The sequence below is a fragment of the Pinus tabuliformis genome, chromosome 4_1 (genome assembly GCF_031772625.1).
Source record: "Pinus tabuliformis cultivar Carrire ecotype Pingquan chromosome 4_1, CPIR1, whole genome shotgun sequence".
In the NCBI taxonomy this organism is placed as follows: domain Eukaryota; kingdom Viridiplantae; phylum Streptophyta; class Pinopsida; order Pinales; family Pinaceae; genus Pinus; species Pinus tabuliformis.
Window position 1 is genome coordinate 654503551 of NC_142303.1, and position 72089 is coordinate 654575639.

A 72089-nucleotide genomic window follows, 5' to 3' on the forward strand; every position below is an offset into this window, starting at 1 on the left:
TTTAATTAAATTTTGACTCTTTACCAATCATTGAATTATTTTATATACCAATTGTCTTGAACTCATTATTTTTATGGTTTCAACTCTTATTATTTATAATCAACTTTCTTCATCCTTGTCCTCCTTAACAACTATATTCTAATTCTTCCTATTTAATTTAGTCCAACACTCTTCTCATCATAAGAAAAGTTTAATGTCCCTGAAGATGGGTGAAGTGCTCACACGAAATGTCAGACATACCAATAATAACATATAGCATTCCAAAAAAATTCATCTACATCGCTGTGAAAATATACATTCTAATATAATATTAATATACTCAAGCAATTTATGCTTCTATTGTTGAAATTTATATTCCTATTGTAAAATTCACAAATTTTATAGTTTTATTGTTGAAATCAACCATAAATTTAATTATATCATATTAAGTTTTGTATATTAAATATTTGATGTAACTTTTGTTTATGAATTTTTTTTTTTTTTTTTTATTGTTTAAAGTTGCTTTAATTTTTTAATTTTAATTTAATTATATTTTTAAAAATAGCTATACAATATAAATGTTTAATAATAATAATAATAATAAAATTATAGTTTAGATAATTACTATAATTTTTTTTCTTACCATGACCATATTTGATCTTCATTATTATTTAATGCTTATAAAAATCTTCCATAATATAATTCCTATAAAAATCTTCTATAATGTAATTTATATAATAGATTTAATTATAGTTTCATTATTTACATGGGGATGTTATGATAGTGAGTTTCACTGGTGGGATGATATTTCTTGGTTAACTTATTAATTTTTATGGTTTAAATTCATTCAATTAAAATTTAGAATATTTTATATCAATTTATGAAAATAAGATATTCACAATAAATTTTTTTGTAAATTTATTTATATAATATTATTATGTATTATATCTATGATCACATATGTTATGTATTATATCTATGTCTTATGTATTATCTTTAATTTTATTTATAAGATTAAGGAACGTTCTTATTGTGGTTTTTGCTTAAAATGTTTTAAAATATTCAAGATATAGATCACATAACCCAATTTGAATTTCAAAAAATATTAAACAAAAATAAAAAATTATACTTTCATAAATTATAAATAGAAATTTTATATAATGTGACTTTCCATTAGTAACAAAAATAAATGTTTCCAATTTTTCATTTATAGTAATTAAATACCATTCTCAATATTACTTTAATGATGAAAAACATGGTATAAAGAAAAAACTTAGGTCGAAAGTGGTTATCCCAAAACCAAGTTTACTTTGAAATGTGGGTTTCTTATTTCGGAAAGTTTCACATGATAAACAATAGATTGGTTTGAATATTGATTTATATGCTTTACAATATAAATCAGTGAAGGGAATACTTATGTAATTCCTACATAATTTTCGAATGTACAACGGTAAAAGAGGAAGCCAATTAAGCATAAATCATGGAACTTTATTTGTGCAACAATTGGCTTCATTTGATTACCAATCAAAACTTTATAGGCTTGTGGATATCCAACATATGATTATCAACCCAAGTGTGAGGTATGCCCGATCTTATACATTGTACCCATATTACTATTTACACAAAGATGGGGCATGCTTAGAATAGGAGCTGAGTACAATAAGCTTATTTGGGAAGGCATTTTGTATTGGTTAAATAAGTCAATTTGGAATTTGGAAGATTTTAGAAATATTGTAAAAAATCCTAATTTATAAAATTTATCTTACTTTGCAACGATATTATGTTCTCTCAATTATATTAGAAGCGAGGAGGTATTGTGTTGGATAACTTTTGTTGGTTGGTACCTATGTAACCCCTTTTTTTGTTTAATCGAAAATGCATATGGGAATTCATATTTACGTTGTAAGGTGTTCCCCTTTGAAATCAACTCCCCTCTTGTCCACCTGTCATCATTGTGGACCATAAGATTATATGTTAGATGAATGAAAAAGCCTAAACCATTCGATCAGGGAAAAGTGGTTACCAATTCGTTTTATATTCGATTCCAAACCATAAATAAATAATCGCTCCTTCGCTCCTTCTGATGCCCTTGCAGATGCGAAGATTATTTTCAATGCAGTCAAGAAACAACAAGGGCCAACCAGAGCGATGGTGAATCTGCTGAAATCCTCATCATGATCAGAAGAAGAACAGAAAGACGCTTCTGTGAGCCCCGTCTGTGATGTTGTGCTGGGTATTTCATCGATGTGTACAGTGGAAGAGCCGTTTATGATTGCCTTATAGCTTCCATGCTGAATTCTGCCGTTTTATATTTTAATTTTTAATAACTTAGTCAGATTCGATCATTCTGAAGAAAATTGTTGTTCTGATGTTGGCTTGCTTGAATGCATTCAACCCAATTCATAAACCTAATGCATGGAAAGCTCGCTGCCAGCATGCAGGCGGAATGTGAAATCAATCATTAGTTTCTAATGAATGAATTACCCATTAGTGTCTCTGATACACGAAAAGGTTTGGTTGGCTAGTGGATTCGATGCACTCTTGAAGCTATGCCCAAATATTTCGACTTCCAAGATTTGCAAGTGACCACATCTATCTTGATTGTGCTTAGGATTTGCAACTGAATTTAAAAGCAGGAGCATGATCATGGATTTTTTCAGTTGGCAGTCTTGGCAGCCTATTTCATCTAATTTATTTGTGCTACTGTATTCTCGTTTTGAGTATATGAGACATATTTGAGGCTTTACAGTGATGGGAATCGGGTGTTTAAATTCCAAGGCAGCTTCATGGCTCCCCTGTTTACATTTTGTTGGTACATATTGTTGTGTTGGCATAATTTCTGGGGATGTCGCGATTGAAGTTACAACCATGTTTATATTCAAAGATTCTCTAATCGATAATGGCAACAAAAAATATATAGCAAGCATTGCCAAAGCTAACTTCTTGCCTTACGGAATATATTTCTTTGGAGGCCATCCTATCAGAAGGTTTTGCAATGGCAAGACCACTATTGATTTTCTAGGTTTGCATTCTATGGGTATTTGATTTAAAGCTTCTGGTTTGTATATAATTTTCCAATGAAATGCTTGAAAACAAATTCCAAAGGATGTTTCCCCTTGGGTGTAGACTCTATTTTCAATTGAGGAAACTAGAATGTAGCAAAATTAGTTATTTGGAAATTCTGGAAAATTCAAGAAATTTTATAAATATGAGCGAATTCAAACAATCGACTTCACTCTTTAGGGAGGGTGTTAGCCCTAGACCATAGGAAAAGGAACAAAAAGTATGGATACTAAGGAGACTCAGGGGGCTGAGGCATCTGCTGGATTCCCACTACCTAGGGAGGAACTTCCTGCCACTGAGTTCACCAAATTGATAGGATTTGCAGTGATGGGAATCAGGTGTTTAAATTCCAAGGCAACTTCATGGCTCCCCTATTTAGCTTTTGTTGTGACATATTGTTGTGTTGGAGTAATTTCTAGGGAGGCCGCGGCTGAAGTTAAAGACATGTTTATATTCGGCGATTCTCTGATCGATAATGGCAACAACAACTATATAGGAAGCATTGCCAAAGCCAACTTCTTGCCTTACGGAATAGATTTCTTTGGAGGCCATCCTACTGGAAGGTTTTGCAATGGTAGGACCACTGTTGATTTTCTAGGTTTGCATTCTATGGTTATTTGATTTAAAGCTTCTGGTTTGTATATAATTTTCCAATGAAATCCTTGAAAAGAAATTCCAAAGGATGTTTCCCCTTGGGTGTAGACTCTATTTTCAATTCAGGAAACAAGAATGTAGCAGAATTAGTTAATTGGAAATTCTGGAATGGAGTGAACTACGCTTCAGCACCCGCAGGCATTTTGGACGAGACTGGCCAAAACCTTGTAAGTCCAAATTGCTGAAACGATAAATTGAGTTTCTCCCATTGGTGCTAAACGTAGCATATACAGTATCTAACATTTCTGTTTTTGGTGCAAAATTGATAGCTTGGGCACATATTGTTCAATCAGCAGATTGCAAATTTTGGGAAGAGTTTAGAGGATTTGACATCGCAGTTGGGAAGCGCAGTGGCGGTGGCTCAGCATCTAGCAAAATCTATTTTGTCAATTACTTTTGGCAGCAACGATTATATCAACAACTATCTTATGCCTGCCTTTTATCCAACCAGTAGACAATACACCCCAGAGACTTACAGCAAATGGAAAGCCCGCTGCCATCATGCAGGCGGAATGTGAAATCAATCATTAGTTTTTAATGAATGAATTACCCGTTAGTGCCTCTAATACAGGAAAAGGTTTGGTTGGATGGTGGATTCGGTGGACTCTCGAAACTATGCCCAAATATTTCGACTTCCAAGATTTGCAAGTGATCACAACTATCTTGATTGTGCTTAGGATTTGCAACTGAATTTAAAAGCAGGAGCATGATCATGGATTTTTTCAGCTGGGATTCTTGGCAAACTATTTCATCTAATTTATTTGTGGTATTGTATGCTTGTTTTGAGTATATGATACATATTTGAGGCTTTGCAATGATGAGAATCAGGTGTTTAAATTCCAAGGCAGCTTCATGGCTCCCCTGTTTAGCTTTTGTTGTTACATATTGTTGTGTTGGATTAATTTCTGGGGAGGCCGCGGCTGAAGTTACAACCATGTGTATATTCGGCGATTCTCTTATCGATAATGGCAACAACAACTATATAGCAAGCATTGCCAAAGCCAACTTCTTTCCTTACGAAATAGATTTCTTTGGAGGCCATCCTACTCGAAAGTTTTGCAATGGCAGGATCACTGTTGATTTTCTAGGTTTGCATTCTATGGTTATTTGATTTAATGCTTCTGGTTTGTATATAATTTTCCAATGAAATCCTTGAAAATATATTCCAAAGGATGTTTCCCCTTGGGTGTAGACTCTGTTTTCAATTGAGGAAACTAGAATGCAATAGAATTAGTTAATTGGAAATTCTGGAAAATTCAAGAAATTTTATAAATATGAGCGAATTTAAACAATCAGCTTCACTCTTTAGGGAGGGTGTTAGCCCTAGACCATAGGATTATGGATACTAAGGAGACTCAGGGGGCTAAGGCATCTACTGGATTCCCACTACCTAGGGAGGAACTTCCTGCCGTTGAGTTCACCAAATTGATAATCCTCGAGGGGCTGAGGCATCTGTTGGCACTACAACAAAACCAACGATTTGCGCCAGATTTAGCGCCACATTTTAGTGCATTTTTTTTTTGTAATTGTGATGAGAAACCTAGCGCTAAATCTAGCTCTATTGTACAAATTTTAAAGCGTCCTTTTTTGTGCCTGATTTTGCATCCTTTTTCATGCTAGATTTTGCATCATTTTTTACAGCAAACCATGCATCATTTTTTGCGTCAAATTTTGAACCAAGATTTTCATCTTATTTTATGATAGATTTTGCTTCTAGTTTTGTGTCATTTTTTGCATCTATTTTTCATTGTCTTTTGCTTCCTATTTTGTGTCATTCTTTTCTTCCATTTTTGCACCATCATTTGCATCGAGTTTACACTATATTTTGCATCCAATTTAACGTCTTTTTCTGCATCCATTTTGTGTCAGTTTTTGCATCTAGTCTTACGCCAGGTTTTGTATCTAGTCTTACACTAGTTTTTGCTTCTATTTTTGCACCAGCTTTGGTGCCTATCTTTGCACCATGTGTTGAATTTGATTTAGCACCAAATTTTGCATCCATTTTTGTGCCCATTTTTGCATCTTTTTTTGGACCATTTTTTACGTCCACATTTACGTTTGATTTGTCTCCATTTTTCCCATCTCATTTTGCACCATATTTTGCGTCATTTGTTGCATCCAATTTTGCATCGTTTTTAACACCATTTCTTGCATCCAATGTTACATCATTTTGAGCATCCAAATTTGCATTTATATTTGCATCTTATGTTTTGTCATGTGTTGTGTCCACCTTTGAATCTTATTTTGTGTCTAATGATACATTCAATTTAGAGCCATTTTGTACGTCTACTTTTGTATTTGTTTTCGCACCAAGTTTTGCATCCAATTTTAAGCTATTTTTATGCCCATTTTTGCACCATTTTTTGTGTCTACTTATGTGTCCAATGTTGCACCATTATTTACACCCACTTTTTCATCCAATTTTGCATTTTTTTGGTGTCCAGTTTTACATCATTTTCACCATCCAAATTTGCATCTTTTTCTGCCTCATTTTGTGTCCACATTTGCATATAATTTTGTGTCTAAGTTTGAGCCTAAATTTGCATCTGATTAGGCATCATTTTTTACGTCCAATATGGCAACCTTGGTTTCACCTTTTTTCAGCCCCATTTTGCATCTTGTTTTATGTCTTTTCTTACACCTTTTTTTTTTCCTTTTTGTGCCAAGTTTGCATCCCAAATTTACACCATTATTTGCATCATCATTTGGCATCTTAATTTGTAAGTTTTTTTGCTTCTTTTTAACACTCAACTTTGCATCTTATTTTACATCTAGTTGTCTGTCTTTTTTTGCATCTAATTTGGTGCCCATTTATGTGTCCTTGTTTTTGCCCAATTTGATATCCTTTTGTATGCCATGTTTTGTTCCCTTCTTTGTGTCAACTATTGCACAATTTTTCACTTCTAATTTAAAACACTTTGTATGTCAATTGTTTGCATTTTGTATTAATTCCTAGTTTAACATCCAATTTTACTTTCAATTTTGCATCCATGGTTACATCCGCATTTGAATTCTTATGTAGAGTATATTTATCTTTACATATATGACCCCTTTTATAGATTCATAGTGAAATATATCATAGTTTCTAAATATCATTAAAGCAGATATCACAATTCAAGATCATTTGTAAAGAAATTTAAGGGAAATTGACAACATCCATCCAAAAAAATAACAATGTGTCATTAACAATTTTCAAGACATGTATAAAATAGCAACATAATACTAATAAGATCAGTAATAATGATAATATCATCATCATCTTTAATCAAATCAAACTCATCGTATGATTACAAAATCAAAATGTTTCATTGATATAGGGTAAATTCACAACATCCATATAAACATAACAATTTCATTCTACACAATAATTTCTTCATCAAAAACAATGCATGTGCATGCCTAGCTACCACCACCAAGATCATCCTCATGATCATCTTGACCATCCTCATTAGTCTGATCCACATCATCACCAACACCGCAACTATCATCATCATCTCCTTCACCACCATCATCCTCATCCTCATCCTCATCCTCATCATCTCTTGATATATGTTGAACATAATTTGGATCATCATCATAATCATCGTCTTGGCAATCATTACCTATAGCATTCTGACAAAAAAAATCAATATTACATGTTAGTATTAATTACATAACACAACACATGTTTTTGTTATACAATGTTAACCATAAAATGAGGTAAGATATAATATCTAATAGTACTAAAAAATAAAATGAAAATACGATTCAAAAGTATATTGGAAATCCAGCTAAGATTACATACCATAGAGTCCATCCAAACAAAAAATTCAACCCATCTCTTTTGCTGCAACACCTCCTTTTCCAAATGATTTGGAGGTCTTCCATATTTTAGTTCTTATCAATCAGTAAATAGGGAGAAATTAGATAACAATGACTTTCTTCTAGTACAAACTTTATTAAAAAAATATCACATGTTTAATATACTTACAAAGGTTGTTATAAGTGCTTTTAAACCTTTCTGGCCACTACGATGAGTGACTTTTGTCTTGGTTAACCTCGCCTTGGATGCCTTGTCCTTAAACATAAACCAATTCAATTTATTTTCACACAAATACATGTCTAAGATACTTATATGTATTAATACATTCTAAATAATGTTTAATGAAAAATTCAATACCTGAATGCTCTCATTGCTGGCCTTTCTTTGTGCATCCAACTTCTCATATGATTTTACAAGTTCTTTCCATACTTTAAAAGGTATGTCAAATGGTCTTTGTTTCAGTCTTTGATCTTGAGGCATTTTTTTAATTTTTCTTGTTTGGTTGCAATGAAACCTCTTACAGTTGAGTGACATTTGCAATTTTATCTTCTTAACCGACCAACCAGTACCAAATTCATTCTCTATGTCTTGTACCACCATCTTTTTTAGGTGAAGTGGAATCTTGGAGAATGTGAGGTGAAGATGATCTCTAAATCGTTGAAGGCAAGAGTCCTTTAGCCTATTTAAGAATTGTTTTCCTGCATCTGTCCTTCTTATCTCCCCTGAGACAGGGTCATACTCTATCTTGGTACCTAAACTATCAATAGATGATGCATAAGCTGAGGATGAACGAGAATTTGTAGTCCCAAGAGTTGCCATCACACAAGATGTTTCAACACAATGTTCTTCATTATTGGTGTTTGATGTCAATGACACTTTTTTCGATTTTTTTCTTGATCCAAGAGAGGATGGGGAACTTATGGATTCTCGTAAATCTTGTTGATTACCTGGACCTAGTTGATTAGCTTCAGGGGATTTTGTCTTAAGAAAATGGATTAGGGATTCAGCATCCAAAGCATGAAGTTTTTTAAGTCCTTCTATCCCAAAAACATCTTCAAGCAAGGACTCTGTTATCAGATTCTTTCCTTGTCCAAGTTTCAATGATTTACCACAAACTATATTATAAAATTATAATTCTAACTTCAAACCTTAAACAAAAAAATAAAACATATTATATTATGTAATTACTCTATAAAAACAAAGTAAGCTTACCTTTTCCGATCCACTTGCACCTCCTTCTCCACTTGCCATATCCCCAAAGTAGAAGAGATCGATAGGAAAGGATGTTCTCCCTAAAAAAACAAAGGATTGAAGGTAAATAATCTCAAAATGGCTCTTTAGGGCAGAATTTGCAGACAACTTAGTTAAAAATCCAAGTGACAATTTCTGTTTTGACAATTTCTTCCTTTCTTGGAATTAGATTCTCTAGTCCTAGATGATAGAATGGTTCAATGCTTATGCTGTCATGTATATAAAAGACCTCATGCCATTGTTCCCCCCCTTCATTTTTTTTCCTAAAAAAAATTACCCTTTTTACATAATTACAAAATATAAACAGCAGCAGATTTTTGCATACTTACATAATACAAACAACAGATTTTTAGCAATTAGAAATTAGATTTACCAAATTTCCAAATGTTTTTTATCTAACTACAGAACATAAACAGTAGCATATTTTTACATAATTACATAATACAAACAACAACAGATTTTTACCAATTAGAAATTTGATACAAATCAGATTTCTAATTGGTAGAAATCTGTTGTTGTTTGTATTATGTAATTATGTAAAAATCTGCTGCTGTTTATGTTCTGTAATTAGATAAAAAAACATTTGGAAATTTGTTAAAAATCCAATTTCTAATTGGTAAAAATATGTTGTTGTTTATAAAGGACCTCACTGAAAAACAGTTATAAAAGACTTCATGCCATTTTTTTTTCCCACTTCATGTTTTTTTCTAAAAAAAACATTTCTCTTTTTACATAATTACAATATGTAAACATCAACATATTTTTATATAATTACATAATACAAACAGCAGCAGACTTTTACCAATTAAAAATTAGATAAAATCTAATTTTTAATTAGAAATTTGAGACAAATCTAATTTTTAATTAGAAATTTGATAAAAATCTAATTTTTAATTTGATAACAATCTAGTTAGAAATTAGATAAAAATGATGTCGTGGCATCACCCATCCTAGTTAAAAGAAAATCAGTAGATCTTTACCAATTAGAAATTAGATAAAAATCTAATCTATAATTTGATAAAAATATCATTTCTAATTTAATAAAAATATAATTTCTAATAATGCCCTAGCATCACCCATCCTAATTAAAAGAAAAAGCATGGTAAAAGGCAAACCCTAAAAGTAGCTGCTAGGAAAAATCTATTAGTAAAATTTATAAAATATTACTAAGGGAATAAGAAGGTGCTGTTCCTAAAAGGAAGAAGTCTATGCTCGATGGGAGTTGGTGATGCCTACGTGTTGGTTGGGAGGAACAAGCACTCTCCCATAGATTTCCCAAAGGAATTTGTAAGTTTTTATTTGTGCTTAATAACATACTTAAGCTTATTTTGAAGTGGTATATTGGTTTGTTTTCACAACAAGGTTATTTTGGTCAAATCACTGTTGCGGTATTTAAAATTACATGAAACTTATATGATTTTATTATCTACATTAGGATTCCTAGAAAATCTACCCATGTGAAAACCTTAATGCTATAATATCTGCCCATTGTGACTTGAATTAATGTTTGGATCTTCATGCTGAAATGACACAGTTGTGTCTTTGCCTACAGTTAAACATATATATTTTTTAATATTTTACAATCGTTTCTGGGGTTACAAAATTTCCTCTCTCCATCCCTACCAATGATGTTGGTATCCAGCTATGCTAATGATGTTGGTATTGGAGTTGCCCAACACAATGCTAGTTGTTATGCATATCTCATCAATATGGATTATTAGGAATTTGTTCCACTGGTTGTGGGTGTCAATAGCCCACTAATGGTGTTATGGGTTGCAATCTGATTTAGTCATTGCTGATTCACATGCATGGGGAACTTGAGCCTCTGTAGCTGGTGGGGAGCATGACCTCACTAGGGCAGGCTTTCTTATCTACTCTCGACTGTGTCTTGAGTAGTTTGCACCAAATATTCATGGTCCAATACTGGGTGATCAGGAGTTGTTTTGCTAAACATATTGAAGGCCAACCCTTTGCTTTTCAAAAAGGTGATGCACTGAATGATAGAAAACCAAGCATACTATAATTCCCGTTTATGTTTGGCTGAGAATTTCCATAAATTGCAGGAAGTACTTATTTATTTGCGGTTTGTAAGTCACTTATTGTTTCTTTATCAGATGAAATATAATTGATATCTCGTCCTGCAGAAATAGTACTACATCCATTGTTTGTAAAATGATCAATGATTTATATCAAACCTCAACACTCTTGGAGAGAAATGGAATCTATGACATCATCTCTAAATTTGACACCACGGTAATAGAATTGGCAGTAAAAACATACCAAGTAGCTACGTTATTGCTGTTCAATGAAGCTACGAAGCTGAGCTATGTAGAAATTAAATCTCAACTAAATTTGGAAGATGAAGATCTTATTCGGCTTCTGTATTTAGTTTCATGTGGCAAGAACAAGATTCTTCTAAAGGAACCTAGCACTGCAACAATATCTACAAGTGATAATTTTTAATTCAATCCTCCCTTTCGCACAAGTTGAAAAAGATTAAGATTCCACTTACAAATATGAATGCAAATGAGAGGAATAGAGTGATCGAAAATGTAAAAGAAGACAAACATTTCTAAATAGATTCAAGAATAGTTCTCATCATGAAGGCTAGAAAAATCTTACCTCAGCAACAACTATTGAGTGAGTGTGTTGAACAGCTCCAAAGCACATTCAAGCCCGAACTTAAGGCAATAAAATCAAAAATTTAGGACTTGATCTCAAAGGAGTACCTGGAACATGACAATGAAAACAATAATTTATTAAGATATATAGCCTAATATTGCTGATTGAGATGCAAGTCGAAAACAAATCTGTAATGCGACTTATGGTTAATTTTGTTTTATTTTAGAGAAATAAAACATATCATAGATTGGATTTTCCATGTGAGTTCGATTGACTAACATAGAAATACTCTGTTTTGCGATAGAGGATGAAGAAGTGTTCTAGGTCACTTGCAAATCACTCACCCAGTTCTACCTTCAAGAGGAGGGACTTTAGATAATGCATGTTTTTTGTGCCACAACTCATCACAGGAGAGAACATTGCTCAACTCATGCTATTTTTCCTTAAATTTTGTTTTATGTTTCAGACAGGGAGTTCCATCCCTTCGTCTACAAGGAAATAACATAAAGTGGCGATGGATCGATATAGAAGTTGAAACTATTAGGATCTAAAGGAGTGGTGGTTTTATCCACTACTCTAGCTAGTGCCTAAAAAATATAAAATTTGGGTTTGGTGGTTGTGAATTCCATTGTCACTGAAGGTAGGTATAGCCTAATTTTGTGTCCACCAGAAACCTATCAATTATTTTGGCTATACCCTCCTTACCCTTCCTTTCATTACACCAATCTTACAAATAGCATGCACTTTCAGAACCTAACCACATTTTTCCAGTGTAAGTGAACACCTAGGATCAATTTCTCAATCTCTTCTTTAGCTTTAATGGGCTTCTTCCCCTTACCTTTGTTGGTAGCAATGTTTTTGATGTCGACCAATCAAACTGTAGTCAAAGAGCCCCCAACTCCAATGGTTTTTTAGACTGGTTGCGCTTGATCTCCACGTCCGAACATTCAATGCGCGAAGAGATAACAGAAAATTATTGGAAAGGTGGCCAATTATAGTTTAAAAGGTCGTCTTGGGAAACAACTGTCTCTATTGGACAGGCAGGTTTCTTAGCTGTCAGGATTCAAATGTTTGTACCTCCACCAACCTCCTTCATTACTTGTATGTGATGGACACTTCGAGTGAACCGACTTGAGTTAAAAACTCCAAGTGTCGATCTCTGAGAAAACTGTACATAGCAAGTTTTCTTCCCAAGAACTGGATCCATTAGAAAACACATTGCCTCACAAATAGCGTTGATGTTGTTTATATATTGATCACAATCAAGGTTCAACTGAAAGAGGCCATTTGTGAGGACAGCAGACACTCAGACCTAAGTGGAGCAATGGATAACAATCATCAGCGTCAGCATAATAATTAATGAATTTCATATGAGGAAATCAGCAGAAAAAGAGAGACGTGTACATAGCTAGGAATATACCAATGCATTCATTGCTCCGGCTTTCTTGTGGTGTTGGAAACCAGGCTTCTTTTCATGGGATACATAAACTAACCGTGGCAATCCATTGCCAAAATTGTCAACTCCCCTTGATTCAGTCACTAACAGAGGCTGCAAAGCATTTTCAAATGGTGTGCCAGTAACAACCTTATCATTATCTTATGTAAGCTCACGATTTGTCGATGGCGTACTACATTTTGGTCCAAATAATGTGTACAAGGAAGGAGATATATCATTGCCCTCAGTATGTCCAAGTGTCTTCAGTGTTGTGTCGAAGGATTCCATCCTCTGTTCCAGTGTAGGTGATGACATATTCTGTGAAACAAATTGTTTACTTATCTCCTAAAAAGAAAAAATGAAAAAATGTCACACATATAGTGCACCAACTGTGTACTATGTTCCTTAAGATGAATATGATAAAGAAGATGGAAAAATATGAAGTTCATACATAAATTATCTTACCTTTTCAGAATCCTTTGCTGCTGTTTCATTTTCTTTGTGTATATTCTATAGCTTCCATAAACTAAGTTGTCCCACCAGCCCAGCACGACTCTCCTTTAATGAACTGTGCATAGCCTCATCACTTCCTATGGATTGCCTTGGCCTGTAAACAGAAATGGTATCTATGGTTTTCTTTGTGCTTCCATTAAGTTTTCAATTCATCGACCTTCTGGAAGGTGTAGCATAGAATGACTCTGGAAGTTGTCCTTGTAAGTCCAATTGCAAAGTTTGCAATCTATTGCTCAAAGTCAGTATTCTGTCTACAATTTGGTACTTTTTGAATCTCGTTTACTAGGAACATTCATATCAGCCAAAATAGTAGAACCTTCAGCTACTTCTCCAGATTCTACAGGATTTTCTGTAAGGAGAATACTATCAAAATGCTTTGTCCCTTCCAAAACCATAGCATCCTTCTCCATGACAGACACATGGTCTCCAAGTGGGACATGCAGTGACAAATAATTAGTCTCTGATGTCACATCATTTTCTATAAGTTCAAGCTTTTTCACTGGGGTATCATATTCTGGTCCCTTGGCATGTTCAAGCCTCTTCAATGGCTTATCCACAAAAGGTTTTTGATTGCAAACATCCTTTTCTTCTAGAAGAGATTCATTCATACTTAAACAAGGGGATATATTGTAACCTTTTCTAAGTTCTGAATTTTTGGATGGAATACTGGAGTCCAGGCTAAATAAGGTGCTTAAACAAGTTGATATATTATATCCTGCCATAAGCTCATGAATCCTCAACGGAGTATCCAATTGGGAAGGTTCCTGCTTGCTCACCACAATCTATATATTTTCTCCAACTTTGAAATTTTGGGTCTCTCCAGCTTCCTGGCCATTGTTTCCCTCAATTTTGGCAGGGTCAATGAATCCCTCATGTTTTCTGTTGTTGTCCATATCAAACAATTGTTCTCTAATTGGACTTGTAGTAGTTATGCCATCAACAATAAAAATGCTTTCCTGGCATGCTCCATCTTCAACTTCATTCTTTTCCACAGCTATATTATATCCCTCTGTAACCTCATGGGTCTTCAAAGGATTATCCAATCGGTAAAGTTCTTGCTTGCAGGCAGCTTCTGTAACAATCTCTGAGATATTTTCTAGAAGAGAATCATCAATACCTGAACAAAATAATGCATCATTACTCTCCATAAGATTTGGCTTATCTAATGGATCACTAAAGTCCAGTACCAAAAAAATAATTCAAGCAAGAAGACATATCAAGGCCTTCTGTAAGCATAGGCATCTTCAATGGAGTATCCATGTTAGAAGGTTCCTCGTTGCTAGCCACTGTGTCTACTTTCACAAGTTGTATATTTTCTCCAACTTTGAATTCTTGTGTCCCTTCAGCTCCATTCTGTATAGATTGTTCTTCCTGGTCATCCTTATTACCATACTTGAAACAAGTCATTCATACTACTGAAATGGAGCAGCCCTGCTGCTAGATAAAGCTCAAACTTGATGAAGATATTCTTACTGTTATTCAAAACGTTTTGCAGGGTTATGATTTGAAACCCTGCTTCAACTAAAACCCCAAGTGTAGAAGATAATTTTGATTTTGAAATGATAATAGTATAGACAGTGGACGTCAACAATATCATTGATTGCCAGAACAATCTACCCATGCATATGCTCTTCCTTGATTATGATATTGAAGATAGGCAAAGGAAATTATACCAATGAGATAGATCAATGCTTCAGAGAATGAAGATCGGTGGATACTCCTGGACTTATTATGCAGATTGAAGACACATCAAAAGTCTGACATTCCTTAGAAGTGAAGTCAGATGATCTTTGGTATCATAGAGATTTGTTCCTTTCACTTCTTCATAGGCACCTTACTAGCTAGTGCCAGTGAGAAGTATCAGTGAGTTCTGAGGGAGCAACATATATTTTCTTACTATGCCAACTATATGCCCTAGACTTGAATCTAAACAACGAATTGTCAACAATGGTGTCTTGTCACTTAAAATAAAAACTCAATAGTGCCGTGTGGATCTTAAATTCAACAAGTTTATTTATGCTAGTCTCTGTAAAATTACAGTCTTCATTAGGAGTTCTTTCCATGGTCATATAAGATGATGCCATTTGATGCTATTGGTTAGATTACGTATAAACAACGAATTCTCAACAATGGTGTCTTGTCACTTAAAAAATACTCAACAGTGCCTTATGGATCTTAAATTCAACAAGTTTATTTATGCTGGTCTCTGTAAGATTATAGTCTTCATTAGGAGCTATTTCCATGGTCGTATAAGATGATGCCATTTGATGCTATTGGTTAGATTACATATATATGGAGTATCGATTCCATATTAACTATGCATCAATGCCAAAATATGTCGCAGAGAAGCAATGTAGATTGATGCCATTCATTCAAACTGACTTTGTTGTAGAGGAACGTGTCAATCGACCTGTGTGTTAATGTTATGCATAATGCAGAGGAACAAAGTCTTATACATCATGAGCCATATGAACTGTGTATAGCCAAGAGCCATCGGTAATAGAATTGGAAGTAACAACATACCAAGCAGCTCTGTTATTGCTGTTCAATGAAGCTACGAAGCTGAGCTATGTAGAAATTAAATCTCAACTAATTTGGAAGATGAAGATCTTATTCGACTTCTGTATTTAGTTTCATGTGGCAAGAACAAGATTCTTCTAAAGGAACCTAGCACTACAACAATATCTACAAGTGATAATTTTGAATTCAATCCTCCCTTTTCTCACATGTTGAAAAAGATTAAGATTCCACTTACAGATATGAATGCGAATGAGAGGAATAGAGTGATCGAAAATGTAAAAGAAGACAGACATTTCTAAATAGATTCAACAAGAGTTCTCATCATGAAGGCTAGAAAAATCTTACCTCAGCAACAACTATTGAGTGAGTGTGTTGAACAGCTCCAAAGCACATTCAACCCCAAACTTAAAGCAATAAAATCCATAATTCAGGACTTGATCTCAAAGGAGTACCTAGAACGTCAATGGAAATAGTAATTTATTGAGATATATAGCCTAATATCGCTGATTGAGATGCAAGTCGAAAACAAATCTGTAATGCAACTTATGGTTAATTTTGTTTTATTTTAGAGAAATAAAACATATCACAGATTGGATTTTCCATGTGAGTTCGATTGACTAACATAGAAATACTCTGTTTTGCGATAGAGGATGAAGAAGTTTTCCAGGTCACTTGCAAATCACTCACCCAGTTCTACCTTCAAGAGGAGGGACTTTAGATAATGCATGGTTTTTGTGCCACAACTCATCACAGGAGAGAACACTGCTCGACTCATGCTACTGTTCCTTAAATTTTGTTTTATGTTTCAGACAGGGAGTTCCATCCCTTCGTCTACAAGGAAATAACATAAAGTGGCGATGGATCGATATAGAAGTTGAAACTATTAGGATCTAAAGGAGTGGTGGTTTTATCCACTACTCTAGCTAGTGCCTAAAAAATATAAAATTTGGGTTTGGTGGTTGTGAATTCCATTGTCACTGAAGGTAGGTATAGCCTAATTTTGTGTCCACCAGAAACCTATCAATTATTTTGGCTATACCCTCCTTACCCTTCCTTTCATTACACCAATCTTACAAATAGCATGCACTTTCAGAACCTAACCACATTTTTCCAGTGTAAGTGAACACCTAGGATCAATTTCTCAATCTCTTCTTTAGCTTTAATGGGCTTCTTCCCCTTACCTTTGTTGGTAGAAATGTTTTTGATGTCAACCAATCAAACTATAGTCAAAGAGCCCCCAACTCCAATGGTTTTTCACACTGGTTGTGCTTGATCTCCACGTCCGAACATTCAATGCGTGAAGAGATAACAACAAATTATTGGAAAGGTGGCCAATTATAGTTTAAAAGGCCGTCTTGGGAAACAACTGTCTCTATTGGACAGGAAGGTTTCTTAGCTGTCAGGATTCAAGTGCTTGTACCTCCACCAACCTCCTTCATTACTTGTATGTGATGGACACTGCGAGTGAACTGACTTGAGTTAAAAACTCCAAGTGTCGATCTCTGAGAAAACTGTACATAGCAAGTTTTCTTCCCAAGAACTGGATCCATTAGAAAACACATTGCCTCACAAATAGCATTGATGTTGTTTATATATTGATCACAATCAAGGTTCAACTGAAAGAGGCCATTTGTGAGGATAGCAGACACTCGGACCTAAGTGGAGCAATGGATAACAATCATCAGCGTCAGCATAATAATTAATGAATTTCATATGAGGAAATCAGCAGAAAAAGAGAGATGTGTACATAGCTAGGAATATACCAATGCATTCATTGCTCCGGCTTTCTTGTGGTGTTGGAAACCAGGCCTCTTTTCATGGGATACATAAACTAACTGCGGCAATTCATTGCCAAAATTGTCAACTCCCCCTGATTCAGTCACTAACGAAGGCTGCAGAGCATTTTCAAATGGTGTGCCAATAACAACCTTATCATTATCTTATGTAAGCTCATGATTTGTTAATGGCGTACTACATTTTGGTCCAAATAATGTGTACAAGAAAGGAGATGTATCATGGCCCTTAGTATGTCCAAGCGTCTTCAGTGGTGTGTCGAAGGATTCCATTCTCTGTTCCAGTGTAGGCGATGACATATTCTGTGAAACAAATTGTTTACTTATCTCCTGAAAAGAAAAAATGAAAAAATGTCACACATATAGTGCACCAACTATGTACTATGTTCCTTAAGATGAATCTGATAAAGATGGAAAAATATGAAGTTCATACATAAATTATCTTACCTTTTCAGAATCCTTTGCTACTGTTTCATTTTCTTTGTGTAGATTCTATAGCTTCCATAAACTAAGTTGTCCCACCAGCCCAACACGACTCTCCTTTAATGAACTGTGCATAGCCTCATCACTTCCTATGGATTGCCTTGGCCTGTAAACAGAAATGGTATCTATGGTTTTCTTTGTGCTTCCATTAAGTTTTGAATTCATCGACCTTCTGGAAGGTGTAGCATAGAATGACTCTGGAAGTTGTCCTTGTAAGTCCAATTGAAAAGTTTGCAATCTATTGCTCAAAGTCAGTATTCTGTCTACAATTTGGTTATTTTTGAATCCCCTTTACTAGGAACATTCATATCAGCCAAAATAGTAGAACCTTCAGCTACTTCTCCAGATTTTATAGGATTTTCTGTAATGAGAATACTTTCAAAATGCTCTGTCCCTTCCAAAACCATAGCATCCTTCTCCATGACAGACACATGGTCTCCAAGTGGGACATGCAGTGACAAATATTTAGTCTCTAATGTAACATCATTTTCTATAAGCTCAAGCTTTTTCACTGGGGTATCATATTCTGGTCCCTCAGCATGTTCAAGCCTCTTCAATGGCTTATCCAGTGAAAGTTGTTGATTGCAAACATCCTTGTCTTCTAGAAGAGATTCATTCATACTTAAAACAAGGGGATATATTGTAACTTTTTCTAAGTTCTGAATTTTTGGATGGAATACTGGAGTCCAGGTCAAATAAGGTGCTTAAACAAGTTGATATATTATATCCCGCCGTAAGCTCATGGATCCTCAACGGAGTATCCAATTGGGAAGGTTCCTGCTTACTCACCACAATCTGTATATTTTCTCCAACTTTGAAATTTTGGGTCTCTCCAACTTCCTGGCCATTGTTTCCCTCAATTTTGGCAGGGTTAATGAATCCCTCATGTTTTCTATTGTTGTCCATATCAAACAATTGTTCTCTAATTGGACTTGCAGTAGTTATGCCATCAACAATAAAAATGCTTTCCTGGCATGCTCCATCTTCAACTTCATTCTTTTCCATAGCTATATTGTATCCCTCTGTAACCTCACAGGTCTTCAAAGGATTATCCAATCGGTAAAGTTCCTGCTTGCATCCGGCTTCCGTAACAATCTCTGAGATATTTTCTGGAAGAGAATCATCAATACCTGAACAAAATAATGCATCATTACTCTCCATAAGATCTGGCTTATCTAATGGATCACTAAATTCTAGTACCAAAAAAAGAATTCAAGCAAGAAGACATATCAAGGCTTTCTGTAAGCATAGGCATCTTCAATGGAGTATCCATGTTAGAAGGTTCCTGGTTGTTGGCCACTGTGTATACTTTCACAAGTTGTATATTTTCTCCAACTTTGAATTCTTGTGTCTCTTCAACTCCATTCTGTATAGATTGTTCTTCCTGGTCATCCTTATTACCATACTTGAAACAAGTCATTCATACTACTGAAATGGAGCAGCCCTGCTGCTAGATAAAGCTCAAACTTGATGAAGATCTTCTTATTGTTATTCAAAACTTTTTGCAGGGTTATGATTTGAAACCCTGCTTCGACTGAAACCCCAAGTGTAGAAGATAGTTTTGATTTTGAAATGCTAATAGTATAGACAGTGGATGTTAACAATATCACTGACTGCCAGAACAATCTACCCATGCATATGCTCTTCCTTGATTATGATATTGAAGATAGGCAAAGGAAATTATACCAATGAGATAGATCAATGCTTCAGAGAATGAAGATCGGTGGATACTCCTGGACTTATTATGGAGATTGAAGACACAACAAAAGTTTGACATTCCTTAGAAGTGAAGTCAGATGATATTTGGTATCATAGAGATTTTTTCCTTTCACTTCTTCATAGGCACCTTACTAGCTAGTGCCAGTGAGAAGTATCAGTGAGTTCTGAGGGAGCAACATATCTTTTCTTACTATGCCAACTATATGCCCTAGACTTGAATCTAAACAGTGAATTGTCAACAATGGTGTCTTGACACTTAAAATAAAAAATCAACAGTGCCTTGTGGATCTTAAATTCAACAAGTTTATTTATGCTGGTCTCTGTAAAATTACAGTCTTCATTAGGAGTTCTTTCCATGGTCATATAAGATGATGCCATTTGATGCTATTGGTTAGATTACATATAAACAACAAATTCTCAACAATGGTGTCTTGTCACTTAAAAAATACTCAACAGTGCCTTATGGATCTTAAATTCAACATGTTTATTTATGCTGGTCTCCGTAAGATTACTGTCTTCATTAGGAGTTATTTCCATGGTCATATAAGATGATGCCATTTGATGCTATTGGTTAGATTACATATATATGGAGTATCGATTCCATATTAACTATGCATCAGTGCCAAAATATGTCGCAGAGAAGCAGTGTAGATTGATGCCATTCATTCAAACTGACTTTGTTGTAGAGGAACGTGTCAGTCGACTTGTGTGTTAATGTTATACATAATGCAGAGGAACAAAGTCTTATGCATCGTGAGCTATATGAACTGTGTATATACAGAGGACAGTGAGACACATATGTGCAGTAAAGTATACTAGGTCGCAGAGGAACAATGTCTCTATGTCAATGTGATCATTGATGAATGGATAAACAGTGTACAATGTAGTATACAAGAGGTGGGAGACTGTAACTGAGAGAAATAACAAGGTCCGTTAAGAACAATGAAGATTTAGAGCGAGAGACTTCCTATGGCGAGAGTCATGTAAAAAAACCTACAAACTTTGTAACCAGAGTCATTACATCAGAGGGAACAACACATCAGTACTATCATTACTGAGACAATCCATCTCTTATCTGGAACAAAATCATACATATCTTGATGAGGGAACACATTCTTACAGTCTACAAAATCGATTGAAATGTCTGCTTTTGTTTCAAGAATAGAATCAGTTATACCTGAACAAGGGAACATATCATTATTATCTGGAAGCTTCGCTCGTTTAATTTGTTCTAGAATTATTGCAGCAAATCATTAGTAGCTGGGTTATGTCTCTTCAGCTCCATTCTGTATAGATTGTTCTTCCTAGTCATCCTCTTTTCCCTTAATTTTTTCAGGGGCAATGAATCCCTCATGTTTTTCATGGTTGTCCATATCAAACAATTTTTTTTTAATTGGACTTGCATCAGTTATGCCATCAACAATACTAATGCTTTCTTGATATGCTTCATCTTCAATTGCATTCTTTTCCAGAGCTACATTGTAAGATCCACGTTCTACTTGATCACCATCTGTTAAGGGAATTTTAACATTCTGGGTGATCTGCTCAATTACATCTTCTTCCTTTTGAGGAGTTGAACCATACAACTCATTGAGGTTATAAAACTCATTTCCATTGTCTGAAAAGTTGTCTTGATGCACTTCATCCTCTGAAGCTTGAATGTTCTCATATGTTCCTTGAAGTTCGTTGGACATATCTACCTATTCAGGATTTCTCACTTTCATGCAAACTGCATCAGGAGAGCCATCATTTTGCTTGTGAAATATAGTTTCTTCAACATCCTGAGTTTCAGCCATTGAAGCAAGTTCATAATGCTCCTTTCTTTGATATACAGAGTCATGAAATCCTTCGCTAGTTTTGGGATCACTCAATTCATCTTCTTCAGCTTCACCATTAACCAGTGAGATGTGACTTTGCTGAACATCATTTAGAACTAAAATCTCCTCTTCACTGCATTCCCCAGGTGCTTGACCTTCACTATATGATGCCAGTTGTGACAGATTTTCTAGAGACAAAGCCTAAAGAACCAACCAGTAACTATGTCTAATGGGAGGCAAAAGGTTCCAAGGTATTTTCCAATGTTAAAGGATACAATAACTGTCTCAGATAATCACAAATTTCTTCTGTTAGAAGTGGCTAGCTAACAGAATGTCTACAATTCCTCTGCCCTAGGATAAAATAATGCTAATCTAGCAATAGAGAGTTAGGGCTTATAATAATCCATTCATTAACAATACTGAAAAATAACTCTACGCACAGAAAGTTTAGGGGATTCCATCAGTTGTTCACATAATGTGTATAAACAGTGCGGACAATGTCAAAGTTGGTGAGGGTAAGTTCAGATGGATCAACTAACCTCTGTGTTGCGTCTTTATAAGCCACACAGATTTGTCCCACTGCCTCCCTGACCCGTGCACTTTCCTTCTCTCCTGCCACCAATAGCTTCAATCTATGGATGATCTAGTATTGTTGGCCCTTTTTCATTCCCACCGCGTCTTTTTCTGTTTTTGGTTACCCTCCCAAGTCCCCTCCTTCCACCTTTTTTCCTATTCCAAATTGGGGTTTTCCCAGAGCGAATGTTCTATGGTCAGCATATTGAAGATGGAGCGAGATCCATAGGTTCCAGTGCTGGCTCTTTTTCGTTCCCACCGCATTTTTTTTGGTTATCCTCCCCATTCCCCTCCTTCTGCCTTTTTTCCTATTCGAAATCGAGGTTTTCTGGAGCGAATCGGGGGTGCGAATCGGGGTTTCCTGGCGCAAATGATCTACGAGGTTTTCTGGAGCGAATCGGGGTTTTTTGGTGCGAATGATCTATGATCAGCGCATCGAACATGGGAGTGAGATCCATAGGTTCCAGCACTGGCCTTTTTTTCGTTCCCACCACCTCTTTTTTCGGGTTATCCTCCCAATTCACCTCCTTCCGCCTTCTTTCCTATTCGAAATTGGGGTTTTCTGGAGAGAATTGGGGTTTTCTGGAGTGAATGGTCTATGGTTAGCCCATTGAACATGGGAATGAGGGCCATAGGTTCCAACGTAGTTAGGGCAAGCCAAAAAAACAATAATCTATTTATTGGTCATCTATATTTATTTCTTGAAATTACAATAATTTATCGTAAATACATAAATAAATATATATACATATTCATCATCTCCATTTTTTTAAAGGAACTATTAACTTAACAACCAATTTTAAAATTCTTTTTAGATATATATATATATATATATACATATAATTTATATATATAGATATATTTATAATTAGTTAGTTATACCTCTATAACTAGTTAATTATACGTTTTTTCTAATATTTATATTTTCTATGTATTTATTAAATAGTTAATACTTTTAACTATCTATTAACTTAACAACCAATTAAATTAAAATTACTTTATACATATAATTTATATATTTATTTAAAGGTAAGGTCCCTTATTATAACTAACTTCCATTTAATTTATTAAATAACTATTTTTTATTTTTTTTTATTTTTTTTTACCCTGGTCCCAAGTCAAATTTAGCCGTTGGTCTAGTTAGCCATTGGAGGCTCTGCTCAAACTATTTAACATGCAAAGTTGGATCTGATTCTTCAACTTGTCCTGACGATGAACCACACTGGTTGGTTCGAAACGCGTCAACAAATGATATATCTTGTGATTTACGCCGGAAAAATTTCTCGTAAACTACACATTAAGAAAGTTCGTGCACTCCTACATGGATAAACATGCTTATTATCTTTCATGAGTTTCATCAAATATTTAACATATTATTCATCAACTTTAGATATTCATCATCTCCAATTAACAAATATACATTAAGCAAGTTCATGCACTCTTATATAGATAACATGCTTATTATCTTTCATGAGTTTCATTAAAGATTTAACATATTATTCATCAAATTTGGATTTGGCGAGGATGAATTCTAGTATATCACCAAGTGTATGTTTTTTTTTCAATTGTAGTTTTTACTTTCATGATTAATTTGGTTGTAATTTTTACTTCCATGATTAATTTAGTCTAAGTTCTCTAGGTAGTCATTAATGATGTATTCGGTGCTATGTGGGGGTTTTACTTTTCAACAAATCTGAAGTATCTATGTTACATTGGGATCTAGTGACCTTGTTGAAAAACCCTAGCAAACATCTTTGAAAACATCTACTAGCACTAGTTGAACTTGAGATTTCTCAAAAACTGAAAGGAACAAATAAGGTTTGCTTTGCCAATCCACTCATAGCCTAATCCACTTTGGTGATGAAGGGAAACCAACTATAAGATATCAAACACCTTCCCTCATGCACAGTGCATAGAGGCTCTACCCCTGTAAAGGTTTGAACATGTGTTGTTTACATTGTAGTGCCCATAGTTGTACCATTTATACTTTACTCCTGTCTCTTTGGGAGGAATAGATCACTTAGGCATCATTTTAAGATTTATTGATTTATGCAATAATTCTTTTAGTCATTATTGACTTAGGTTGGAAATGCCATAGTGTTTTTTTTCCAATAAGAAAAAAATATCATTTGTGTATTAATATTAATGCAAAGGTGTAATTTAGATAATCTAACATATATTAAATATGCTTCACATGTATGACATGGTAGTATAATATGTTCAACATCTAATGTTCGGTAAATATTGAAATCTCCATCGGATTCAAACAATTTCATGAGAGTCTAATACCGCTATGTTCCTAATGTACATTCAAACTAGATAAGCAACTTGATATCCATGTTAAAAACTAGTATCCAAAATTCAATAGATATGACCCTAATAATCAGAAGTGTAGATCTGCATGAAAAGTTAAGACTTCAACTTGGGTTCAATCATTATCATAAGAGTGTCACAACAATGGTGGAGAATTTCATAACTGAAAATGCAAATAGCTAACATGAAAATTAGAATGGTTAAAATAATGGAATAAGAAATAAGACTATAACAATTCCATAGATGACTTTAATAAAAATTGTTATCATTGTTGTGTATTGCAGGTGCTAGGAGAGGCCATGGAAACAAATGAATTTATTTCCAATGAAGACACACAACATGATTTATGGCATCAGGTACTTGAATATTACATTAATTTATGAAATATAATAAAATGAAATTTAGTTTCCGATCCTTGTTTTCCTAAACCTAGTAATTTATATAGTTTATTATTCAAACTTGAAAAAAAATAATGCATGTCGTTGATTCTTTTAGGTGGAAAATGTGTTTGCAACAAATACAAAGTTGAACCCTTTTACTGTAAAACAACCAAAATATGTATACAAGGGTGGACCCCATACTGTTAAAGCACATCGCATGAGAAAGTGGGTTGAAGAAGATATGACAATTGAGTCTGCAAATACAATAGAAATTGGTGGCAATGAACAAGAGGTTAGTCATGATGATAATACATGGAATGAATACTTTGATACAATTGTTATACTTTGTGGGTGTTATAAATAAGTTCAGCTATAAATTAATGGAAAATATAAGTACATCATATAGTCTAATCTCTAACCTTGGAAAAAATAATGCATGTATCAATTATTTTAGGTTGGCAATGGAATCAGAACAAATGAGGAGTTTAATCATTTTGATAGACCAATACAAATACCTGAATATGGACGTGACCTACGCCGTACAATTAAATCATGCAAAAAGAAATGGCTGGAAGAGGATATGACAATGGAGTTTGTAAATGCAATAGAAAATCAACACAATGAACAAGAGGTTGGTCATGATGATACTACATGCATGGATGAATAATTTGAGACAATTGTTGTTTTTGGATGTTCCTAAGGTAGACAATCTAAGAATATGAAAAGGATGTGGCTTGGTTTTAAAATAATGTGTTCAAAAATAATATTTTTAATGTATTGTATATATGTATAATGTTGTTTTGTTGAGTAATTTATTGCGTATATCTTTGAAATGGATCCATGTTTTATACAGTAATTTCTATCTAACATTAAATAATGGTTGCATTTAATTATAGGTAAACGATGTTGATGATACACCTATTCATGATCAAGATCCAACTAGACCATTAAGAATTTAATGAGATGATCCAATTCATCCTTTAAACCATACTAGGAGAAGAAGAGAAGCATTGAAGAGAGCACTACCACATGAAAAATTTGAGGAATTGATGAAATTAGCATACACTGATGACATGCCATCCACTGCTCAAAGTAGAGATGTCGATGGAAATGTAATGCATGAAGAAGGATTGAACGAAATTCTCACAAGTTTCTTTGGGGATGGAAACAATGATGAGGGTGATGATCCTATGCATAATAATGATGATGTTGATATATAGGGAAACTACCACCAACATAATTATGATGATATCAACATCAATGCATCAATTGAGCAAGCAACAAAGACAGTGGTGTTCAAATTGGGTGCAAGTAGAACATCCAAGCTTTCATGCACATTAATATTATTGGAAATCAAGTCATTATTTGGTTGGTCAGACAAGAGCTTCACTACCTTACTAAAGTAATTTGAATTATTTTTCTAGTTTTGCACTGTCAATTTGTGTCCTCAATTAGAATATAAGTACTAACTTCATTTAATTTCATTTGAGGTGGATTTTACATTATGGTATATAAACAACGTTATAAATGACATTTCTAACATGTAGGTTTGAAAAAAAAACTTGCAGGGCTCTAAAGGATAAAATATTCCCTGAAGATAATGTGTTGCCATCAACTTGTAGAGAAGCGCGTCAATTGTTAGTCAAGTTGGGGATTGAATATAAGCAAATTCATGCATGTAAAAATGATTGCATCTTATATAGTGATGAATATAAAGACAATGAAGAATGCCCTGTTTGCAAAGAGACAAGATACCATACGGATGTACAAGGTTCTACAGTTTCAAATAAGGTTTTACGACACATGCCAATTATTCCTAGACTACAACGGATGTTTCGTTGTAAATCTCTTGCACAATTGATGGATTGGCATGCAAAGAATAGGAGTAAAGATGGATTCATGTGAATTCCTGTGGACTCCAAAGCAATGAAACATATAGAGGAAAAATGGCCAAGAAAATTCAAAGATGAACCTCGCAGTATTAGGTTAGGACTTGCAATGGATGGAGTGTGCCCTTTCTCTTTCCTAAGCTCAAATTATAGTGTTTGGCCAGTTGGAGTGATAGTATACAATATTTCCCCATGGATGAGTGTTAGAAAGGAACACCTTATGCTAACTCTCATCGTTCCAGGAAAACATCAAGTGAAAAAAATGGATGTTTACATTGCACCTTTTATTGATGAGATGCAATTGTTATGGAAAGGCATAAGAATGTATGACATATCACGTCCTCCATCAAATAGGTCCTTCATGTTTTATGGCATACTATGTTGGACAATTCATGATTTCCCAGGACTTGGTATTTGTTCTGGTAAGAGATCAAATAATTTGCATATTCGTAGTACATCATAATTTATTTTCAATTCAAGTTGTATATAAGTATTACATTATTATTGTTTTCTTATGTAAGCTAGTTATTTATTATAGGGCTACAAACAAAAGGGATTTTTGCATGTCCAAGATGTGCAGAACAATTTGAGGGGCGATATTCTAAAGATATACACAAAGTTATATATGCAAACAATATGGTTTTTCTACCACTTGACCATAAGTTCAGAAACCGCCTAAAGAATCAATTTGATGGAAAAATTGAAAATAAACCTCCTCCCAAGGTTATGGGTCCAACTAATTGGCTTAAAATGTATGGAGATGCTGAATCAAAAGCTTGGAACCATTTTTTTCGTCATGATCATTCAATTGAGGAACCAGAACAAGTTATGGTTGAAATGCCGAAAGGAATGAAAGGGAAATCCATATTTTATGATCTCCCTTACTGGAAGGATCTATTAATATCTCATTTACTAGATCCTATGCATGTTTTCAAAAATGTCCCTGATTCTATTTTTCGACATATATATAGCAAAGATAAAGACACTTTATCATCAAGGAGGGATATTGCTCTTTCACGTACCAAATTTGATAGAAGACATTTGTGGCCAATTAAGGAAAATGAATCATATGCAGAAGCTCCATGGATACTAAAAAGGAAAGAGTTAGATCAACTAAAAAATGTGATTCCCAATAAGAACACCCACTGGATATGGATCATCATTGAATAAAACTTTTACAGTAGAGGGACATATCACAGGATTCAAAACACATGATTATCACAATTTTATGAAGGTATTAACATCAATTAATTGTTATTCTTACCATTTACTTAATAAAAATTATTTTGATATATTGTGATAAATCAATACTAATGAACTATAATAATTTGGTTTGATAGCATATCATGCCACTAGCAATAAGAGGGGATTCATGCCTTACAACTGACTTGAGGAATGCCATATGTCGATTGTCAGCCTTTACGAGGTATGTGGTTTGCACAATATCTCCCCCCACCCCCACCCTCATATATGAACATTACCCTGTACATTACCCTGTACATATTCAGGTGCATGACACACATTGGTACTCCAGTGCATTTCTCCTTCTAAGTTAGAATATATATTTTTGCGAACTTTTTCCTTGAAGGAAGATGTTCTAGCACGAACCTCAAAAATTCATACTAACTTAATGACAATATCTAATTAGGTGGGTGACCTCTAAACAGATCCATGAGTTTGAAGTGCCAGGACGGAAGAAAGAAATCACAGAAATTGTATGTGTATTTGAAAAGGATCTCCCTACAAGTTTCATTGACCTACAGGTCCATTTACTTATACATCTAGTTGATGACATTGAAATGGTAGGTATCATTTCAACAAGATGGATGCTTTTCTTTGAGAGATACATGAAAACCCTAAAAAGATATGTCCAACAGAAGGCACATCCAGAGGGTTGCATGGTTGAAGGGTATGTACTAATGAAGCATTTTTCTTCCTATGTGAATTCCTTGGTAAAATTTTGAAGATGGTGCACAATTTTGGGATCAAGAATGTGCATCTGATATTATAGATGGAGAAAAGCCTCAAACTAATGGTGTTCAAGAAGTAATTCATATGTAAAATATTCATTATTATAGTTATTTTAGAATCATTTAATAAATCATTTTGGGCTTCCCAAATTGAAAGAATAATATTTTAAGTTTGAATTATACATGTTGATTTTCAATAGGTGTTGATGAAAGTGTTGTGCTCAACAAGTTTGTCCTCTACCAAATGGAATTCATGAATAAATGGATTGATATGTATGATATAAAAAGGAAAGAAGTGTTAGAAGCAAAGAAACAATTTAAGATATCAAACCCAAGGAATACCCCACTTCCCACTAATATTTCCAGTCAATGGGGAAAAGAATGCACAATAGAATGGGTTTCTAAACAAATTCAAAACCAAACAGATGAGGAAGGAATAGATGCAAACACAATAGAATATGAGATCAACATGTGCAGAGGTTGTGAAAAAAAGGTAAATTTTGAATTATTACAAAATGTTGCTTGAATACATTAATCATAGTGTTAACTATTTAACTATGCACACTCATATTTAATTTCACTCAAGTAAATGGCTTGTCACAGGTGAGGAAGTATCCTGCAATGTGGGCATACGGTCATCATTATCGTGTAGAAAGAGTATATGCAAAAATACGATCCTTCGATTGTGGGGTCATGGTTGATTTCAAGCAATCAAGTCGAGCAAGTTCAAAAGATAAAAATGTTATTGAAGGGAATCTTCAATACGTTGGAAAAATACAAGAAATTATTGAGTTAGATTACCGCTCTTTCAAATGTAGTATTTTTAAATGTAAATGGTATGAAGCATTTAACAGGACACGGAGACATGATATCCATAGTGGATTGTTTTCTATAGATTCATCAAAATACCTACCACTAGATAAGGAGCCCTATGTTCTACCAATTCATTGTGAGCAAGTATTTTTTCACTAAAACAATATAAGAAATATAAGAAATAATGGTCTTACGTAATTTTCTAATTCATTTTTTATTGTGGATATAAACATTCTCATTGATAATAAAATTTGATACCACTGGAGATCTAATATATTTATCTTCTTCACATGTAGGCTTTTTTCTATGAAGATATTTTGGATCCAAAATGTATATTTGTCATTCATTATGATCCAAGATTAAGGCATATATTCGAAGATGCCTCAATCAATACAGAGAAAAGTAATGATGACCAACCAAATATAGTTCAAGAATTGGGGAACATAGAACAAATTGTTATCAATGATGATGTTCAAGATGATGATGTTCAACCAGAATACTGTGAACTAGATGATGGTGAAAACATTCCTTTAGCAGTATGGAGAAGTGGGGCTAGAGGTGTATTTTCACAAAATGATAAATTAGATGAGGTAATTCACCATGACAACCAACAATTTCCAAAGGCAAATGATCTTATAAAAGAAGGCAATATTGATGATATACAAAATGAAGATCAAATTAATAGATCTGGTAACATTGATATTTTTGATCTAGAAACAACTTTTATTGATACAGAATATGACGAAGGTGAAGATGAGGATGATCACAATATGACTTTAGCAGAATGGTTTAGGAAGAGTAATATTAATTGCCTGCAAGAACATATGAACATTGACAAGGAAGCATTGGAAGACATATATGCAGATGATAACATAAATGAAAATAATTTATGTGTGTATAATTTGTCACATATTGTGCATATAGACAAATATAACTTAACACACAAATATAACTTGTTAAGTTGAATTTATGGAATTAATTAACACAAATATATTAAACTACACTACAATAAAAATTCGAATTATTAAGGATATTTGGATGGGTAATGAAGGTGATTCAAATTGTCTGCTGAGTTTATTCATTTTTGTGATCAATAATAACTTTCCCACACGCAGGTAATATTTTCCCCATATAGGGAATCCCTGATGGCATAGGGTCCCTATCATTGTATTGTTGTCATCATTATCATCATTATCATCATTTAATCATCATCCTCATTGCCATTGTCATCGTCATCATATTCACCATCACCACCACTATCATAGGTCATTTTTTGATGAGGATTATCATCATATCTTCCTTGGTTTCTAATATATATATATATGATGATGATGAGAAAAAAAAATCATTGGTCATAAAAGGTTACCATACTAGACTATCTTTAAAGGTAGATCAAATTATTTTTTTGCACACTTCCAAAACATATGGTTTCTATTCCAAGGTAGATATTGAACACATTGATGAAGGCAAGTTTGTCTTGGATGTATCATCTAAGCATTCCGTATATTTACAAGTTCACCTCTCGTTTTCATTGTTTTTTAAAATGTTAAAGATTTTCACACATGATATACTGGATAGTTAATGGACAATACAAATAGTTTCCACGGTTGATATTATTCTACTTGTATGCTCTTTGTAACTGAACAAAATTATTAATTTTGTCTTGAGAATTAGACTTGTAGCACAAAGAAAATGGTTGGGAATTATTTAATGGCTATATCAATTCACAACTACTAACAATTGTTTTTGCTTTCTCCTTAAGTTTTTCAACCCAATTTGACTTAAACATTCTTAACAGTGAAAAAAATCATTTGTCAATACTTCAGGTTTTACAAAATTCCTATAAACAACTATATCTACTTGGTAATCTAAAAAATATCAACAAATTCACAATCTCATATATTGGTCAGAAGAGGCCATCGTCAAAGTGAATCAAATACCAAGAATGATCTATGTCTACTAAAACCTATAATCACATTGTTTCCCTAATAGAAACTAAAAACTTCTATACCCAGTTGTTGAACTTTTGCAACCAATTATAAACCTTCAACAAGAAGTAGTTTTCTAATGAGAATTATTGCCATATCTTCCTTGGTTTTACGAGGAAAAAGAAATAAAATTTCATTGGTTATCAAAGGTAAACCAAATTAATTATTTGCATACTTCCAAACCTAGGGTTTCGTATCCAAAGTAGATCCTAAGCACATCAATGAAACAAACTTTGTTTTTATGTATCATCCAAACATTATGTAAAATTACAGACTCACCTTCAATCCATTGTTTACAAAAATGTTGAATATTTTCATACATGATATCCTAAACAGTTGGACAATGCAAATAGTTGTCATCGCTATTCTTCCATTTATATTCTTTTTGCAACTTATTTGAAAGAGCAATTTTGTCCCAACAATTAGACTTGTAGCACAAAGAACATGGTTAATACATATGATTCGACCAAAAACTAGTTACTACCAAAATTCAACCAAAAAAATATTACTACATAAAAATAGAATTAAAAACAAAAAAAATAAAAACAAAAATTTCCCAAATTAAAAATAAATAAATAAATGATCAACTTTTTTTTACCAAAATTTAGTGATTTTTTTAGTGCTAATACTAACATCACCATTACAACAAGATATTTTTCTAGTGTTAATACTGCCATTACAAGAGGGATATAATGCAAAAAGTTTAATAATAATATTTATGTAGAAGATGGTCTTCAGACTGGTGAATTCATGATAATCAATGGGACTACAATCAAAATAATTGGATGTTATTTACTCTTTTACATAGATTGTCAAAATAATTGCATAAATCGATTTTTTTAACCAAAATTTAACAAAAACTTTGCTAGTGCTAACATTAGAACCACCATTACAACAAGATATCTTTCTAGTGTTGACAACACCATTATAGTAAGATACCTCAAGAGAGACAGAAAATTTAAAAAGTATGATAGTAATATGTATCCAGAAGATGGTATTGAAACTAGTAATTGTTCACGAATCCATAAGATTGTAAGTTCATTCTCATTATCATAATCGTTTTCATCATCATCACCATCATCCTTGTCATCGTTATTGCCATCATTACATTATCATCATAATCACCATTCATGCCATCATCATCAGCTCCATCATCATCATTATGGACATTGTTTGCAATTGTTCATAATTATAGATGTTGTAAGAAATATCATCAACCCAAAAAATGTGATCAGTGCTAGAAAAGGGTTGTTTAGGACACACTGATATATATAAGAGAAATAACAACTCTATTTTTGAGAGATGATCGATGATCATCATCATCACCACCATTATCATCGTCATTGTCATTTTTATCATCCCCATCATCATCATTAATGTAATTTCTATCATCATTGTTGTAATCATCATCATGGACATCATCATCATTCATGCCATTATTGTTTTTGATGATGACCTAGATGAAAATGATGATAATGATGATGATGATGACAAGGATGATGACACCAAAGATAATGCTTATGATTATGACAATGACAACATCTAAAATTGGGAAGATTCGCCAAGGTCATTAGCATCGTCATCATCATAATCATTGCCATCATCATCATTGTCATTGTAACCACTATCGTCTTTATCATCATAATCACAATTCATGTCATCGCCATCATCTTCATTTTCATCATTGTCAAGATTATTGACATTGTCATCAATTGTTCATAATTGTCAATGCCATAAGGAATATCATCAATGCAGAAAATATGATGAGTGTTGGAAAAGGGATTCAAAAGCGAACATAGAAATGGGGGCAACAATAGAAGTAAAATTGGATGAAAAGTGGATACAACATAAGTAGATGCACAACAACATGAAAAACCTGACACAAAAGTGGATGCAAAAGAAGATGCAGTTGTCAATGCAAACTTGGATGCAAACATGAAGGCAAAAGTGGAAGCAAACATGGGTCCAATGGTAGGCGTAAAACTTGGCACAAATTGTGGTGAAACAAATGTGGATGCAACAACGGATGCAGAAAAGGACACAAACTTAGATGCAAAAAAGAGACAAACATGGGTACAAAATAAGATGAAAAAAGGGATGCAAACATGGACACAAACATGGGTGCAACAGCGGACACAAAAGTAGATGCAAAAATGGATGAAACAAAAGTGGATGCAATAGGGGATGCAAAAACATACACAATATCCGATGCAAACTTGAACACAAAAGAGGATGCAAATGTGGATGCAAACGTGGAAGAAAATGTCGTTACAATGGTAGGTGCAAGATGTGGTGCAACAAAAGTGGATGTAACAATAGACAAAAATATGAAAAATAAGATGCAAAAAGGGATGTAAAAGTGGAAGCAAACATTGATGCAACAGGCAAAACAAAATTGGATGCAAAAAATGGATACAATGGAAGTAGATGCAAAAGTAGATACAAAACGAGATGCAAAACCCAATGCATAAACCTGACACAAAAGTGGATGCAAAAAGAGATGCAATATTTGATGCAAAAGAGGATGTGAACATGGATGCAAAATTGGAAGCAAACATGGATACAACAGTAAGTGCAAAACATGGTGCAAATTGTGGCATAACAAAAGTGGATGTAATGATAGATGCAAAAAAAGAATCAAAGTATGATGCAAATGAAGATGTAAAAAGGGATGAAAAAAGTGAACTTTAAAATGGGTGCAACAGTGGATGAAAAATTGTAGGCAAAAGTGGATGCAATAGAAGTCGATGCAAAAGTAGATGCAAAACGAGACATAAAACCCGATGGAAATCCTGATCCAAAAGTGGATACAAAAAGGGATGCAAAAATAGATGTAGTAGTTGATGAAAACCTAGACGCAAATGAGGATGCAAACGTGGATGCAAAATCCTAATCAAAAGTGGGTGCAAAAGGAGGTGCCAAACTAGGCGCCAATTGTGGCACAAAAATGTTAGATGCAATAGTGGGCACAATAATAGATGCAAAAGAGGATGTAAATATGGATGCCAAACAAGATGGAAAAGTGGATGCAACAAAAGTAGATGCAAAATTATATGCAAAACTAGACACAAAACTCGATGTAAAACTTGGCGCAAAAGGGATGCACAAATGGATGAAAAAATGGATGCAAAAAATGATTTAAAAAAGGATGCAAAAATTGATGCAAGTGTAGGTGCAAAAAGTGGATGCAAATGAGGATGCAAAAGTATGTCAAACAAAATTAGGTTCCAAACTTGATGCAAAACCTGGAACAAAACTTGGTGCAAAGGATGACACAAAACTTGGCATAAAATTTGGTGCAAAATGTGGTGCAAAACCTATTGCAATACCTGGTGCTAAACTTGGTGTAAGATTTGGTGCAAAACTTGATGCAAATTTTGTGTCAATTTTTGCACCATATTTGATAAATGGATGCAAATAGCACCAAAAATGGGCTCTAGATGAAAAAAAAGAAGTAAAAAAGGACGCTGATCACAGGGATTTGTTGTAGTGTGGATTCCCACTACTCGGGGAGGAACTTCTTGCTGCTGAGTTCACCAAATTGATAATCCTTTATCTTTCATGAGCCTCTCACTTCTCAATTAAATCCACCATATTTTTGAAATATTAAGCCTCCAATTTAGTTAAACTCGGACCCAAATAAAACCAACAATGTAAACTTTGAAACGGGAACTATAAACTCAAAACGGGAACTCTGGCCAAAAAACCCCAAAAAAAACATCAAAAACAGTGCTAAAAACGAAAAGTGTGTATACTGGAACGATGATTTTATTTTTTAGGGGTCAATTTTGAACATGTTTTAAAAATGGCAGTGACTACGAAATTTACTACGAAATTTTCGTGCAAAATATAGCTTCAAAACGAAAAAGTGATGATACTAGAACGATGATTTTTTTTTTTAGGGTCAATTTTCAAACTTTTTAAAAAATGCTAGTAAAACCAAATTTTTATGTGCCAAACAAAGTTGTTTATGAGGAAAAAACACATTAATGTTTTTGGTAGAATATCATTTTTCTTTCCTAAGTATAAATTCAACATGTTCTCATAACATGCTATATACAAAAGAAATTGAAATTTTTTCAACTATAAATTAAAAAACCATGACATGATGATCTGGAATGAACTTCAAAAATTGAAAATCTGATGACGGTGCCCATTCTGCAGTAGTTGAATACTTCTTGCCCCATATTAGTATTTTCCCATCAATTTTTTCGATACAAAATTGAAGTTGGAAGCTAATGTCATTAAGTTGTTCAATGCATTTCCCCTCACCATATGATCCTAAAATAAACCTTCGCATGTCAACAGTTTCTTCCAACACATCAAAAGTAGGCTCTGGCATGTATGATTTCCTAATACATTCAATTAGTGATGGCAAGCTCCCAACTTCCTTCCTCCTCAATGTGACTGAAAAATGACTGAACATCTGATCAATATGGTCATGAGTGTGCCAAACAAGAAGGAAACCAACCTTTACCTTTTGAAAAATTCTCAATTCAACAAGCATGTTTAGATATCCAAAAACAACCTGATTTTTGTTTTCACAGCAAGTGTTGTGACCCAATTGTAGATACAAAACTTGAGGAAGATTACCAAACCAATGAGAAATCACATCATGAATTATGGTTATGATTAGATTTGCATCACTATGAATATTTGGAGTTGTGAAGTACACCCTTGGCAACATTTTCCCATTGAAGACCATACAACCGACCAAGTGAAACTGAATCAAATGTTCCTCCTGTAAATTTTTGGGTGTGCGAAAAAAATGTGGTAAAAGTGTTTTCTTCTAGTCCATACCATCAATTATCAAACCCCCACCTGCCATACCATGGTAAAGGTGGCCGCACTGAACTTGAGATGCCTCTTCCCCTAATTTAAAATTGAATTTTCCTTGTGATTAGATTCTGCCCACAATTAGAGCATTTACCTCACGATTAGATTCATGCATTGTTGCAAATTTTCATCGAACGGGACAATTTGGTGGCTCCATATTGTCTGATGAGCTAATGCCAACATAAATATGTTGGGAGGCAGCCACATGGCTCAGCTGCCTTGAAAATGAGCGAGAAGGAAGGTCAGCTTATTGTGGGCTCTGGCAGCCCACTTATGGATATAGATTTTGATCTGCCAACCAGTACAAACACTCTCAGCGACAAACAGCTATTAATTACCAGTTCGCTTATGAATATAGATTTTGATCTATATGCACAATTCGATATACAGGTATTAGTCTCTGAGGACGAAGAGGAACTCCTGTTCTGGAATTTCTCCGCTTAATATCGTATTGGATGCCCAATAAGCATTGTTTGGGGTGATTCATAGAAGATGGGGTGATTCTTAGAATCGCTGGGTGGCGGGCCAATTCTCATAATCGCCCCACCACCCGACAATTCTCAGAATTGCCCCTTGTGCGCATGATGTAGAAGCTTTTTCTCTGAAAGGGAACTCTGCTATTCTTAGAATTCCCCATTCTGTATTAAATGTACCCATTCTGTATTAAATGTACATACAATTGCTTTCAACAATTGTTGGATTATGATGAGACAAACACAAATATTTTAATTCAGGCGAAATGATTCAAAATTTGAACATTTCAATCCGGCAATTTCATGTTTAATGACTCGTTATTTGCACAATTACTTCACTCCAAAAGATCTCACTGTCTCTACAAACATTTCACTGTGATTTATGTGTGCAGAAGTAGCTTTAGGCTGTAGGTGGAGCTTAAAAATCTAGAAAATTGCCGACATTTTGAAAACTAATTGGGGGTTTTTGAATGTGTAACAGGCGGTGTAACATCCATGGACGATTTCCTCAAGAATTTTTTTCCACATGTCTACCGACGAAAGCAGCATCACCTGCATGAAACATACTACTGCAAATCATATTTACCAAGTTTGAATTCGAATTTGGATTCGATACGATAAAAATTCGAATAAAAATTTTCTAATTCCGAAAAAAATTGATAGTATACATCATAAAAATTTGAATATATATACTTTATTTTTTGTAATAATAAGATATTTCCACTATTTTTTTCTAATTCATCTTAGATTTTAAATAGTTTTGAATAATTCTAGATTATCTAACCACTTTTAAGATACAATTAAAAATAAAATACCCATACTTCCTCTTCCCAATAAGAACTTAAATCCAAAAAGTCTAATAGATAAATACATATTTAGAAAATCACTATTCTAAACTTATTTATTTAAAATCTTTCAAAATATAAATATATTTAGAAAATAAATAGTAACCAGGTTTAAGTTTTTTTTCTTATTTTTCCAACACTACAAAACAGATTGAAATTGAAAAGAAAAACTTTTCCAATTTACACATTTTTTCCATTTCCTTTTTTTTAAATAAACACAGTTATGTATTCAAACTTTAGACCTTAACATTATATGTATATGTCCAAGAATCTTAAGCAAAGCCATCCTAACGTCTAAAAACTAACACTAACTCCTGACTCCTTAAAAAGCACTAACGTTTCGGAAGCCAGTTCTCCTTAGAATGAAGTATTGCTTTCTTTGAGAAGGCTCAAATGAATAAAACCGCAAATGAACCGACTCGAATTTCCTCAAATAATTCACTCTCTGAATCGAATTGATGAATTTCCAAATTATTTTCCCCGATTCGGACGTATTTGGTAACTATGGTATACATTATATATTCTCATATTTAGTGCAACTTCATGTTTTTGGAGTTGTTTTGTTGACATTATAACTTTGATATATATCGTACGGTGGTATATATATTACAATGCATTGATAGGGTCATCTGTGGAAACAACTTTCAAGAACGTTTTTGAATTTGTGTGAGAATCAAAACATACTATGGACAATACAACTGTGGAAACAACATTTATATTCATTCAACATATCAGTGTTATATAAAGTGGCAGTGATGATATATGGACGACATTGATATTATTTTATTGCTTACACTCTGCACATTTCTCTATTGTAACATTTGTAATACATCGCACCATTTTTCATTCATCACATGAGGGTGTTGGTGCTCATTTCCATTTTTCGATTCCAAAAACTGAACAGGAAACACAATCATCGACGTTGTTTATTCTCTCCATGGATTTGGAGGCCTGAAGAAATAGGAAAAATGATGGTTAGTATCAATTGCACATGTTGTGATGCTAAAATTTCCAAAGACTATGGATATTTTTCTCAGACATCCTCAAACGGAGAATACAATCGTTATGTTAATTTTTCCCACATCCTAGGAATTTCTTTCGCCCCGATTCAGTCCTAAAATGGTCCTTACATGGTCATTTATTGCTATTCTACCAACAAACAAAGCCATCTGAGCTCGTTCACCCATCTGATCCCTAGCATCATATTTAAATAATCTTTCAATTGTATCAAAGTCTGCAAGGCATTCAGGTGGTACAATGGTAATGCATTTGAATATAACGCTAATATTCTCATCGTTATATTGTTTGAGAGAATGACAATTTTCGTTTCGAATTATGGTCAGAAAAGCAGTGTTATATATCCATTCAGCATGACATCTTTGCTGGTGCCTTTAACTTCCCCAATTTTCTTTTACATTGCAAAGAAGAACGCATTTGGGGCGTCATGGACGCAACGGAACCCTCCAATCCTTTTGATACTTGTCATGTTTATATGCAGTGTTGGTGGTTGATAGTGCAAATACGACAACCAACTACTCACTCTGTTCACTTCATCTCTTTATCTTGCTAGCTTAGTTGCCACATTTGGGGCCTCACATGTAATGCAAAGCAAGGGGCGAAGAGTAAGCATAATCGTCGGAGGCCTCGGTTTCCTCCTAGGAGCAATCTTGAATGCTGGAGCTGCAAATCTCGCCATGCTTATAGTCGGCCACATTCTTCTCGGCATTGGAGTTGGATTCAGCAATCAGGTAAGTGATCTTCGGGTTGTGAAAATAGTGCTTAGATCAAACCCTATTTTTGTCTTGTGCTGCATTTCTATTTGCATAAAACCCTAATAAATATCTTATTTTCATGCATTGCTGCAAATTTTACCTCACGAAGAGGAACTCCTTTTCTGGGATTTCTCTGCTTAATATCATATTGGATGCCCAATAAGCATTGTTTGGGGCGATTATGAGAGTCACCTGGCAGAGGGGCGATTTTTAGAATTGCCCCTCCACCCGGAAATTCTCAGAACCGCCCCATGCGTGCATGACGTAGCAACATTTGCTCTGAAAAGTCGACAAGAAATAATCCATGTCCGAGATCTTATTACAGATGCGCTATGGCGCCCAGCTGCCCAGTTAAAAAACAGATTTGATTTTGTCCTTTTTCACAAATAAATCTGCTCTGAATACTTTCATTGGCTATGAAATACATGCAACAAGCCTGCCTACTAATATAAATATGTTAAAATGATGGCGGATTATACGCAGGCTCAGAGATGCGCCCAAGACCCCACAATTATAATAACAACCTACGAAGATGAGCACACTCATTCTCTGAGTCCTCTAGCTATCGCTGCTATGCACCCTGGTTTGTCTAACCACCTCATTGGTAGGGAGATGAATACAGAAAATTTCATAACAGGAAACCAATTTATACCCTGCACTGCCAGAATATCGACTTCAATCCCATTCCCCACAATCACTCTCAACCTCACAGATAACCGGTTCAATCCAGAACTACAGTGTGACATACACAGTTAGGCACAGGCAACTTCCAACACTTGCCTACAACACCTAACGATATCAGTCAGGAATTGGATAAGAATCAATCAGTTCACTCATCAATCATGGATTCTATGGCATCTATAAAGGCTGATCCTAACTTCACTGCAGCCTTGGCTGTAGCAATTGCTGGCTCTATGCTCAATTTGTGTTCTCCGGTCTAGGCGATGCCCGATTTCTGTCATGGCACACCATGCGGTGACGGTTCAGGTGAGGAAGCATTCATATAAATATCTGTGAAGAGTTTGTATGTCAATAGCATTCTCATTGCCCTCAAATTCTTTACTTGTATCGTGTAAACAAAAATTGATTTTTTGATTTGTGAGAACACTATGGATTAGTGTACTCATGCATGTAAGTTATAGAGCCAATTTTCAATTTTTAAGGTAACACAGCAATTGAGATGGAATTGGGTTAAATCCAGAGTTTAGTATCTAGAAAGATAAATACAAAAAATATTAACTTAGATTGTTTAGAAAATCTTCGGCAAAATCACATAATCAATCTTTTGTCGACGCGTTTCAAACCAACCAATGTGGTTCATCATCAGGACAAGTTGAAGGACTGATCTGGCTAAGCTTGATTAAATAGAGTGTGCAGAGATCCCAACGGTTATATTGCAACGGCTAATTTTGACTTAGTCAAACTAATAATTTTATTATTAACCGAAACCTACTATTATTAGTTAATTGAATATAATAAATATAATGTTTAAATATAATGGTCATTATATTTATTAAAAATCTATATTTATTATTATTCTTAAATTAATTAATTCCAAATAAATAGTATTAAAATACTATTAATCTTTAGAATTTAGTTACAATGGTAATTGGTATTTAAAAATTGTTTATACCTAAGGATCCAATGGTAAAGATATAATAGTTAATAAATTATGGTAAATTCATAATGGTAAACTACCTATAATGGTCATTAATAAATTATATTAATATTCCCAAATTATTTAACTCTAAATGGTAATAAATTACTATTGTTTTTAGAATCAAGTTATAATAGGTAAAAGTTTAAACCAAAAAATCATTTTAATTTAAAATTTTTTAATTGTAAAGGCCCATTCGAAATTAAATTAATAAGTACTAACCACTAATCTATATTTTCTTAATAATTTATAGTTCTAATAATATTAAAAAACAATAAATAGTATTTTTAGTTAAATTAATATTCCTAGAATGTAGTTTACCTAAGGTAAATGCCCTAATTAACATACATGTTTATTAATAATAGTATATTCATTAACCTAATATTATTGGTATACCATATACTTTTCTAATAACTTCTTGTTTATCATTTAACCTTAAGGGTCATTAGGTAAAATTGGATTACCTCTTATCATTAATTATATTCAATAATTTATCAATAATAATTTACTAAAATTCTTATTAGAATTAATTATGTTATTAGTTATTAATCTTATTACTTATAAGGTTTAGAAAAGGAAGGCCTTTATTAATTCAATATAAGGAAATCAGTTAAAAGTAAAAATCAATGAAACAATCTAATCTAATTTAATCCAGAGTTAAGCATTGAGAGTTACGCTGCTACGTCATGCACACATGGGGCGATTCTCAGAATTGCCCCGCCACCGCCCTGCCACCACCGCCGGCGGCGGGGCAGTAGCAGGGCGATTCTCCACCCGACGATTCTCAGAATCGACCCATGTGCGCATGACATAGCAGCTTAACTCTGGATTTAATCCAATTCCATCTAAATGAATTTAAATGCGTAATGTGAATCAACATAATGTCATGTGAAATATAAAGGTTAAGTACTTATCCATTTGATTTCACACGCATAATGATAACAAACCGACTATAGAATACATGCCACGAACGTGATATGCCATCATCAATTTTGCACTTACATTGCGTCTCTTTTATTTCTCTAGGAATCACTTTCTGAAAATCGACAATGTGTGTCCTCTTTTGAGTTAACATGACAATTTTTTCTATTTAAAAACGATTTTATTTGTATATCGACATTATGTGTCCTCAATTGAGCTAACATGATAACTCTACCACGTGTACACCTTCTGAGTCGTTTGATTTCATCTATGCAGACATGTAGCTACCCTTCTTCAACTGAATAGATTTAACTGCCACTTATGTCTAGGTGCAATAGAGAAATTCAACTACCAACAAAAGGAAAAGGTTTGGAGAGAATCTGTTTCAGACATTAATCTTCTTTTAATGCAATCTCAAAACCTGAGAGTGGTAAAAGTGTGTAGACGCCAAGCAATTGACCATTAAGGCATACAAAATACTCAATCTGGTCTTCATAATATCGCAATCTTCTATGCACACTTTTAGGGATCATTTTGGCTTGAAGCATGCTCCATTCCTTGGCATGACAATATGGGCAAATTTCTTTTGGATGCAATTCTACATGTTTTTCAATCAGCATTTTCCTTACCTTTGATTTCCCAAAAGCTTTAAATACTCCTTGAAACAATCCCATGTCACCGTCCTCTCCTTGGTCTAGATGCTCACAAGGATCTATCGCATACAGAGTATCGCTTCTGCACTGTGGTACAAGAAAAATCCTGCCAGATGTTCGTGAAAAGCTTGTTCTATATACAAAGTGTCCTGTTATAGGCTTCAACTAGAAAACATTGCTACTATCAGAGCATCCTGAACAATATATCACAAACTTTCCGAGAGCACTCCAATTCCCATCAATGGTGCCATGACTACCTCCATCAAGGAGATCAGCTGCCATTTTTGGTGCCCGAGACTTACAAAACTCCTTCCAGAGAACCCGTTTGGCTATGTCTTCAAACCATTTGCAAACACAAGCTATAGAACAAAGGACCCTAGGGTTCCAATTAAGAGATTTAAATACAAGCAGCAACACTATTTTGCTAAGGTGGCCATTGGCACTGCAAATACAAGAGCCTGAGTGTATGCAATGAAATCTCTTTACCATCATTGTTTAGGATATGTCCTCGCTAGAAATTAACTATCTAGTCTGACACCAAAGTGGAGCCATAATGCTTATCTCAAAATATGTGAAATAAACAATGGTGAAAAGTAAGTACTCTGGATAACAGCTTAGCTATTGATGTGTTGCACTTCCCAAATAATTCAATTCTATCTCTCTAAAGTTTTAGACACCCCTTCAATCAGTTAATAGTTCTAAACGAGCATCCCATTGGCTCATCTTCAAACTGTTTACAAAGAGACTGTCTACTAGAAAGCATGACGCTGAACTTATGAACCTTGCATTTGGACATCATAGGAGTAGAAAAGCGATGAACCCTTATTCCATACAAATGATTTAGCTCAACTAGAAACCTGAAACATGAACATCAATCGGTATATAAATAAATACAACTGATGGCCTTATATTTCAGTTTGTATTTCCTTCAAATACAAAAGTTTAGTTTCCTTTTTATGCTATATTTAGTTGTTATTAAAGTTGAGATGGAATTGGATTAAATCCATAGTTAAGCATTGAGAGTTAAGCTACTATGCCATGCGCACATGGGGTGATTCCGAGAATCGCCCCTCCAACCGGCAGTTCTCAGAATCACCCCATGTGCACATGACATAGCAGCTTAACTCTGGATTTAATCCAATTCCATCTCAATAATTTTAAATGTGTAATGTGAATCAACATAATGTCATATGAAATAAAGAGGTTAAGTACTTATCAATTTGATTGCACACGCATAATGATAGCAATCCGACTGCACAATACATGCCACAAACGTGATATGCCATCATCAATTTTGCACTTACATTGTGTCCCTTTTTTTCTTTGGGAATCACTTTCTGAAAATCGACAGTGTGTGTCCTCTTCTGAGTTAACATGACAATTTTTTCTATTTAAAAATGATTTTCTCTGTATATCGACATTATGTGTCCTCCATCAAGCTAACATGATAACTCTACCACGTGTACACCTTCTGAGTCATTTGATTTCATCTATGTAGACACGTAGCTGCCCTTCTTCAACTGAACAGATTTAACTGCCGCTTATGTCTAGGTGCAATAGAGAAATTCAACTACCAGCAAAAGGCAAAAGTTTGGAGAGAATCTGTTTCAGACATTAATCTTCTTTTGATGCAGTCTCAGAATCTGAGAGTGGTAAAAGTGTGCAGACGCCAAGCAAGTGCCCATTAAGGCATACAAAATACTCAATCTGGTCTTCATAAGATCACAATCTTTTGTGCGCACTTTTAGGGATCATTTTGGCTTGAAGCATGCTCCATACCTTGGCACGACAATATGGGCAAATTTCTTTTGGATGCAATTCTACATGTTTTTCAATCAGCATTTTCCTTACCTTTGATTTCCCAAAAGCTTTAAATACTCCTTGAAATAATCCCACATCACCGTCCTCTCCTTGGTCTAGATGCTCACAAGGATTTGTCGCATATAGAGTATCGCTTCTGCACTGTGGTATAAGAAAACTCCCGCCACATGTCCGTGAAAATCTTGTTCTATATACAAAGTGTCCTGTTATAGGCTTCAACTGGAAAACATTGCTACTATCAGAGCATCCTAAATAATAGATCATAAGCTTTCCAAGAGCACTCCAGTTCCCATCAATGGTGCCATGACTACCTCCATCAAGGAGATCAGCTACCATTTTTGGTGCGCGGGACTTACAAAACTCCTTCCAGAGAACCCGTTTGGCTATGTCTTCAAACCATTTGCAAACACAAGCTATAGAACAAAGGACCCTAGGGTTCCAATTAAGAGATTTAAATACTAGCAGCAACATTGTTTCACTAAGGTGGCCATTGGCACTACAAATACAAGAGCCTGAGTGTATGCAATGAAATCTCTTTACGTCATTGTTTAGGATATGTCCTTGCTAGCAATTAACTATCTAGACACCAAAGTGGAGCCGTAATGCTTATCTCAAAATTTGTGAAATAAACAATGGTGAAAAGTAAGTACTATGGATAATAGCTTAGCTATTGATGTGTTGCACTTCCCAAATAATCCAATTCTATGTCTCTCTAAAGTTTTAGACACCCCTTCAATCGGTTAATAGTTCCAAACGAGCATCCCATTGGCTCATCTTCAAACTGTTTACAAAGTGATTGACTGCTAGAAAGCATGACGCTGAACTTATGAACCTTGCATTTGGACATCATAGGAGTAGAAAAGCAATGAACCCTTATTCCATACAAATGATTTAGCTCAGCTAGAAACCTAAAACATGCACATCAACTGGTATATAAATCAATACAACTGATGGCCTTAGATTTCAGTTTGTATTTCATTCAAATACAAAATCTTAGTTTCCTTTTTATGCTATATTTAGTTGTTATTAAAGTTGATATGGAATTGGATTAAATCCAGAGTTAAGCATTGAGAGTTAAGCTGCTATGTCATGCGCACATGGGACGATTTTGAGAATCGTTGGCTAGAGGGGCAATTCTGAGAATCGCCCCTCCACCCGACGATTCTCAGAATCGCCCCATGTGCGCATGACATAGCAGCTTAACTCTGGATTTAATCCAATTCCATCTCAATAAATTTAAATGCGTAATGTGAATCAACATAATGTCATGTGAAATATAGAGGTTAAGTACTTATCAATTTTATTGCACACGCATAACGATAACAAACCGACTGCACAATACATGCCACGAACGTGATATGCCATCGTCAATTTTGCACTTACATTGTGTCTCTTTTTTTTCTCTGGGAATCACTTTCTGAAAATCGACAGTGTGTGTCCTCTTCTAAGTTAACATGACAATTTTTTCTATTTAAAAATGATTTTCTCTGTATATCGACATTATGTGTCCTCCATCGAGCTAACATGATAAATCTACCACGTGTACACCTTCTGAGTCATTTGATTTCATCTATGCAGACACGTAGCTGCCCTTCTTCAACTGAACAGATTTAACTGCCGCTTATGTCTAGGTGCAATAGAGAAATTCAACTACTAGCAAAAGGCAAAAGTTTGGAGAGAATCTGTTTCAGACATTAATCTTCTTTTGATGCAGTCTCAGAATCTGAGAGTGGTAAAAGTGTGCAGATGCCAAGAAAGTGCCCATTAAGGAATACAAAATACTCAATCTGGTCTTCATAAGATCACAATCTTCTGTGTGCACTTTTAGGGATCATTTTGTCTTGAAGCATGCTCCACACCTTGGCACGAAAATATGGGCAAATTTCTTTTGGATGCAATTCTACATGTTTTTCAATCAGCATTTTCCTTACCTTTGATTTCCCAAAAGCTTTAAATACTCTTTGAAATAATCCCACGTCACCGTCCTCTCCTTGGTCTAGATGCTCACAAGGATCTGTCGCATACAAAGTCTCGCTTCTGCACTGTGGTACAAGAAAACTCCTGCCAGATGTCTGTGAAAATCTCATTCTATATACAAAGTGTCCTGTTATAGGCTTCAACTGGAAAACATTGCTACTATCAGAGCATCCTGAACAATAGATCATAAGCTTTCCGAGAGCACTCCAATTCCCATCAATGGTGCCATGACTACCTCCATCAAGGAGATCAGCTACCATTTTTGGTGCCCGAGACTTACAAAACTCCTTCCAGAGAACCCGTTTGGCTATGTCTTCAAACCATTTGCAAACACAAGCTATAGAACAAAGGACCCTAGGGTTCCAATTAAGAGATTTAAATACAAGCAGCAACACTGTTTCGCTAAGGTGGCCATTGGCACTGCAAATACAAGAGCCTGAGTGTATGCAATGAAATCTCTTTACCGTCATTGTTTAGGATATGTCCTTGCTAGCAATTAACTATCTAGACACCAAAGTGGAGCCGTAATGCTTATCTCAAAATGTGTGAAATAAACAATGGTGAAAAGTAAGTACTCTGGATAATAGCTTAGCTATTGATGTGTTGCACTTCCCAAATAATCCAATTCTGTGTCTCTCTAAAGTTTTAGACACCCCTTCAATCGGTTAATAGTTCCAAACGAGCATCCCATTGGCTCATCTTCAAACTGTTTACAAAGAGACTGTCTGCTAGAAAGCATGACGCTGAACTTATGAACCTTGCATTTGGACATCATAGGAGTAGAAAAGCGATGAACCCTTATTCCATACAAATGATTTAGCTCAGCTAGAAACCTGAAACATGAACATCAATCGGTATATAAATCAATACAACTGATGGCCTTAGATTTCAGTTTGTATTCCTTCAAATACAAAAGTTTAGTTTCCTTTTTATGCTATATTTATATCTTCAAATATAAACTACCACAAATTGAAAGAACCCACATGAAAAGTGTAACACATGGTACTACTCTATATTTTATGCTATATGGTAATGGAAACAAAATTGAAAAGAAACACCAGAACAACCCAAATCCACTTAAAAATTCTTTTGCTGGAATTTGAATTGTAAGTACCCTAGTTTCAAATAGAAATATGAAGGCTATAGACCACTTTTAGGTAAACAATGTTTTCCAATTAGATGATGAGACACATTGTCACTATTTTTGGCCATACCCTTTTAGGAACAACAACCCAAACTAAATGATTAGTTATAAATAATTAGAAATTTCACAAATATAGTAAACCAATATTAGGTGTGATTTATGGCCTTAAATGAGTTTTGGTGGGTAAACTTTGAAATGCCACAGAACAAAAATTAGAATTCAATAGAGTGTGTGAGGTCCAATTATTGGGTAGAGTTCCTGAGAAAATGCTCCCATAACATTAGAGTTAAAAATGAGGCATCTCAGGTCAAGTGCCTAGTGGTTAAGAGCATGTGTTTCCTCCTAAGAGGTCATAGGTTCAAAAACCATAAGGGGTTAGAGTAGGTATGCCTTCGTAGACAATAATCAAATCGTTGCGTGGAGGTGGGTCTCTTGTCCCACAAACAATGGGGTTTCATACACCAATTTGGTGTCTGGCTTGGCTATGACCTTAAAATTGGATAATAATGATAATGAGGATATAAATTGTTAGAAATTCATAATCTATAAGGGTGAAAGCATGGAGCTGGGTTACACTTTTTGGCAAGAGATGGCACGTTTGGGTGGAAAAAATGATTGTTCAATTGAGCCCTTTTTAAACGCTCGATCGAGCCGTTTTAGCACTTAAACAATGTAACCCAATATTATTTAGGAGCTCGATTTAGCCATGTCTTTGTTGCAGTCAAATGAAGGATATTGGGTTTTGGATCTATTTTCTGGCTCAAGTAAGTTTTATTATATGGAATTGAATTTCAATATGTTATTTATTAATTTATATGTCATTGTACTAATTTACTTCATTATTTCTTTTGTGCTTGATAATTAGGTACCACACTAGCATGTTGCCTTTGAAAAGGAAGGAATTGCATTGCAATTGAAAAATATCCAATACAGTGCAATTTCATTCAGCAAAGAATTAATGCTCTTCAATTTCTTCCAGATGCAATGCAAGAAACTGGGTTGAAGAAAGGGGACTCTAGTGAATCACATGTGGCAAAAAAGGCAAAGGAACCCCAACCACCATTACATGGACTGTTTGGAAAGACATACATTGGAGATTCGCAGACATCAAAGATCCATTAGAAGAGGAAAATAAGCAAAAGGAAGCAAAAAATATTTTGGAAGAAGACAATGATGAAACGTTAGAAGACGAAGAGTTTGGATTACGTGACATTGTTGATTAAATTTAAGTTATGCTTAGAAATCAAGCTTTGCAATGTTTTGACTTTGACATTTTATGAGAAGAATAAACACTCAATTAAGGTTGTTATGCATTCAATATTTGTAATATGTGATTTTCAACATTAATTTTTAAGTTAATCATTATTTTTTGAAAAAAAAAGTAATTATTATTATTATTTTTAACATGAAATTCATAAAAAAAACTATTATTTAACCCTTTTTAGTTAAAATTTTTGTATAAAAATTGTGATTTTGACATGTCAATTCTAGCAAAAAATTGTCAAAATGTGTAGTCTTTTAGTTATTTTTATGTCCATTGTTAAAAAATATTGTTTTTTAGAAACAATTATTTCATGTCGATTGAAAAATTAATTAAGGATGTATAAATATGTAGAATATCAAAAATTCAAAATATCGACCTTCTAATTTAAAAATGCAAAACAATAAAAACTTCACTACAAAAAAATTAAAATTAAAATAAAAAACAAGAAAATATAAAGAAAACGACCATTTCAAAAATTATTAAATTTACAAAATAATTATTTACATTTCATACATTAGAAAATTTAAAGTCAAAAAATAGGTCTTTTAAAAAAAGGGTCTGATGTAGAATAGCCACTTTTTTAAATCAGCATGAAAATCACTACCATTCTAAAACGTAATGTACATAAAAAAATTAAAGTGCCAAAAACTATGCTCTAAAAAAAACATGTGTGTTCTGCATCACCCCTTTTCAAAATCAGGTCACTTTTTTGCTATCTCTACGAAACAGGTAACAGTTTCAGTTCCCGTCTCAAATTTTACATTGTTAACCCCAAAGAGGTTTTTCTCTCAATATGAATCAGTGATCTTCATTGGAAAACTAGATTGCAAATTTTGGGAAGAGTTTAGAGGATTTGACATCGCAGTTGGGAAGCACAGTGGCGGTGGCTCAACATCTAGCAAAATCTATTTTCTCAATTACTTTTGGCAGCAATGATTATATCAACAACTATCTTATGCCTGCCCTTTATCTAACCAGAAGAAAATATACCCCATAGACTTACAGCGAATGGAAAGCCCACTGCCAGCATGCAGGCGGAATGTGAAATCAATCATTAGTTTTTAATGAATGAATTACCCATTAGTGTCTCTGATACACGAAAGGGTTTGGTTGGCTGGTGGATTCAGTGGACTCTTGAAACTATGCCCAAATATTTCAACTTCCAAGATTTGCAAGTGACCACAGCTATCTTGATTGTGCTTAGGATTTGCAACTGAATTTAAAAGTAGGAGCATGATCATGGATTTTTTCAGCTGGCAGTCTTGGAAACCTATTTCATCTAATTTATTTATGCTATTGTATGCTTGTTTTGAGTATATGAGACATATTTGAGGCTTTGCGGTCATGGGAATCAGGTGTTTAAATTCCAAGGCAGCTTCATGGCTCCCCTGTTTAGCTTTTGTTGTTACAAATTTTTTTGTTGGCATAATTTCTGGGGAGGCTACGATTGAAGTTATAACCATGTTTATATTCGGCAATTCTCTAATCGATAATGGCAACAAAAAATATATAGCAAGCATTTCCAAATCTAACTTCTTGCCTTACAAGATATATTTCTTTAGAGGCCATCCTATTGGAAGGTTTTGCAATGACAAGACCACTGTTGATTTTCTAGGTTTGCATTCTATGGTTATTTGATTTAAAGCTTCTGGTCTGTATATAATTTTCCAATGAAATCCTTGAAAATAAATTCCAAAGGATGTTTCCCCTTGGGTGTAGACTCTGTTTTCAATTGAGGAAACTAGAATGCAATAGAATTAGTTAATTGGAAATTCTGGAAAATTCAAGAAATTTTATAAATATGAGCGAATTCAAACAATCGGCTTCACTCTTTAGGGAGGGTGTTAGCCCTAAACCATAGGAAAAGGAACAAAAAGTATGGACACTGAGGAGACTCAGGGGGCTGAGGCATCTGCTGGATTCCCACTACCTGGGGAGGAACTTCCTGCCGCTAAGTTCACCAAATTGATAATCCTCGGGGGGCTGAGGCATCTGCTGGATTCCCACTACCTGGGGAGGAACTTCCTGCCACTGAGTTCACCAAATTGATAATCCTCTATCTTTCATGAGCCTCCCACTTCTCAATTAAATCCATCATATTTCTGAAATATTAAGTCTGCAATTTAGTTACACTCAGACCCAAAGAAAATCCCAAAGAGGTTTGTCTCTCAATATGAATTAGTGCTCTTAATTGAAAAACTAGCTTGTAATAGAAATGTTAAATGCTTATCAACAAGATTGATAGGACCAGTTGATTTAACTCTTTAGATTATTTTTTATTTCAATACACACTAATGACAACCAGTTGGTTTAATTTTTTAAACTATTTCTATTCTATATTTTAAATGAAATAAAACTAATAAATATAAAACAATATTCACTAAAACCAGTTTATCTAACTCGTTATATTGCTTCTAATTTATATATCTTTAAAACTGTACAATAATTTGATCTTAAAGAATGTTGAATGAACGATCTCAGGGCAATTGCTAGGGCTGCCTCTCATTCCTGCATACCTTGACCCATCTACAAGGGGTTCGGCAATCCTAAATGGAGTGAACTACGCTTCAGCACCCGTAGGCATTTTGGACGAGACTGGCCAAAACCTTGTAAGTCCAAATTGCTGAAATGATAAATTGAGTTTCTCCCACTGGTGCTAAATGTAGCATATATGGTATCTAACATTTTTGTTTTTGGTGCAAATTTGATAGCTTGGGTGCATATCGTTCAATCAACAGATTGCAAATTTTGGGAAGAGTTTAGAGGATTTGACATCGCAGTTGGGAAGCGTAGTGGCAGTGGCTCAGCATCTAGCAAAATCTATTTTCTCAATTACTTTTGGCAGCAACGATTATATCAACAACTATCTTATGCCTACCTTTTATCCAACCAGTAGACAATACACAATATTCTCATGTGGTAACTTTCACAATTGGTGGTTGGTTTCATAAGCTCTGTCTGGTTGCCTGAGAAATACAACCAAATTCAATTGAAACTTTAAAGTGGTTCTTGTAAAACTGAGAATTTAATTGAAACTTTAAAGTGGTTATTGAATTTTATTGGCATTGTCTAACTCTCCTAGGTTTTGAAGTTTTTTTTGTTTGAATATGGTCAAACAATTTTTTGGTAAGATTTTCAATTTTTGTGGCTTAAAATGTGTTTTTAATCTATAAATGGATTTAGTGTCTTGAAAAACTTCTGCGGATTCAGATGATGCAGTGATCACAACTCAGACTAAATGGATTCAGTGCCCTGAAAACCCTCTGGTGAATTCTGATGGTGCAGGGTTCACAGCTCAGATTTGGGATTCCAGCAGTTCCTTATCAAATTTCTAGCAAATTTGACCCAAAAATATGCCAAAAAAACTATATCAATGGTTAAAATTTTGGCTATTTTGTTTTGTAATTGATAATTACTTTCCTTCCTTAGCTTAAAATTTTGGTTTTTTTGGTACTCAACATTCACTTTTGAAAATTGACCAGTGCACACTTTGTTTGCATTAGTCTAAAAAGTGATCAGTGCAGGAATCTGACATATGGTAGCCATCTTAAAATAGTTTCAAGAAAAGGAACCATCTCATCTTGCATCAAACTTCTCTTTGGTTTTCATTTAGATTATTTGAGGCCATTCAGTTTGAACAAAATCTTTAGTAAATATTATTTCATTATATAATAAAAACTTGAATTATGATGAAAAATGTGAGAACCTAGCATTTTTGTCAAAACTCTTGTGAAATTTGTACCAAGAAATAGAATCCTTTCCCTTTAAGATTATCTTACTCCATCAAAATACAAAACAAAATGTGGTTGCTCCTCAAAATACAGTACTTTATCTAAACTTACATAAAAATAATCCCTCCTAGAGTGTTCACTGTAAATTTACAGAGTATTTATATAAGTTGGTTTTATGTGGAATATATATGCAGGCTCTATGCAACTTGGGAGCTCGCAAGTGTGCAGTGGCAGCAATGGGTCCTCTGGGATGCATTCCAAGTCAAATAGCAATGTCCAATAGCAATGGCAGTTACATTGACAATGTAAATCGACATGCCATACTCTTCAATTCCAAGCTCAAATATCTTTTGGGCACTTTGTCACTCAATATTCCTCGTGCACATTGCATCTATGGAGATGCTTATAGTGCAGTTAAAGACATGATGCAATGGGTCCTCTGGGATGAATTCCAAGTCAAATAGCAATGTCCAATAGCAATGGCAGTTGCATTGACAGTGTAAACCAACACGCCATACTCTTCAATTCCAAGCTCAAATAATTTTTGGGCACTCTGTCACTCAATATGCCTGGTGCACATTGCGTCTATGGAGATTCCTAGAGTGCAGTTAAAGAAATGATCGACGATCGTAGTTCTTATGGTATAATAATAACTTAAGTCTAAACTTGTACTCATAGAACCTTACAATCTTGGACAACCTAGGGCAAACGAACATGAATAAGCTGTTACTGTAATTTGTTGCTGATGTGTTTACTGCTATATACAGGTTTTAGTGTGACAAATCAAGGATGATGTGGGATAGGCATGTATAATGGATAGATAACGTGCCTTCCGGGACTGGAACCGTGTACCAACAGGGACCAGCATGTATTTTGGGACGCATTCCATCCCACTAAAGCTGTGAACATTATTCTGGCCACAAGAGCTTACTCCGGCCCTCCTTCTGACTCTTACCCCATCAATCTCAAGCAGCTTGCTAAGATATAATAAGGTTCCCATTAACATTCTGGACAGTCAAATGTCTCTACTTCTTAAAATATTTTCATTTAGTTATCAGCAGAGCATAATATACCTGTAGTCAAGTTACGGATTTTGAAATATTTTGTTATCATCAGAGCATAATATACCTGTAGTCATTTCATTTGAGGTAAAGGAAAAACATGTGATCCAATAGTGAAAAGTCTTTATTTAATCTATATATTGAATTCAAGTGATATATTTTCTTTTGCTATATTTCTGAATGAGATAAGTAGATGGTAGATTTTATTTCAATAGTAGATTTTAGATGGTAAATGATAATAAGCTAACCAAAAGTTTGAACCTGGGAACTCAACTTTTTTCCTAACCTGGGAACTCAACATTTTTTCCTTAAAGGAAGAATGTTTAACTGAACTTAGACTACTTGTCATGTATTCCAGAGAGACTAGGGTTAGCCCATGGTGAGGCCGGAAAAAGCATACACGTATAAATAAAAAACCAATCAAGGCGACAAAAGAGATCCAGAAATTGATTTTGGGCATTGATGTATAGTGGAAGAATATGGTGTGTTGATGTTGGCCTTTGATGTATACTAAAGAATATGGGGTGTTTGAAGAAGAGAGTTCTCGCGAGTCATTGGGGAGTATGTGAGGATGAATGGAGCGTAGATGAAAAGTTGGGTCGATAAAAGTTGGTCTTCTCTCTTTGAATATAGGCTAAAGGTTAGTTGTTAGTAAATGTTAAAGGTTATTGTGATAGTAAACGAAGGTTATTGTGATAGTAAATGGTTGGTTTGGGTTTTATTTTCTAAAGAAGGAAGATGTTACAAAAATTACAAACATGCTTTGGGTGAAAGGTCGAGGCTTTCTTATACTGAAAAAATGGAATATTGGTTTTGATCCTGTTATGGAACTACCTAAAAGAAATATCACATGGGCCAAATTGCCTAGCCTTCCCATAGATTTATGGTCCAAGAAAACAATCATGGAGATAACCATTAAGATTGGAAAATTTTACTATGCAGATGAGGGATGTCATGGGCGGCTGGACAAGAGCGAGGCATGGTTATTTGTCATTGGCATTGGCATATACTGGAGCACTTTCTCTATTAGGCCATTGGCATATACTGGAGCACTTTCTCTATTAGGCCATAAGTAGACTATTGGGGAATTCCTATAAGATGCCTTGCCTATCACAAAACAGGGCATTTGATTGCTGAATGTCCCCTTCATTTTTTCGGTGGGTGTATTCAGAAGGATGGTAAGACAATGTTAGAGAAAATAATTCCAATGAGTCAGAAAAGACTCGAGGGACCCTACCAGCACCCTTCTTCCCCTCGGTGGCTTTATCTGGAGGAATGTTTGAGTGATAATAATCAATATTATAATGATCCAATGATGGTCCTAGATAAGAGCCATGATAAACAACACAAATGAGATTCAAAAAAAGTCCCAGAGATCTCTAATTCTTGTCGGTTCTCTTCACCTCTTAAGCATATTCCCACATATAAGACTTTATCAGATTGTAGGCCCATAATAAGTTCCTTAATGTCGTCCATTTTCTATCCGACCACTCAAATGGGAGATTAATCTCCCCTATCCGTGGATGCTAACTTGGAGGCCTTAGCCAATAATTCGTTGTTGACTCTCAAACCTATGACCATAAAGAAAAATAATTTCCAAAAAAAGAGATTTGGAAGTCCATGATTAGAGAAAGACTAACTCTCATAAGAGGAAAAAGAAGGAAATTAAGTAGAAAAAAATTCTCTATGCGGAGGTCTTGAAATTGAACTAAGCTCATGCTTCTCTGAGACCCTAGAGGAGTCACTATTTCCACCTTTCGATCCAGGACCTTCCAGTTAAGCCATTGGTGCATTGGATGTTTTAGAATCCCGGGAACTTAGAGCACAGAACCTCAACTCAAACATCTTCAAATCAAGATAATGTCTTTGAATATTAGAGGGTTGAGATCTGCCCAAACTAAAAGATCTCTTTATAACAACATTCAAACAAAATTGTTAGTGGTAGTCCTTCTGCATGAAACCATGGCTGAGAAGGAATTGGCCCAAGAGATTCTTTTGAAATTATGTCCCTCTTGGGAAGTTTCTGCCTCTAATGCAACTGGAATATCTGGAGGCCTTGTTGTTATGTGGAGCCCTAATTACTTCTATTTCAAAGCCTTCAAGTCATGTGCTGGACTAATATTGACTGGTTTTTGTAGTAGATCATGTCATTGTATCCACATTTTGAATGTTTATGCTCCCTGTCATAACTGTAAAGCATTCTAAAAGAAGGTTGATGCTAGTGGGACTCTGGATATCCATTCTCTGATAGTAGTGGGGGATTTGAACTTCAAATTGGAGGTTGGGGAATGTTGGGGTCAAAAGGAAATGAGGGACCCGCTAGCAATTTTCTTTAAAGAAATTTTTAATTGAAAACTACCGTGGGGCATTGTCCCCTCTCCATTGTGCCCAACCTAGAGAAATGGGAAGACAGGGGTTGAAGGAATAGGGAAAAGGATAAATAGGTTCTTCATTCATAACTACTTGTACAGAGATTGCAGAAGCTACAATCCACATCTTTCTTTTCGGAAGTATCAAACCATGATTCCATGTTATTGGAATGGAACAATGAGAAGAACTTGATCCTCTACCTTTCAAATTCAACCACATGTGGTTGAATGAACCAAAATTTATTAAATTGGTTTGAGGCTCTTGGAACGCCTATACCTTGTCTAACAACAACATGTCGATGGAGACTGTCAATTTTAAATTTAAATAGCTCAAACACGAGGTTCAATCATGGATTTCCAAATTTCATGGAACATACCAAAAAGGTTGTATTGGATCTGGTGGAAAGGAAAAGCAAATTCCTTAAATGCCAAGAAGAAGAATGAAAACTTAGGAGCGAGATGGCTTGGATAAAAGGTGGAGACAAGAACACTATGTCTATACCTTGTCTAACAACAACATGTCGATGGAGACTGTCAATTTTAAATTTAAATAGCTCAAACACGAGGTTCGATCATGGATTTCCAAATTTCATGGAACATACCAAAAAGGTTGTATTGGATCTGGTGGAAAGGAAAAGCAAATTCCTTAAATGCCAAGAAGAAGAATGAAAACTTAGGAGTGAGATGGCTTGGATAAAAGGTGGAGACAAGAACACTATGTTTTTTCATAAGGCGACTTCAAAAAGAAAGAGTATTAACCCCATATGGGAAATCAAAGATGAATTAGGAAGAATTCTCTCATTGTTGAAGGACGTTAAGAAAGAAGCATTCCTGTCTTTCACTAAGCAATTCAAGGAATCATAGGAGGACAATTTGGCAGATAAAATGGAGTTGGCCAATCTATCCCCCTCATGGTCAATGACGAAGACATTTAGTTGATGGATAAGCCAATCTCAGAGGAAGAGCTCTTACAAAATTTGAAGTAGATGGAGAAGGATAAGAGCCCAAGACCAGATGGATAGCCAATCAAGCTGCTTATTTTCTTCTTTGATCTCATGTACTTAGATTTGTTGTAAACGGTAGAAGAATCTCGCTGCTCTGGCAACATATCAGGTGTCATCAATTCAACTTTCCTTACTCTCATCCCTAAAAAGTCAAATTCTCTAAATTGGTTTGATTATAGATCCATATATTTATGCAACTTTGTTTATAAAATAATTTCTAAACTCCTAGCCAATAGAGTTAATAAAAAAATTTCACTACAAATCTTGTCGGAGAAATTTGGGTTCCTATCTGATAGAAAATTCCAGGATGTGGTGGCAATCACCTAAGATTGCATACACAATTAAATCCAGGAAATTAAAATCATGTCTAATGAAAATATATCTCATTAGGGTTTATAATAGGATAGACTAGGATTTCTTAAGAATGATCCTTCATAAAATTGGATTTCCTCACAGACATGTCAAATGGATAATGGCTTGTGTATCATCGACATCCTTGGTGGTTTTAATCAATGGTGAACCTACTGATTTAATTTTAATTTTAAGGGGACTGATACAAGGATGTGCTCTTTCCCCTCTCCATTTTATCCTTGTCATCAACACTTTTGGTAGAGGTATTAAAGCTAAGAAGGAGTTTTATGCAATTTCTAGCGACGGGGTTTCAAGGAACACTTCTATCACTCACCTCATGTTCGTGGATGGCGTTCTTTGCTCTGGAGAAGGAAAAAATTTGGAATGGGAGGCTTTTTTTCAAGTATTTACAAAATTAGGAAAAGCATATGGTCTCATCATCAATAAAGATAAGTCAAAGGTCATTTATGATGATGGGGATTCATAGGTTATTCAGTAGATCACTTCTTATTTTGGGCTTAAAATTAGACCTCTACCGGAAAGTTTTAAGTATTTGGGTTTCTTCTTAAAACCCTCCAAATACGAGCATCAAGATTGGCTTTGGCTCATTAAAAAAATTTAAAAGAAGCTAACTCCCTGGATCACAAATGGAGCACTCTTGGAAGCAAGGTAACATTGGTTAAGGTTGTGCTACAAAGAATATCAGTCTTTTGGATGCATTTGTTCCACCTTCCATAGGCCTTTGTTAACAAAATTGATGCGTTCATCAACAAATTTCTTTGTTCTAGTGCTAGAAATTTCAAGAAGATCCATCTTATTTGGCTTGAATCAATTACTAGGTCGGTCCAGATGGGTGGGTGGGGTATCCGAGACTCCAGACAATTCAATATGATGCTACTAGCCAAAATTTTATGGCGGGTCTTCAATGAGATTTCAATTTGGCAAGATATAATCTTTTGAAAATACCTTTAGTAGAGAAATCTGGAGGATTGGGATTTTTTTGGGGCCCCTTCAAATATCAAAGCATCCCAAATTTGGTGAAGCTTGATGATTGCAAAACCCTGGTTGTGTGGAAATTTTTGTTGGCAGGTTGGCAGTGGAGAGAAGGTTTTTATTGGTTTGGACGCTATTAAGGTAATGCAGGGCAACCATAGCCTTTCGACCATGCTTATTTGAGCGCTTAATTTGTTTGGATTTTGTACTCTTTCCAATCTCAGCACTAGAAGACTCTCTCCATTCTCATCAAATATTTCGCCACATTCTTGGGAAATTGGTCTCCCACCTAAATTTGAGGTTGACTAGGAACATATCGAAATATTATATGTGAATCTGGATTATCGTTGTCACAGAAACTGGACAATATGGTGTGGGTGAAGATGTTACTGCAGGATCCATTTCTACAGGCGAAGTCAATTCACATGTATCCATGAATAACCAACCTAGTCCCTTTGCAGATTGGATTGCCCACATGTGGAAGTGGGAAGTCCACCTCAAACATAAATGCTTCACCTAGCTGACTCTACACAATCGAATTCTAACAAGGGAAAATTTTATGAAATGGGGATTTCACGGCCCTAGTACATGTCCACTTTGTAGGTCGGATTTCGAAGAATGTGTTCGCCTATTTTTTACATGTCCTTATGTGGTTACCACATGGGAAGAAGTATCTAGAGTGTTAAATATACATGCCAAGATGGATCGTTCTGATATCCTCTCTTGCCTTATTTCTTGGGATATAAGATTGAGGGCTTATAGGGTTGTTCCATTATACATACTTTGGGGAATTTGGCAGTTGGAGAAGAGATGTATATTCTAGAATAAATCCCCAGATTTGTTCATCTTGAGCCTCAACATTGTTGCATATTTTTAAGAGATAAGACCTTGGCATCCACCACCTCATCAACGCTTTGTTTCCTTTATTGATCTTGGTGATTCTTTGCCTATTGGATATTTCAATTGGGCATTGGTTGTAGGTCAGTGTGGTTGTGGGGTTATTATCAAGTTAAGCCTTTCCCAATCCTTTCAATTCTTCTGGTATGGCAGTCATGGTTCCAATTGTAAGGCTGAAATGGTTGCCCTTTGGGGATTCAAGTGGATGCAGGTTGTTAAGACCTTGCTTTCCTCCTTTTTTGAGATCTCCTTCCAACATGTTTATGGAGAGCAGAACTCGGAGGAAAACACCCTCTCAAAGCATGGTACTTCTCTCCTCTCGGGGCTGATGCATTTTGAACATCTAGTTGATGGTTTTAATGGCGGATCGATTTCTTTTGAGTTTTGATTGTAGACTTCCTTATTACTATGTTTTGTTGGCCTAGCCTTTGAGACGGGCCTTTTATATGTTCGTTGATGTCTTATCCTTTCTGGACTTCTCCTCACTGGGATTTGACCCTCAAGGCTATGATGGTTTATCGGTTTATCTTCTTTAGTGTCATTTTGATTAATTTTGAAAATTTTGGTTCCTGAGCGCTCTCTACACTTATTATGGGTCATTTTGTAATATAGAGTGTTGCGATTAGAATCACATAATGTAGAAACAAGACTATGTAGCTCCTCTTTAATTTTATTAATAAAGGATACTTGTTTTTTTTTCGTGATGAAAATATATATATATATATATATCCTTAAGGCCGCTAGATTTGCATTTTTGATGATTGGATGTGCCCATCTGTCATTTGTTAAGATTCGCTTATTATGGGTCATTTTGTAATAGAAGGGGTTGCAATTAGAATCACATAATGTAGAAACAAGACTATGTAACTCCTCTTTAATTTTATTAATAAAAGAGATTTGTTTTTTTTCCTGAAAAAATATATATATATATATGTGTTTCCCTAAGGCCTCTAGATTTTTATTTTTGATGATCGGGATGTGCCCATTTGTAATTTGTTAGGGTTCCCTTATTATGAGTCGAGAAAGTTGTAATTAGAATCATATAATGTAGAAACAAGACTATGTAACTCCTCTTAAATTTTATTAATAAAAGATATAATTTTACCGCTATTTATTAATAAAGATATTTGTTTTTCCAAAAAAAAATATTTCCTTAAAGCCGCTAGATTTGCATTCTTTATGATCGGAATGTGCCCCTGTGTAATTTGTTAGGGCCCATCAGTAATTTGTTAGGGTTAGCTTATTATAGTTCATTTTGTAATAGAAAGGGTTGCAATTAAAATCACATAATGTAAAATCTGGTTTCATCTTTTTATTTTATATTTAGATTTAGGAAATGAACAAATTTGTACCTTATCCCGCCGTCCTTTGGCTTTCCCCGCTATAAAAGCTGCGCGGTATATCTCTTCATCGTTGCCCTCCTCTGCCCATTTATTGCATTTTCTTTTTAGCTGAACTTCTAACTCGTTTACAAGACAGTTGTGAATAACATATGCCAATTTGCGTAGTAATTTGGCAACCTGGTCCTCCTGTGCAGTCTGCTTCTCTGAGTAAGATTTCATGTACAATTTCTTGTACCGGTTACAATCCACAGTCAAACTCATCCAGTCCTTGGAGCTGCCAATTCACCAATGCGCCTTGCCAATTCTCCGATTCGCTGGCTTCTTCACGTTTTGCAGGTTGAACTGCTTCGACAGCCCTTTTGAGATTCTCTAGTTTCCTGAAATGTTGCTGCCACATGTTCCTCACATTGTCGAATTCTTTGTCTGCTACAAATAACAACTGATCCTTTTCCATTAATTGGGTCACTTGACCATCTCTTTTGTCCTTGCTGCCGACATAGGTCATCTCCGACATCGCTGATATCCAGCCAAGCATTTGGATAGTCAGAGCAGTCAGAACGAGAGCTTGACCGGGAACCCAGTGAGCCCTCTTCCTGAATGCCATACCCACATCCCATAAAAGCAACAGCAAAAATACAATTGCACAAACGCACGATGGCCACAAATCTTGGAATTCTTGATAAGCCTGCGATAGGTTTGTCATCTTGGAACAGCCAAAGCCTTCACTAAGAGTCTCTGAGCTCTCTGTGAAGTATCTAGCGGTGACCCATGTCATATATATAAATAAAGATGAAAAGGAAGAAATTATTAATTTTGATTAGTTTTACATATTTTTATTTTATTTTTATGGCGCTCTATGAGATGAGTTGTTTAAAAAATCGATGAGATGATTTAGTTTAAAAAAATAAATTAACCGACTTCAAAAATCGATGAGATGTGTTGTTAAAAAAAATTAGGCGAAAGTTCACAGACTGGATCAGTGGGTGAGTAAAAAAAGTTATTTAAGCGAAGAGTTGACAAAGTAGCGAATCAGTGGATCGAGGTTGCCCTTACTGCAAATAGTTGGCAAGAAAAATAAAATACAACGAAATGAGTACATCAAAAAGTATACGCGTCGATCTCTAAATTTATCCTAAACATGTGAAGCGCGTGTAATGGAAGGTCGACCTAAAGACGACAGGTTTCAATCATGTCCGACCGATAACCTATGGCCCATTAACCTGGAAAGAAAGGGAGACACAGAATTGAAAGTAGATAAGGCATGAATAGTAAGTAAATAAAAGACATTTGATCGTCTAAAAATATATATTTTAAATTTTAAAAATATATATTTTAAATTTTAAAAATATATAAATAACATTTGTATATAAATAATATATATTTTAACTTTTATACGTGTATTTTAATGATATTGTTCCCACCTGGGTGACACATTGGTCAATTAATTGATCTAAAGTACATAGTACATCTAATATCCCAACATTGCTTTGCTGCTATTTTTTTAATCAAACGTATTTAATTCCCGTAATTAAGTAAAACCTTTCGTGACCTACAATTTAGTAAATGTTAGGTAACCACAATTTAGTAAATGTTAGGTAACCACAAGTATATCAAAATGATTTCCAATTTATATATTTGTGTATAGTATAATAATTTTTAATTTATTAATATTAGAATTGAGGTTTTTGTGATCTATAACAAGTTTATAAGAATAGATTTCGGTGATAATCACATCAAAATTTATTTGTCGACGTGTTTCCAACTAGGGAGTGAGATGAAGAACCAGATCATAGCAACATATTAAATAGAGAGACTCATTCAAACGGCTAGAAAGAAGCAATTAATTTTAACCACCAGAAATGGCGACAATTTACTGGACTACAGCCAAATTTGAGTAGATCAAGAGTAGGGGAAGTTTACTAATAAATTAATTAGTAAATTTGTTATATTTAATTATTTTGATTAAATTTCATATGTATAATCTTTAATAATTATTAAAAAATTCATTTCAATTTCAAACTAAATAAATTATATGTGAAAACTTGTTATGGGACTGAGAATTATTGATTAAATAATTAGTTAGTTGAATTTAATTGATTTAATTGATATGCATTATCTTCTTATCAATGGTTGGAGACGTTGGACCATGCTTGACCATGATTGATTTTCATATCAAATCAATTTTTGTCACAATTATGTTGGGCCATGGTTAACCATGAATGACCACATTTCTAATGAGTTTAACCATGGTTGATCACAACTGATTTCCATATTGGAACAAACTTCGTCACAATGTCACGCTCGACCATTCATGACCAAAGTTGACCGTGTTGACCATGACTGACCAATGGTTAAACATTATTGACCAATGGTCAGCCTCAGTAAAAAATGCTCGTTATTCAAACAACTAAGTAATATTGTTATAATGTAGATGAAATCTTCTAGAATTTTGTGTGTTATCACTGGTATGTTTGACGTTTCGGGTGAAGCTTCACCCATATTCAGGGACATTAAGCTTTTGTTATGATAAGAAGAGTGTTGGACTGAATTAAATAGGAGGATTAGAATATAGCCGTTAAGGAGGACAATGACGTTTCGGGTGAAGCTTCACCCATATTCAGGGACATTAAGCTTTTGTTATGATAAGAAGAGTGTTGGACTGAATTAAATAGGAGGAATTAGAATATAGCCGTTAAGGAGGACAATGATGAAGAGACGGTTGGTTAGAAATAATAGGAGTTGAAACCATAAAAATAATGAGTTCAAGACAATTGGTAAATAAAATAATTCAATGGTTGGTAAAGAGTCAAAATTTAATTAAATAAAATAAATAAATTTTAATTTAAGTAGTTAAGATTGGTTAAATGATGATATAATAATATTAATTAACCACAAAATAATAATAGAATAATAGTATTAATTGAATAAATTATTATTATTATCATTTAGGTCAAATTTGAATTAAAGAAAGAATTAATAAATTAATTAAAAAAGGAATAAATAAGTAAATTGATATTAGAATTAGAAATTGTTTAAGTTAAACTAAATTAATGGAAAACATATATATATAAAGTAGACTAAGTCAAAATAGAATAAAAGAGGGATTAATGAGGGAATAAATAGATTATAGTGAAACAAATCAATAACGAAGACTAGGTTTAAATAGAATAAAAGGGGGATTTAGGTCAAATTTGAATTAAAGAAAGAATTAATAAATTAATTAAAAAAGGAATAAATAAGTAAATTGATATTAGAATTAGAAATTGTTTAAGTTAAACTAAATTAATGGAAAACATATATATATATATATAAAGTAGACTAAGTCAAAATAGAATAAAAGAGGGATTAATGAGGGAATAAATAGATTATAGTGAAACAAATCAATAACGAAGACTAGGTTTAAATAGAATAAAAGGGGGATTAATGGGAATTAAATCATCAAGGAGAAATTTGAGATAATTTATTTACTAATTTATGATTAGAACATATAAATTGAAATAATTTATTTACTAATTTATGGTTAGAACATATAACTTGAAAAAAATTTATGATTGAAACTTTTAGATATATATAAGAAGATAAAGAGATAACTAAAATTAGAAAGGACTAAAAGAGGTGTCAAAATTAGATTGAACAAATTTAAAAGAAAGTGGTAGTCTAACAATTAGGTTTTTTTGCCCTGAAAGTTATGGAAATTCTGGTCATATTTTGAAAATCTTCGGCAGGGATTTTTGTAAATCCAAGTAAAATTTGTCAAAATTCATAATTCTATATGCCCTAGAAATTTTTGATGGTGCTGAATCCATTTCTACCATCAAAAACATAATTAAAACATGGCCTATACAAGATTTTTTGAAATTTTTTTTGCCCAGATTCTGGCCACTTTTGGTCGTCCGGGCAATTCCTCCGTAGATGACCCTAAAAGAAATGGGATATCAAAAGGAGGGGTGAGAAAAAAAGAGAAAAGGAACGGGGGAGGAGGGGAGGGAAGCAGGGCTTAAGATTTATTGTTAGAAAGATCGGATTTAGAGGCCAAGAAATGGATGGTGGGTTTCCAAGGATGACTTAACTGATTCTTATCTTCTCGATTAAAGTTGTGAGGATGTTTGTCAAATTCAAGGGCTTCCCTAATGACACGGTTGGATTGGAATATCCATTTGGGGGATCTTCCATCCCATCTGCGCAACCAATGCAAGAGTTGATCTAATGGATGAGTACCTTGCTACAGGAGCAAAGGTCTCCTCACAGTTAATTCCCTTAATGGGAGAGAATCCTTTGGCCATAAATTTGGCCTTATGCTTCTCTATGCTTCCATATGTAGTAGCAAAGGTCTCCTCATAGTCAATTCCCTCAACTTGAGAGAATCCTTTGGCCACAAATTTGGCCTTGCGATTTTGTATGCTTCCATATGTTGCATGCTTTTTCCTTGAAGATCCATCTCGAACCCACAACTGATTTATCTAAGAACTGATTCAAATAACAAGTAAACTCATTGAAAGACAAGTTTAATGATTATCAAATTCAAAGATTGTTTAAATTTCTAATCCTTGAAACCCCTATAAAACTTTGAAACATATTCAAGAATCCTCACCAAAAAGTATTTTGAAAGGTTTTATCAAAGCTTCCCAATAATATAATTATCTAACACTACTTCATTTAAACTCTCACATATAATTCCCTTCCTAATTTATGAGCACATGTTCCCAATTTTCATTGTTGATTTCACTTGAAGATGATTTTTTGTTCTTTTAGTTCCCTAGACTTCTAAGTGATTTTTGTAAAACAAGGTGATATAACCTGATAAAACTCATAAACAAATTCAACTTCTCAAATGATAACCTTTCTAGAAGAGCTTTATCAAAATTTCACAACAAAGTGCTAGCCTATGATTGCTTCCTTTAAGCTTTCTCATATAGTCCACCTTCTAATTTATGATCACATTTTCCCAATTACAAATGTTGATTTGGTTGATAGTTGAAGTTTTTCTCTTTCATCTGTGCTACTTATGGCTTTAAGCCACTAATTTGTATTAAATTTATTTGTTTATTGAAAATTTAATCCAAATAAGACTCTACTAATAGATTTTGTTGAACTTGAGATATTTTTTGTGATAAAAATGGCAATGTTTGTATTAATAAAAATAAAACCCACTGGTCAGCTCTACGAAAGAGAGTCTGAACCAGGAGAGTCTAGCTCTGCAGAATGCTCTACATTGTTCATGCATATTACACATTAAATAGAATACATGGTTTTAGGGAAGTTAGAACAACATCCTAAGAAATAGAAACTAATTCCTATCCTGAGGTTACGTGAACCAATTCTACCTATTCTAGGATATTCTCCATTATCTTCAACACTCCCCCTTAATGGAGAATGGGTTCACAAATATGCCTAACATCTCCCTAAACATTTGAAACTTAACTTTACCAAGAGGCTTAGTGAAAATGTCCGCAACATTATCACATATATTACAATATTCCAAATGGATTTCTTTAGATTGCATTTTCTCCATGACAAAGTGGATTTGTGTATCAATATGTTTAGTGTTTTTGTGAAACACCGGATTATTGGCCAGCTTGATTGAACTCTAATTGTCGCATTTGATTGTTGTTACGACTGTCTGTTCTTCCCCAACATCTTGGAGAAGTCTCCGCAACCAAACTACCTCACACATTGCTGCACACATGGCTTGATACTTTGCTTCCGCTGAGGACAAGGTGACTATGTTCTGCTTCTTACTACTCCATGTGATCACCCCAGATCCAAGACTGAATGCATAACATGTTATAGATCTGTGATTATCTACATTCCCATCCCAATCTGAATCTGCAAATCCTACCAATCTAACATCAGAAGAGCCAGTGTAAATAATTCCATAATCTACAATACCTTGTAGATACCTCAAAACGCTCTTCACTACATTCCAGTGACTTTCAAGTGGCTTAGACATAAACTGGCTTAGCACACTGACTGCATAAGCCAAATCAGGTCTAGTGGTGGTTAGGTAGATTAGACTCCCACCAGCTGTCTGTAAAGTGTTGCATCCGCCGCTTTTAAGCCATCCTCGCACTGCAATTTGATGTTCTGCTGCAATGGTATCGGTGTAGGCTTACACTGATCCATTCTAAACTTTTCTAACAGGGCTTTGACATACTTTGCTTGGGACAGAAATGTTTGACCTGAATCTCTCCAGATCTCAAGACCTAAACAGTATCTGAGTTCACCAAGGTGCTTCATCTCAAACATCTGTGACATCTGTTGCTTGATTTCATCAATTAGATATGTAGCATCACCTGTAATTATCAAATCATCTACATATAATGAAATCAATACTATGCACCCTTGTTCATCTTTCATGGTGTAAAGATTAGGGTCATTCTTACTTCTATTGTAGCCAACTTGTAGAAAAAATGAATCAATTTTCTCATACCATGACCTAGGAGCTTGTTTCAGTCCATAAAATGGTTTCTTCAATTTACAGACTAAATTTTCTTTTCCTTTCTGGACAAACCCTTCCGGTTGCTCTAGATAAACCTCTTCTTTTAGTTCTCCATTCAAAAATGCATACTTTACATCTAGGTGGTGCATCATCCAATGTTTCTTAGTAGCTAAAGCAATTAACATTCTGATAGTGTTCAATTTATCTACAGGGGTGAAGGTTTCTTCATAGTCTATCCCTTCTTTTTATGTGTACCCCTTTGCAACCAACCTAGCTTTCAGTTTTTCCACAGTTCCATCTGCATTAATTTTCAGTTTATATAACCATTTGCAACCTATGGTCTGTTTTCCTCTAGGAATTTCAACCAATTCCCAAGTGTTATTTCTAATTATTAAATCATATTCTTGTTCCATGGCTGTTTTCCATTCACTACATTCATTTGCTTCTTTATAACTAGATGGTTCAACCACATTCATCATACTAGTTAGAAAAGAATTTTCCCTATATCTTGCAGGCATTTGAGCTTTCCTACCTGCTCTCCTGAGTGGTGGGGTGGTGGTTTCAAACCTTATTTCTTCCCGCTGTTGTTGTTGTTGTTGCTACTGTTGTTGATGTTCATCCTCTGCCTTTGTCTGTTGTTGACCCTGATTGTTCTCTGTTTCTTCTTCCTCAAAGTACGGAATGTCCCATCCATCATAGTGCTCATCAGGTTCTTCATTATCCTACTCATGGAATTTAACATCTCTACTAACCAAAATCTTGTGAGTAGAGGGATTAAATAATCTGTATGATTTATATGACAAATAATACCCTATAAAAGTACATCTGATGGGTTTCGAGACTAAAAATGGCAATGCTTGTATAAATAAAAATAAAACCCATTGGTCAGATCTACGAAAGAGAGTCTAATTTTCTTCTATCTTCCTTTGGTATGTGGGCAAATGCTTTGCATCCAAATATCCTTAAGTGTTTTATTGCAGGCTTATATCCATATAGTGCCTCAAAAGGAGTTTTAGACTCAAGACTTTTTGTAGGACTCCTATTTTTTAAATAAACTGCAGTATTCACTGCTTCAGCCCAAAAACCATTTGAAAGATTCTTACCTTTAAGCATACTTCTGGCACATTCCACCAGTGTTCTGTTCTTTCTTTCTGTTACTCCATTCTGCTGTGGAGTATGGGGTACTGTAAACTGCTACAAAATTCCATGATCTTCACAATATCTGATGAGTTCATCCTTCCTATATTCTCCCCCTTGATCAAAGTGGAGAATTTTTATCTATTTCCCTGTTTGTCTTTCAATCATATTTTTAAACTGCTTAAAGTATTCGAATGTATGACTCTTCTTACTTAAGAAATACACCCAAGAAAACTTCGTATAGTCATCAATAAACAGTAGAAAATACAGTGCACCTCCTAATGATTTTGTCTGCATGGGACCACAAAGGTCTGTGTGCACTAATTCCAGTATATCCCTCTGTTTCTTTTCTACTCTTACAAGGAATTCTTCTCTATGCATTTTTCCTAAAGTACAGGCATCACAGTCATTATGTACTTGCTTTAGCATATAAATATCTCTTACCATTTCCTTCTTTTGTAGTAACAACAAATCATTGTAGTTGATGTGGCTGAATCTCTGATGCCAAAGCTCTTCTGTACTCAGGCTCGTTGCTATCAATGCTCGAATCGGTGCAGGTATCACATCCAACTTGTACAGACCTCCTGTTCGGATTCCTGTAGCAATTGTCTTCATGGCATCTAGCAGATATTTAATGTAGTAGTTAGATTTTAAAAATTCAACTTTCAAATCTTGATCTGTAATCATGGATACATAAATCAAGTTCTTTTTCATGCCAGGCACATACATTACATTGTAAATTTGTTTGATATTACCATCAAGTAGAATGACAGAAACTTTCCCACACCCTTTGATTTGATGGCTTCTACCATCACCTAGGTAGATCTGTGCGCCTTTGTTGAATTCTTTAAAATCCTCGAGCCAATGCTTATTCCTTGTCATATGTGTTGATGCTCTTGAGTCTACATACCAGATGTCTGCATCAACATTTTCATCACAATCTCCCATGAACAATCTTAAATTCTGCACCTGATCATCATTTGCTAGATGACCTGCATGTCTTTTCAGCTTCTGTTTTTCTTCATGATACTTCTTTTCCGCACACTCCCTGGCAATGTGACCCAATTTTCCACAATAAAAACATTTAGTTTCAGAGTAGTTTTCATTGGGATGCATACCTTGAGTCAAATTTGGTTGTTTATGTGAACTTGCTCTGTTTTGCTATTGTGGACCTCCTTTCCCTTTGTAGAAGTTCTTCTTCGCCATCAATGCAAGATCGACACTCTGGGGCTTCAGAGACGATCTCCTCTCTTCTTCCTGCATCAGTATACCTGTCAGCTCTTCAAAGTGTGGGATCTTCTCTCTGGCATTGATCCCAGTGATGAACATTTGATAGTCATCAGTGACACCATTCATTGTAATGGTCACAAGATCTGTATCGTCCATTGTATGACCAATATCTGATAATTTGGTTTTCAGATCCTTAATCCTTGCTATGAATGAAGCAATTGTTTCATTCTCCTCCATCTTCATGGATAGGATCTTGCTCTTGAGGAATAGAAGATGATTTGAATTCCTGATCTTGTACAATTCCTTCAGAATTCCCCAGATCTCGTTGGCTGACTTACCTTCTCTGATGTGTGGTATAATGCAGTCTTTCACTGACATCTTTAACAATGTCCTTGCCCTACTTTCTCGTTTTTCCCAATCTAGGACCGATGTTGATCCAGCCGCAAGCTTCGGCTCATCCCCATTCACAATCGTTCAAGCACTCTATGCTTCTAGTAGAGTCTGCATCTTGAACTTCCAATTTGCATAATTGGAACCATCGAGCTTGTTATGCTTGTTCATGCATGCTTCAAATATATTGTTATTCATCTTGGCGATTTAGAAAAAAAATTCGACAGGTAAAAGATGTTAAATTTACCCCAGATCTGTGACAGAGACAGATCACTAATCTTCAATGTTGTTTGATCTCGCAGCACACCTGCAGATCACCGTGGCTTTCTTCTCAGCCTCCAGACAACCTTCTGTTGTCAGCTACAACCTTGTTCTTGGCTTCCCCATGCAGCTTCTTTGACAACTACAGCCTTGTTCTTGGCTTTCCCACACATCCACAACCTTGTTGTTGGCTTCCACGATCGTCACATAATTGCCAGTCTTTTCTGCAACGTCGTCGCAGCTGTACACATCTTTCCTGCGACGATAAAATAATGAAATATGTGCGAAGTAGTTACAGTGACCTCGTCGCAGATGTACACTCATAACTAGCGACGATTTCAGAATCGTCGCAGTTATCTTCCTCACAACTGCAATGATCTCGGTTCAACGAACCACCCACCAGCCAACGTACAGGTTCCTCAGCCCTGATGTTCTGATACCATGATAAAAATGACAATGTTTGTATTAATAAAAATAAAACCCACTAGTCAGCTCTACGAAAGAGAGTCTGAACCAAGAGAGTCTGGCTCTGCAAAACGCTCTACATTGTTCATGCACATTACACATTAAATAGAATACATGGTTTAAGAGAAGTTAAAACAGCATCCTAAGAAATAGAAACTAATTCCTATCTTGAGATTATGTGAACCAATTCTACCTATTCTAGGATATTCTCCATTATCTTCAATATTTTGTAATTTATTTTTTAATAAAAATTTATTTCATTTAACACATTGGTAACATAGAGTTAGCTCAATTATATATAAAAACTTATTTAAACTTGACATTTTCAATAGATTATAAATTACATAAATTTATTTGTTAAAATATTGATTATAATAGCTACATATATTTTCAACCTACTATTTCTTAATAATACAATGGCCACCATCCTCTAAAACAAAACCAAATGCATTTTCAAACCACCATTAACTCAAACAAATGTCTTGCTCGAATAATTATTCATTAAATGCAAAAAAAACAGCTCACCTTTTTAGTAGGGTCATTAGAATGTAATAATTTACTATTATGCTTCACCGTAATACAAAGAATCTAAAATTACTTTCCAACCAAAACCTTAAATGGATATAAACAAATGTCTTGCTCGATTAATTATTCATTAAATGCAAAAAAAACAGCTCACCTTTTTAGTAGGGTCATTAGAATGTAATAATTTGCTATTACGCTTCACTGTAATACAAAGAATCTAAAATTACTTTCCAACCAAAACCTTAAATGGATATAATGGATATATTTCAGAGTTATGGTTGACCTCGAAATGGCACAATGTCTGCACTGATATTATTGTAATATCACTGGCAAATACCTCACTCCATTGTAAACTGGTGTACCATCATAAAATTAACGGTCTTTGTTATGTAGTATACTCATGAAAGACGGCTGGAGATAACCACCTATTTGTTTGCTTCACAAACAGCTCTAGTGTTGTTTCACAATACAGATAATCCCAGCAAAATAGTCAATTCGAGTCGAAGAGCTACAAGATGAGCCTGAGAAAACTTCAAACATGCCCAACATAAGGCATGATTTTTTTTAACCACGTTAGAACTTCAAAAAATTTAGGATATGTTGTTAAAAAGCATGGTTACCACGTTAGAATTTGAATTCGATATGATACCATAAAAATGAATAAAAAAATTTCAAAAGTCGATAATATAATTTTTAAGTATTTTTTAAATAATATATTTTCAAAATATTTTTGGTTATTTTTTTAAATTTATTTTAAATTTTATTTACTTTCTAATTTATTTTGAATTTTAAATAATTTTTTAACGGTATGTAATAAAAAATCTTCCAAATCAAATTCACTTAAAAAATTTACATTCACTTCTTCCCTCTAAAACATATACTCTTTTCAAAAACTTATATTCTTTCCTTGATTTCAAAAATTTATTTATGTAAAGGCTTTCCCTATTTAGTAA

At 34.5% G+C, this 72089-nt stretch overlaps 1 protein-coding gene and 3 pseudogenes across 1 annotated transcript; 1 reads left to right on the top strand and 3 right to left on the bottom strand.

Annotated features, from left to right (window-relative positions):
- The first annotated feature begins 3264 nt into the window (after nt 1-3264).
- On the top strand, nt 3265-53659 carry LOC149177770 (GDSL esterase/lipase At1g71691-like). The gene is given in 8 exon segments (XM_089421883.1): nt 3265-3380; nt 3462-3640; nt 51422-51549; nt 51652-51859; nt 52151-52206; nt 52866-53105; nt 53273-53312; nt 53439-53659. Coding segments are annotated over 8 exon segments (1188 nt in total).
- LOC149177771 (EID1-like F-box protein 1 pseudogene) lies at nt 42474-43226 on the bottom strand (annotated as a pseudogene).
- On the bottom strand, nt 44349-45748 carry LOC149177772 (EID1-like F-box protein 2 pseudogene; annotated as a pseudogene).
- LOC149177773 (EID1-like F-box protein 2 pseudogene) lies at nt 46250-47361 on the bottom strand (annotated as a pseudogene).
- Nucleotides 53660-72089: the final 18430 nt, after the last annotated feature.